Source organism: Bos indicus x Bos taurus, chromosome 1 (assembly GCF_003369695.1).
Source record: "Bos indicus x Bos taurus breed Angus x Brahman F1 hybrid chromosome 1, Bos_hybrid_MaternalHap_v2.0, whole genome shotgun sequence".
Lineage (NCBI taxonomy): Eukaryota > Metazoa > Chordata > Mammalia > Artiodactyla > Bovidae > Bos > Bos indicus x Bos taurus.
Window position 1 is genome coordinate 77,811,062 of NC_040076.1, and position 72,089 is coordinate 77,883,150.

The window sequence follows — 72,089 nt, forward strand, 5'->3', positions numbered from 1 at the left end:
TGCCCTCTGCAGGAATTACTAGGCAATAACTTCCTAAGGAGGTATTCCTCATTTAAATATAACCTCCTGGCAACCAAATATTTATCTAGAAGAAATTGGGAGTGGCCTTGTCCAATCAGGCACCTGGGTTCAGTCCATTTCTCAAAAATAACAGTATTGTGGCATTTGGGGAACGCCTTTTCCCAGAAGTTTGCCAAGAAATAGTTCAGCAAAACCCCACCATCCACCCATCCTTGTCAACACGCCTCCCAGGGCATTATGAGTGAGTGGACAGCACCGCACCCAAGATCAAATCCAGGGCATTCTTGGCATAGGTCCCCAAAGGCAAAGTCAAGAGCATGTGTGACAAAATCCTTGTCTGCTGCCCAGTTCATCATAGTATGCGATGTAACTTGATACTTGCTGAGGATAGTAGGTCCAGAAACCCCAAGCAATTCTGCTTTCAGACTTCATCTCCATTTAAGTAACTCTCAAGTGACTTTGCTCCACTGGAGTCTGAGGCCACTAATCAGTGTTGCCTGCAGAGTATGGTACTCAGATTCTCATTTAAGACTTCTCCTTTCCATACCTAGGCCAAGCATCCAATACCTCTTACCAGGACTGAGTCAAAGATCTGATCATATGTTTTTCAGTATTCCAATCCATCCCACACACCACTAACTGGTCTGGCCATGTACTCACCATTCACTGAGTACACAGTGATGTGCCTGCCACATACTCATGTTCCACAGGCTGTAGAGACACAGATATGCAGAAAACCTCTCCTGCAATGAAAGCTTTTTGACTCCCACTAGCCAATCAAAGGAGAAGGCAATGGCACCCCACTCCAGTACTCTTGCCTAGAAAATCCCACGGACGGAGGAGCCTGGTGGCCTGTAGTCCATGGGGTCGCTAAGAGTCGGACACGACTGAGCGACTTCACTTTCACTTTTCACTTTCATGCACTGGAGAAGGAAATGGCAACCCACTCCAGTGTTATTGCCTGGAGAATCCCAGGGACAGGGGAGCCTGGTGGGCTGCCATCTATGGGGTCACACAGAGTCGGACACAACTGAAGCGACTTAGCAGCAGCAGCAGCAGCCAATCAAAGGGCTTCCCTGGTGGCTCAGAGGGTAAAGCATCTGCCTGCAATGCAGGAGACCCAGGTTAAATCCCTGGGTCGGGAAGATTCCCTGGAGAAGGAAATGGCAACCCACTCCAGTACTCTTGCCTGGAAAATCCATTTCTCCTTTCCCCTTCCTTTCTCCCACCTCTCTCCTTACCCTCCAGCCACCCAAGAGACTGGTCATGGTTTCTGAAACAATGTTTTAGACTTTTGCATCATCATGCCTTTTGATAATACTTTCCCCCCAGTCTTTAAGGCACTGTTCTCTAACCAAATTCATCTGTCTCTTGAGCAAAAATTACCAACCTTAAAGAAAAAAAAGCCTCAGAATTGCTTCAATAATACATTGCTTCTGTCTTTCACTTCGGGTTTATTGTGTCAAGTGTTCTGTGAAAATTAGTTTTCTATATAATTACTCACCCTGTTCCCAGTTAGAGCTCAGGCTATCTGAGGGCAAGACCAATATATAATTCATCTTTCTTACCCTACAGAGACTACTAGGCACTGTCTTTCATTTGTTGAATCATCACATTAAAACAACTACAGTTAAAGCTTGTTTCCTGAATATAGGTCTAGCAATATCCAAATTACCATGAAAGAGGGGGCAGGAAATGCAAGAGAAACACATAAAGTCTGTGTGTGAGTGCTACCTCACTTCAGTCTTATTGGACTTTTTGAGATGCTATGGACTATAGCCTGCCAGGCTCCTCTGTCCATGGGATTTTCCAGACAAGAATACTGGAGTGGGTTGCCATGCTCTCCTCCAGGAATTCTTCCTCCAAAGACCTCCAGGGGATCTCCGCCAAGGATCGAACCCGAGTCTCATATCTCCTGCATTGGCGGGCGGGTTCTTTACCACTAGTGCCATCTGGAAAGCCCACAAAGTCTGTAACTATGTTCAATAGCTGAAATGACTTTTTAATTAAAAAATTGAAGACTATTAATTACTTAATGTTCTTAATGATAATTCAGGTTTTATGTTAAAACTGGTTTCCTCTGCCTGCTGCCCCATTACCAAATGGTATTATGAAAAATGTAATACTAGGTGTTTCAGGTGCCCAGGCATTGCATTTAAGGTCACTTCTCTATGCACACCTGTAGAGTCGTCCCTTCTTACGCATGCCTCCTGCTTGGCTTGAACTGGGGGCAGGTGGCCGGGGTACTGTCTTGTTCCTAGGAGCATTTTAACATGTGCTTTCCCTGCTCCCAGAAATAAACCTGAATCACCTGTTAACAGGGCTTAGGTGGTTTCAAACCAACTCATCAAGTTCGTATTTCCATCAGAAAACAGGTTCCAGGTCTTTGTTAGTTTGCCATGAAGTAACAGGCCCTGAGTAAAGTAAATGATCATCAGTTCTTTCCTGTGAAATTTACAGCATAGACCTGCAGCCCTAACTGCCCCACTCAGTGACTCGGTAGCTTTTCAGGGAGTAGCTGTCTATTGCTGTTGTGCTCAATTGCATGTGATTATTTGTGTCTCCATGGGTTGCAGCCCACCAGGCTCCTCTGTCCATGGAATTTTCCAGACAAGAGTACTGGAGTGAGTTTCCATTTCCTTCTCCAGGATTTCTTCCCAACCCAGGGATTGAACATGCATGTCTTGCATCTCCTGCATTGGCAGGCAGATTCTTTACCACTGCATCACCTGGGAAGCTCCTAGGTCTCTATTAGCATTTTGCTGTACTAAAAAACATGTATGGAGAGTGTATTCTTCCTAATAGAAAAAAAAATTGGAAAGCAAGAGGAAACTAATATGTTTGGAGCATCTATAACAGTCACCAGCTTGGCTCTTCTCAATGTTTTCATTTAATCCTCTATAGGGTGGATATTATTAACTCCAAAATATGAACTACATGTCTGTGTCTAGGGAATTTGGACTAAGAGAAGATCAGTGGGGTAAAAAGAGGAGAAAGAAGAATAATATGTCAGTTGAAGCTAGAAAAATTGTATCAAACACCAACTCTTGCCTATTTTCTCTCTGCAGTTTTCATCTATCCCTAGGGTCTACAAAATAAATGCACAAAATTTCAAGTTCTGCCACCAATGTTAAACTTTCCCAAAACAAAAACTGTCATTGGTCACAATATTCCTTCACTGTCAACAAGTTCTTATTGTTTTCATTTCACAGCAGAAATGATGGAAAAAGTTATAAAATTACTGGCCCACAAGATGGCAGAGACCTTGAAGATCATCTGATTTTACCCATCATGTTACATGGGGGTAAAATAAGGCTCTGAAAGAGAAAACAACTTTCTTTCAAGGACACACAGAACACTGAAGACAAAATAGGGATAAGAATTCAGACTTTCTCATTCCCAGCCCAGTAAAATCTCCATGTTGCATTTCTAAATAGTCACATTCATTTGACAGATTGACAAATGGCAAGTGCCCTTTATTTTCAGAGTGAATGAGCTAAAAAGAGCACTCCCCATTCTCCACCCTACCTCTCCATGCCTATATCCATTCCATCCACCTCTCAATACTCTGCCGCCTCCATTTCTTAACCTAAAACCCTCCTCAAGAACTCACATGAACTTCATAGGCCTCTTAGTTTGGAGTCAAATGCCATAGCATCAAGAGTCACATCTGATCTTATCCCTCAAATCTGTTTCCATCATCACTAATAAATCCTTGTGTTTATATAATACCTTTCCCCAAAAAGCCTCGGGCGATTTATGAACATTATCACATTACACAATAAGTAATTATCCTAAGAGATAAGTGGGCAATTTGATTCATTTTATACACTTGAATCAGAACCATTCCCAGCAGTACCAGAAACAGTCCCACAGTTTAGAGCAAGGGCTTTCAAACTAGTTTTAACTCTGAACCTCTCTAGGGAATGCCTGCCAGTGCAAGTGACAGATACCAGTTGAATTACTCTAACTCTTCCAAATGCCATAAGCTCACCAGCATTTAAATTTGAAAGTCATCTCCACATTGGTGTCCCTTGGGCCCTCTTGTTGACTTGTTAATAGTTCCACAGAGGCACCAGGCTCTCTCTGTCTCTCTCCTTTACGTGAACTATTCTCTCCCTGGGCCACTCTCCGTAACCTCCTTCACCTTGTGCCTTCGGTCCCAGTTTCAGAAGTCCTCCCTCAGAGAAGCCTTCCTTCATCTTTACCCTCCAATTGAGATCTAAATCCTCTAATAAAGGTCCTGATCACCTTCACGTGGAAGGCTGCTTGTTCAACAGCCTCCAGTGTCCACCTCTTGCCCTGCTTGCCCTCAGGTGACAGCCACCACTCGAGTGTGAGCTGGACTTAGTGACTTGCCTCTATTGAATACAACATGGTGAGGAACTGTCCCTTCCAAGATGAGGTTACCTAAACATGGTAGCATCTATCTTGCTCAGTCTCTCATGTTCCTTCTCACTCTTTCCCTTGTCCCCTGTAAGAAAGACCAGCAGCCATGTATGTTGTCAGTAGTCTTAGAGAAAGGCTCACATGGCAGGAACCCATCTCTCTGGCCATCCGCCAGTGAGGACTTGAGCCAGCGGACAACCACTAGAGTGAGCTTGACATGCCATGGCCCCAGTGATCTGAACCACAGGACCCAGCTAAGGCACACCCATACTCCTCAGAAGCAGAGAAATAATAAGTGATTTTTATGTACTGCTACCAAGTTTTGAGGTGAGCTGTTACACAACAGTCTATAATTCACACAACCCATATATCTCTTCTTCAAAGCACTTTCACTCTGGTAATTTTCTGTGTAACAGAATGATGATTTGACTGCCCCCTTGACTGTGAACTCCATGAAGGCAGAAACTCTTTAGCACAAGGGCATCACAGCGCCCAGCCTAGCAACAGGTAATGCCAAGTGCTCAGTAAATGTCAACGGTGCAAACAGTTTGTTCCAACCATCGACTTTTCCCTGCTTGAGTAGCCAAGCAGCCACCCTAGATAATAAACATGAAGAGTGTCTTTCAATTGCAGGCTCACAACCCTCCCCTCTCTCCACCTCCCATACCAAGAACACCCAATTTGTCCATCACATGCCAGAGATTCTACTGCAGCCAAGTCTTCACACCCATGCCCTCCTTTTCATATCCACTGGTCCAGTTCAGGTTATTATAATTTCCCAACTCTACCCTCAGAGAATCTAAACATCTCTCCCTTAGCCAGCCCCCTTTTCCAAGTTTCTGTCTCTTTCAAACCACCTCTTCTGTTGTTGCTCCCTCCTTAACTTCCCAAAGAAAAATGCCCATCATTTTGTCTCTTCTCCTAAAACCTTCATCATCTCAGATCTTAAGATGACTAAAACCTAAACACTTCATATTAAAAATATCAGATAATATCACTAACATGTGGAATCCTTAAAAAAAGTGGGGGGTACAAATGAACTTATTTACAAAACAGAATTAAAATCACAGATGTAGAAAACAAATTTATGATGACTAGGGGTAAGAGGGGGAGAAATAAATTGGGAGATTGGGATTGACATATAATATACATATATATATGTGTGTGTGTGTGTATACATATACATATATATATATATATGTATATATATATACTGTGTGATACTAAATCACTTCAACCATGTCCGACTCTTTGTAACCCTATGGACTATAGCCCACCTGACTTCTCTGTCCATGGAATTCTTCAGGCAAGAATACTGGAGTGGGTTGCCATTTCCCTCTCCAGGGGATCTTCCTGACCTAGGGATTGAATCTTTGTCTTTTTCATCTCCTTGCACTGGCAGGCAGGTTCTTTATCTGGGAAGACCACCATATATGCACTACTATATATAAAATAGATAACTAATAACAACCTGCTGTATAGTAAAGGGGACTCTACTCAATACTCTGTAATAACCTAAAAGGGAAAAGAATTCAAAAAATGAATATATGTGTACGTATAACTATTTCACTTTGCTGTACACATAAAACTAATGCAACATTGTAAATCAACTACACTCCAACAAAAGTTTTTTAAATAAAAATAAACACCTCATATCATCATCCAAAACCATTTGAAAACTTCCACCGTACCTTCTTAACAGCTGGGACCCTGCCCCACAGGAGACCTGGCAAGATCACGCTAGTTGGCATTTGTCTGCTGATGCCTGGACAACTCCTCACTATCTCTCTGCCCAAATTCTGCTCATCCTATAAAGACCTGCTCAGGGTCCACCTTCTCTCTAAGACTTTCCCATATCTCCCAGGAGAAATTCTCTCCCCCTCTCCTGTGCCCACGGCACTATTGGCTTTTCACTGGAGCACTAATCAAAGCCTGGTTAAAACATTAGTGCATGTGTGTGTCTGCGTCCCATGAGACCATAAACATCCTGGGGACAGAATCCAGGTCTTGTCACTTTGTCATCACGCCTGCCACGTGGCCGGAGCTCAGGAAGGACTTGTTGAATTGTTGAATGTAATTGAATTACTACTTGGAAAGAACATACATTTAGGGAGCCACTTTTTATTTTCAAACTGCTACTGGGAGGGCAGATGAGTAAATCAGTGACTTTTTCTTTCCTTTTTTTTAAGCAGAGACCACAAACCACCTTTGAAGCCAAGAAAAAGATGTGATTGGAGGGAAATGAATCGCTATGTTTAATCCTCCACTGAGTTTGGATAAACAACAAAGTGCCAGCTTCCACCAGATCATTTCTTTTTAATTAAAAGTTAACCAGATTCTTTTGGAGCACTCAGTTTTCTGGTCAAGTCAACAAAAAGCTACCACTGCCATCCACTCCCTCCCTTCCCCTGTCCTCCACCCCCACTCCTAGAGTTAGGCAACCCTTGGGGGCAGCAAACACTTCAGCTGTTTGCTCTGCGCTCATAATTAGATTGTCTAGACAGGAGATGTTGCTGGAGCAATAGGAAACTATTTCACAAGGTGTTCTGCAGAACCACACTTATAACAGTGATTAGGATGCACTGACAGACGCGAAGCCAGCAGAATCGGCCTGGGCCACGAGCCGGCTTCCCCCAGAGCAGAGGAGAGGCCTTTTGAAGCCCTTGTCTGAGAAAGAGATGCCAAATTAGGACCCTGGGGGCATGGAGCGGCTCACTGGTCTTTGGATCCAAAGGAGCAAGACTGAGGTGATGGGGTAACGTCTGGAATGCCCTCCTCTCTAGTCCCTTCTCCTGCTATACTAAGTCAACAGTGGGCAGCTCCCAGCCCTTGTTTTCACAGCATCTCTACAGACAGTATGAGGGGTGACCACATCCAGCAATTCCCAGCACAATGCAAATTTTTAGCAGCATGGAGAGATAAATGTGCAATGCCTACTCTTGCAAGGAGGCATTTCTTGGCCTGACCGTCCCCCTCAAGTTTTGTTGGCATGTCAATATGACAGCAATAATATTTTCTAGCAGAAAATCTTTTGGAGACATTTTTCATAGGAGTAATTGATTAGGTAAAATCATTCAGCCCTCTAAGATGAACGACTTTGGGAAAATTGCTTCATCGATAGAATACCACAAAGCACAAGATTTCAAGACCAAAAGGAAAAAAGAGCCAAAAATTTTTCAGAGATTTAGGAACAAATTGAGAGTTTGGGATTAACATATACACACTGTGGTGGTGATTTAGTCACTAAGTCGTGTCCGACTCTTGCGACCCTATGGACTGGGGCCTCACAGGCTCCTCTGTCCATGGGATTCTACAGGCAAGAATCCTGGAATGGGTTGCCATTTCCTCCTCCAGGGGATTTTCCTGACCCAGGGATCAAACTCAGGTCTACTGCATTGCAGGCAGATTCTCTACTGACTGAGCTATGAGGGAAGCCCTCATATACACACTACTATTTGTATATAAAATAGATAAGCAGTAAGGACCTACTATATAGCACAGGTCACTATAGTCAGCATTTTGTAAAAACCTATAAGGGAAAATCATCTGAAAAAGAATATGTGTGTATGTGTGTGTGTGTGTGTGTGTGTGAATATATATATATATATATATATATGAATCACTTTGATATATACCTGAAACTAACACAACATTGAAAATCAGCTACACCTCATTAAAAAAAAAAATCTGAAACATTTGTAAGTGAGGAAACTGAAATTTAGCAAGGGGAGACTTTTTTGATCAAGAAAGTAGATCAGGACCCAGATTCCTGAACCCTAAACCAGTGTCTTTCTCCCAAACTTATTATAGAAGCTCACATCCTTCAAGTGCTTATTACACACCACATATTTTTCTAAACATTTTATATGTATTATCTCATTTAATCCTTAACATAGACTGAGATAGATGCTATTACCCTCACCAGTTTGCAAGTGAAGAAACTGAGGCACAGATTGTAGTGTGACTTGCTCTAGGCCACCCAGAACAGATTTGGCTACTAGGTAGCCTGACTCCAGAACCCGCTCTCTAAGCCCTCAGTTCAGTTCAGTCACTCAGTCGTGTCCGACTCTTTGCAACCCCATGAATTGCAGCACGCCAGGCCTCCCTGTCCATCACCAACTCCCAGAGTTCACTCAAACTCATGTCCATCGAGTCGGTGATGCCATCCAGCCATCTTATCATCTGTCGTCCCCTTCTCCTCCTGTCCCCAATCCCTCCCAGCATCAGAGTCTTTTCCAATGAGTCAACTCTTCGCATGAGGTGGCCAAAGTACTGGAGTTTCAGCTTTAGCATCATTCCTTCCAAAGAACACCCAAGACTGATCTCCTTTAGAATGGACTGGATGGATCTTCTTGCAGTCCAAGGGACTCTAAACCCCAGGCTATCTAAACTCTTAACTCCTCATTACAAACTTCAGATAGGAATAAAGGTCATGACATGGAGGCCATTTATTCACAAAAATTACAGTGCATTTGATAGCCAGTAGGAATTACCTGCATGGCAAAGGATTTGAGATTAGAGGATCTCATGTTTCAGACCTCACCATGGGCTTCCCAGGTGGTGCTAGTGGTACAGAACCTGCCTGCCCATGCAGGAGATGTAAGAGATGTGGGTTCCACCCCTGGGTCAGGAAGATCCCCTCTAGAAGAGCATGGCAACTCACTCCAGTATTCCTTCATGGAGAATCCCATGGACAGAGGATTCTGGAGGGCTACAGTCCATAGGGTCCCATCAAGTTGAACATGACTGAAGCAGCTAAGCACACACACATACACACATCACATACCTACATGTTAACATACAAGTCACTTGACCACTCAGTTTCCTCATCATTATCTCTTGTGGGCATATTTTTTTAAATGGGAGCATTGTTAAGTAAATGTGGATCTTTAGAACTCTTTTAGTAACAATTATTTTAATACTGTACAATTTACAAAACACTTTCACATCCACCATTTAAATCTATAGTGACCTATGAATTAAGACTGACATGGAGTTTTATAATTGACATCTTATAGATCGGAAATTGAGAGCCCAGGAATTAAATTGAGTTGTCTAAATTCAGACAGTAAGAAAATTGGTGCTGTTAAGATTGGTCATGGTTTAACCTTATGGATAATTTCATAGAAATGGAGTCTTCCTCTCCCTCCTCCACTTTTCTAACAGGTTACAGATACAAGGTTATGAAAATTAAATTTTAATTAAAATCTGGGAATGAACCCAATTATGATAGAAATAAGACGTAGTGTTCTCATCTCAGATAAGAGACAATAAGCTCTGCACTAGTACAAGAAGCTATGTACTAGCAACTGGTTAAGGCAGTTACCCTGTAAGATAAGCCAGGCCTTTTGCCATTTCCTGGTTTTCTGTCTGATGAATGCTCTAATCTAAAGAGTATCTTCCTTCATCTCACACATAAATGATCTTTAGCCTCTAGTTGTCTCTTCCCATCGCCCTCTCACTTCACATTAAGCCAAAGGCAAAACAGTGACTAAAACAAAACAACTCTGTTTTGTAAGCACCAGTATGAGGGATATGCTGGCACATGTTCTGCTAAGTTCCAAAAGACCTCTCCGTGGCTTAAGAGAAGAAGCTATATTAACAAGAGACGCTGTCTTCACCCAGAGGAATAGACAAGAGGAAAGGAAAGGAGAGAGGATAAAAAATACAGAGGCAAGATCAAAGGGAGAGAACCAGGGGTGGAAAGAGAAGGCAGGGGATGGAAGGGGAGGGGGGGAATTGGGAGGCGGGGATAGAAAAAAAAAGGGATCAAACATTATGTATTAAAAGAAAGGCACACTGAACAGGAAGTTGGAAGAATTGATTTTGAAACCCAGCTCTAATATTAAATAGCTGCTGGTGCCTGAATCTCTGCTTACTTCTCCTGGTCTCACTTCTCTCATCTCTAAAAGGTATTCAGTTTGTACGATTTATTCTTGGTGTTGAAGGTCAGATGGCACAGGGGAGGTAAGAGCTCTTGGTAAACAAACAATGTCAGTATTACCATCTACATCCTTCTCCAGGGGATCTTCCCAACCCAGGGATCAAATCTGGGTCTCTTGCATTGCAGGCAGATTCTTTACTATCTGAGTCACCAGGGAAGCCCACTAATGTTAAGTCATTTGCATTTTCTTATAACAAAACAATTTGCTCACTCTGTTCAGGCTTTCCTCTGGAACCAGTTTAAGATTATTTAGCAGCTGATTTTCTCTTGCCTCTTCCTCCTTTTCCTGCCAGCTACTGGCTGACCTCTGACTTAAATTAGTGACAATGTCCAGTCAAGAAGGGCCAACTGACTTGGAAATAAAAGTAACAATCAAATTAATCTACTTAGTTCCATTCTAACAAAAACTTGTATCTGGGGAAAAAAATCAGAACTTGTTAACACCTGATATCTCTGAGGCATATTGTATAGTATTTCCAAACCATCTCATCAGAACTCTGCAATAAAGCTATTAATGAAGCAAAGTGACAATATGAATGACTTTTTGATAGATGAGGAAACAAAGTTAACTGTTGTAAAATCAGATCTGAAATCCAGCACTCTACCCCTAGTCCAGAACTCTACCATGGATGTTTGCTAAAAAACCGAGCAGAACTTTAAAAACTACCCCTTCATCACATTGTTTCTACCCCAGGGTCCCAGAGAAAGACCTTTAACTTTTAACAGCATGCCAGCTGCTGGCACAAGCTTTCTTACTCTAACCCCAGAATGAAAATCCGAATAAAAATCCAGAAATTAATTAAGAAGGCTGGAATTACACCAACTTTCTATAGTAATAATTGTATGCCTTATAGGAAATCAAATAAAACATGCCATAAAAAATGAAATTTGTCGAGAAGACTAATGAAAGAAGGGAGGTAAAGGATGAGAAAATGTGAGAAGAGTATGAATATGTAGATTTCTTATGTTTCACAATGAAGATTTAGTATACACTGATGAAGATGGCATACCAAGTAGAAGCATACTTTTTCGTAAACATAATATAACTAATAATGGTAATTTTAAGCAACTTTAAAAATGAATGATAGATATTGAAATCACACAGAGTCTGTTCTTTTGTCACTGTGGAATTATGTTAGAAATCAATATAAAAAGATATCTTAAAATGACCATCAAATTCTTGCACCTGGTCTTATGAACTGGATATGTTTCAGTGTCTCCTAGTTTACAGTCTATGAGAACTTGAATAGAATTTTTATCCTACTGAGGTGTGAAAATTGTATAAATCTTAATTATATTGAATTGGTTCATAGTGTTTTCCAGGTCTACTATATCCTTTGACTTTTCTGTCTATTCATTCTATTAATTTTTGAGAGTTTGATAATGAAACTTCAACTAAAAATCTTAATTTTTCTACTTAAAAAAGTAATTGTAATCTATAGTGGAACTACATGTGCCTTGTTCTGTATTTTCCAGGTCTCTTGTAAATGTGTTAGCATATTTTCATAATTTAAAAAGCATTTGTAAAAAAAAAATGATAGGGATGAGTTTATTATTGAGAAGCAAACAGATAATATTCAAAAAAGATAGAATTAAGAATGCTATGTTAGAGTCAGTAGTAGAAAAAAGTCACTTATAGTCACTAGTAGAAAAAAGCTATAAACTTTCTTGCTTAAAGAAAAATATACTCAATGGAAAGCAAAGGAAATACAGAAAATATGGTAATATATTTAGAAAAATACAATAATACAAAAATCAAGATGGCAGAACTAAGACTGTAATGGTCATATTAATATGTATAAATGGGTTAATCTTACAAATTAAAAGAATAGACCCTCAGGTTGGATAACAAAGTAAAATTCAATTATATGTTGCATACAAGAACACATCAAAAAATTAACCCCAAAAATTTAAAGTAAAAATCAGGCAGAAATATATGAAGAAAATTTAAACAAAATGGTCATAAGCTTTACTACACTCAGCAGACAAGACCAAAAACAAGGAAAACATTAAAAGAAATAAATTTTATAATGAAAAGATTGTAATCTAAAATAAGGATTCAACATCTATAAATGGTCCTACATCAAACAAGACAACACAAACATTCATAATATAAAAACACAAAAAACAAAAAAGAAGAATTGTAATTAAGGAAAATTTAATTCCTCTCAGTCTATGACAGATCAAGTGGCCAAAAAAATTGACTAATAAATAATAGGTAAAGACAGACAAAACACAAATAGTATAATGATAATGGATATATAGGAGCAATTTATCAAATTCTACACAAAAAAAAGCAGAGACTGCACAGTCAAGTATTTATGAAATGTTGATATAAATTAAGTATTGAAATGTAAAAATATTTAGTAAATCCCAAAGAGTAGAAATAATAGAAAAGACATTTTCTAAACAGTGTAATAAAACTGGGAATTTATAGCATAACTCAAGGGAGTAGGCACATGATAGTCAAACTTCTGAAAGTTAAAGATCAAGGAAACATTTGAAAGCATTTAGAGAATATATAGAGCAATAGCAGTTCAAATAATTGTGGACTTCTCTTCAGAAATTATGGAGGCCAGAAAACAGAGGAACATCTTAAGAATGTTGAAAGAAAAAAAATGTCAAGTTGGAATCCTCTAACTAAAAAAATACTCCTTAAGAATAAAGGCTAAACAAAGATTCTCCCCACCCCTCAAAAAATAAGAATTTTTTTTCGTAGTAAATTACATTACAAAGAAATGCTAAAAAGTAATTTTTCCTGTATAAGTAAAATGACATCAAAGAGAAACTGAATCTTCTGGAACAAATAAAGAGCATAAGAACTGAAAACATGCATAAATAGAAAAGATAATTTTGTTTTCTAATTTCTTTGAAATACATATGATTTCTTAAAGCAAAATTTATAGTATTATCCTTTTGGGTTTGAAATTCAATAAAAGTAATATGCATGAGAATTGCAACATAAAAGGCAATGAGGAGGGGATGAAGAAATAAAAAATAGAAGAGGGAGACTGAAAACAAGTTAAAGTAGCCTTAACTTCAATCATATCAAAATTCCATAAAATGTGAAGGGACTAAACACTCCAACTAAAAGGCAGAGACTATCACAACAGTTTAAAAGTATGACCCAATTTTGTGATCTCAAAAAGAAAAGCATTCTAAATATGAAGAGAGAAAGAAAATAAATGAAAAAATATATACTAAGCAAAAGTAAGTATAAAATGATAGTGTCAGTAATAATAAGAGATATAAAGTAGAGTACTAGAGAGAATATTGTCAGAGATAGAAAATAACATTTCATAATTAAAACAGGCTCAATTCATCAAAAAGACATACCAATCATGAATGTGCATTAAGCTAACATGGACTCTTAAAATGCATGAAGCAAAAAAAAAAAAAAAAAATTTAAAGATACAAGAGAAAATCCCACAATAAGAGCAGATTTTTAACACTCTTCTTTCAGTTCAGTTCAGGTGCTCAGTTGTGTCCAACCCAGTGCGACCCTATGGACCATAGCACTCCAGGCCTACCTGTCCATCACTATATCCTGGAGTTTACCCAAACTCATGTTCATTGAGTTGGTGATGCCATCCAACCATCTCATCCTCTGTCATCCCTTCTCCTCCTGTACTCAATCTTTCCCAACATCAGGATCTTCTCAAATGAGTGAACTCTTCACATCAGGTAGCCAAAGAATTGGAGTTTCAGCTTCAACATCAGTCTTTCCAATGAACACTCAGGATTGATCTCCTATAGGATGGACTGGTTGGATCTCCTTGCAGAAGACTCTCAAGAGTCTTCTCCAACACCACAGTTCAAAAGCATCAATTCTTCAGTGCTCAGCTTTCTTTATAGTCCAACTCTCACATCCATACATGACTCCTAGGAAAACCATAGCCTTGACTAGACAGACCTTTGTTGGCAAAATAATGTCTCTGCTTTCGAATATGCTGTCTAGGTGGGTCATAGTTTTTCTTCCAAAGAGTAAGCATCTTTTAATTTCATGGCTGCAGTCACCATCTGCAGTGATTTTGGAGCCCAGAAAAATAAAGTCTGACACTGTTTTCACTGTTTCCCCATCTATTTGCCATGAAATGATGGGGCCAGATGCCATGATCTTCATTTTCTGAATGTTGAGCTTTAAGCCAACTTTTTCACTCTCCTCTTTCATTTTCATCATGAAGCTCTTTAGTCCTTCTTCGCTTTCTGCTATAAGGGTGGTGTCATCTGCATATCTGAGGTTATCGATATTTCTCCCAGCAATCTTGATTCCAGCTTGTGCTTCATCCAGCCCAGCATTTCTCATGATGTACTCTGCATATAAGTTAAATAAGCAGGGTAACAATATACAGCCTTGATGTACTCCTTTCCGTATTTGGAAACAGTCTGTTGTTTTATGTCCAGTTCTAACTATTGCTTCCTGACCTTCATACAGATTTCTCAAGAGGCTGGTCAGGTGGTCTGGTATTCCCATCTCTTGAAGAATTTTCTGTAGTTTATTGTGATCCACATAGTCAAAGGCTTTGGCATAGTCAATGAAGCAGAGATAGAAGTTTTTCTAGAACTCTCTTGCTTTTTCGATGATCCAGCAGATGTTGGCAATTTGATCTCTGGTTCCTCTGCCTTTTCTAAAACCAGCTTGAACATCTGGAAGTTCAGGGTCCACATATTGCTGAAGCCTGGCTTGGAGAATTTTGAGCATTACTTTACTAGCATGTGAGATGAGTGCAATTGTGTGGTAGTTTGAGCATTCTTTGGCATTGCCTTTCTTTGGGACTGGAATGAAAACTGTCCTTTTCCAGTCCTGTGGCCACTGCTGAGTTTTCCAAATTTGCTGGCATATTGAGTGCAGCACTTTCAAAGCATCATCTGTTAGGATTTAAATAGCTCTACTGGAATTCCATCACCTCCACTAGCTTTGTTGGTAGTGATGCTTCCTAAGGTCCACTTGACTTTGCATTCTAGGATGTCTGGCTCTAGGTGAGTGGTCACACCATCATGATTATCTGGGTCATGAATATCTTTTTTGTACAGTTATTCTGTGTATTCTTGCTACCTCTTCTAAATATCTTCTACCTCTGCTAGGTCCATACCATTTCTGTCCTTTATTGAGCCCATCTTTGCATGAAATGTTCCCTTGGTATCTCTAATTTTCTTGAAGATGTCTCTAGTCTTTCCCATTCTACTGTTTTCCTCTATTTCTTTGCATTGATCACTGAGGTAGGCTTTCTTATCTCTCTTTGCTATTGTTTGGAACTCTGCATTCAAATGGGTATATCTTTCCTTTTCTCCTTTTCTTTTCACTTCTCTTCTTTTCACAGCTATTTCTAAGGCCTCCTCAGACAACCATTTTGCTTTTTTGCATTTCTTTTCTATGGGGATGGTCTTGATCCCTGTCTCCTGCACAATGTCATGACCCTCCGTCTATAGTTCATCAGGCACTCTATCTATCAGATCTAGTCTCTTAAATCTATTTCTCACATCCACTGTATAATCATAAGGAATTTGATTTAGGTCATACTTGAATGGTCTAGTCATTTTCCCTACTTTCTTCAATTTAAGTCTGAATTTGGCAATAACACATTACAGTGCATTTAAAAGAATTAAAGTCAAAGACACTATGTTCTCTAAATTAAAATTCAATAATATTAAAATATTAAGAAATCTCAAAATATTTGGAAATTTGTCAATATGACTTCTAAAGTATCTTTGTGTCAAAGGAGAAATCACAAGAAAAATTATAAAATATTTCTAAGTGAATGATAGTATAAGCACAACATAGCCAAATCTGTGAGATGTAGTAAAAGCAGCTATTAGAAGGAAATTTATTAATTTAATTGATGCTTTTGAACTGTGGTGTTGGAGAAGACTCTTGAGAGTCCCTTGGACTTCAAGGAGATCCAATCAGTCTGATTTCTTAAAGGAGATCAGTCCTGGGTGTTCATTGGAAGGACTGATGTTGAGGCTGAAATTCCAATACTCTGGCCACCTGATGCGAAGAGCTGACTCACTTGAAAAGACCCTGATGCCGAGAAAGATTGAGGGCAGGAGGAGAAGGGGACGACAGAGGATGAGATGAGACGGTTGGATGGCATCACCGACTCAATGGACATGGGTTTGGGTAGACTCCGGGAGTTGGTGATGGACAGGGAGGCATGGCATGCTGCGGTTCATGGGGTTGCAAAGAGTCGGACACAACAGAGCAACTAAACTGAACTAAACTGAACTGAAATGCTCACATTATAAAAGAAGAAAAGCCTAAAATAAATGTTTTGGGTTTCAAATTAAAAAGTTAAAAAATAAAGTAAACCAAAAGTAAGAAAAAAGAAAAAAGTAGAGGAAAAAATAAAACAGTAAAAATCAATGAGAAATCAAGCAATCATGATAATTGGCAAAGTGAAAAGCATATTCTTATTAAAAGCAACAAAATCAATAGATTCATTCACAGAAAGAAAACAGAGACTGCAGATCACTGATAACAGGAAAGAAGACACTAAAGGGATAATAATGGAATAGTAACAACTTTTAGCCTTTAAATGAAACACCTTAAACAATAAATTCCTGGAAAAATACAATTTATCAAAATTACCATAGAAGGAAAAAAGGAGTAACTCAGTATTTATAAAACAAAGTAATTTAGTATCTAAAACTGTCCCACAAAGAAATCTCAGGCCAGGAAAACTTCCCTTGTAAATTTCAACAAACATTCAGGGAAGAGATAACACCACTTATATATAAAGTCTTTTAGAAAATAGAAGAGAAGGGAACACTTTCCAGCTTCTTTTATGGGACCAGCATAATCTAAATACTTGGCAAAGACATCTAAAAGAATGAAAATAATAGACTAATATCCTCATGAACATAGACACAAAACTCCTTAATACAATATTAGCAAACTGAATTCAACAACATATAGAAAGGATAGTACACTATAACTAAATGTGTTTATCTTAAGACTGAATAGCTGATTTAATATTTGAAAATCCTACTAACAACAGAATTTTTAAAAATTAAGTAAGCTCATGGAGAAATAAATATGTGTGAATAAACAAATTCTTTAAAAATGAAGATTAATAAGATGGGAATAACTCTAGCAGATATTAAAATGGTAATAAAGTGCTTTAATAATTAAAAAGCATTTTGCCCTCTAATAAAGAAATAAGTGAAATGGATAACTCAGAATAAACACAAATATACATGGTAAAATACAATATTTATTGATAAAGGGGAGAATTGAATAAACGATGTTGAGATATCTAGTCTGCCATCTGGATAAAGAAATAAAGTTGATGGTTTATCTTTTTCCTTACTTAAGATAAATTCCAGATGAAACATAAATTTAAGTATTTTTAAAAATAAAATTCCTTGGTGGTCCAGTAGCTAAGACTCCATGTTCTCAATACAGGGAGCCCAGGTCTGAACCCTGGTCGTGGAAGTAGATCCTATACGCCACAACTAAAGATCTCACACACCACAGTGAAGACCGAAGACCCCACACGCCTCAACTGAAGATCCAGCGCAGTCAAATAAATAAACAAACAAATATTTTCAAAAAATTTATAAAAACAATAGAAGAAAACTTGGAAATATATTTTGTAATTTCAGTGGTGGAGAAAACCTTTCTCAAAAAAGACATAAACTTAGAAACTTGGAAGAATGATACATTTAACAACCTAAAACTCAAATACAGTAAATACAGCATTAGAAAGTTAAAAGAAATATGATAAATGGGAAAAAATATTTGCAATAATATATGGCAGAAATAGGACCAAGTTCCTTCATATATTAAGATCTCTTATAAATCAATTTAAAAAGATCAATGTTTCAATAGAAAAAAAAATGTAGTATGGCCAAAAATAGGCAGTTCACAGAAATATAGATAAAACTATTTTCTAACATAAGAGAAACATCTTCAACTTCCTTCAAATTCTAGTGATGGAAATTAAAAATATTTTTCTTCATCTCACTGGCTAAGAAAGAGTTTCATAAAATACAATCTTGTTGAGGGTACATGAGAAAGGATTCATACTTATGGGAGCATAACCAGCTGTCACCTGTTTAGAAGGCAATTCACCAGCATCTATCATGAAAATTCACAGGACTTTTGTCCTAATATTTCCACTTGTGGAAATTTACATTACAAATATATTTGCATATTTATGCAAATCCTGTTGTTGTTGCTGTCATCAGACTCTTTGAGATCACACAGACTGTAGCCCACCAGGCTCCTTTGTCCATGGGATTTTCCGAGCAAGAATACTGGAGTGGGATGCCATTTTCTTCTTCAGGAGATCTTCCCAACCCAGGGATTGAACCCTAGTTTCCTGCATTGGCAGGCAGGTTCTTTACCACTGAGGCACTAGGGAAGCCCATAGCTTTGCTTGTAGTAGAAAAGATTAAATGCCCATAAATACAGGGCTAGATAAATAGATTGGACCTGAAATTGAATATTTTGTAATATTAAAAAGACTGAAGTTAATCTTTCCATGATTATATAATAATGTCTCCAAAGTATATCTTCGGGTAAAATAGCTTGAAACAAAGTATTTTATGGTATATGTACCCATTGTAAAATAATTTGTGATAAATATTTGCATTGATAAATATTATAAATATACAAAAACATACATATATGCATGAAAGACAATTTTATCCTTGTATATTTATAGACTATTTCTCAAAGGGGAAGAAAAAAACATGAAACTGTTGATTCTCTCCTATGGAGATAATTCTGGAAAACTTAAGGTTTGGGATAGGAAAGAGATGCTGACAGTAACTAATTTTTATGATGTTTAAATATATGTTTACAATATGCATATGATATTGAAAAATCCACCAGTTCAAAAAGTTAGTGAACTGAATCAATTGTTTCTAGCGTCCATGAAAAGAAGAAATAAAAAATAGGACTTTGATATGATATGATTTATGAAAAGAAAACCAATCACTTGATCAATCTATGCTTTTTTTCAGTATTTTAGATTTTTCAGTTCTTACTACATACTAGGCCCAATAACGAGGTACTTAAAGAACAACAATGACAATAATCAAAGATACCTGCCCTCAAAGAGCTTACAGTTCAGAGGAAGATGGCTATCCTCTGGCTAAGACTTAAAATGTCGAAGAAATTCAGTTCCTTCTGAGCCCATCTCAAGAATTTACTCAGCTCAGCAATCCTCTGCCATAAACCTCATCAGATCTCCTGGTAACTGTCAGTATCTCCAAGAGAGCTGGTGTCCCCTCCACTAAATCTCTAAAGAGATTTCTTTCAAGAAGTGCTATTAGCTCTCATGGGTTCTGTCCATTACACTTTAGAGAATAATTTAATTTCCTAGAGGCATTTCACCTTTTCCCACCTTCATTTCTTTGACTTCTCTCTTCCTTCTGCTTGACATATTCTTAAGCTTTTGTTCTTCTGTGACTGACTCCTACCCCAAGTCAAATACCGCAAGTGCTTCTCCAGGAAAGCTTTTCTCATCTCTGTCATATGAACTAGGTTAGTAACATTTCTTCCATGTCCCTGCAGCTCTTTCCACTTTACATTCAACCATTCACTTGTCAGGTACTCATAGTAAAGTACTATGAAAGTTGTGAAATGTTAAAATTGTATCCAGATGTATGAACATCTGACATAGAGTAGGAACTCAGGATTGTTTGATAAATTCAACTACAGCTTCCCTGTTCTCCCCTGGCTTCTCCCAGGTTACAGTACTGAACTGAACTTTGTGATTGTTTTCCCTGCATGCCCCACCCCCACTGCACCACTTTCCCAAGTCTAAAACATCACACTCACTTGTCCAGTGACATCGCAGGGAAGGAAAACTTGCCCAGGCAGATGCGATAGATAGCACTCAGGGGAATCCATTGAAACTGCACACAGCAGAGCATGATGAAGTCATATTTGCAAATTAAGAGAGTCTTGTCTGTGATCAGCAAAATCCTCTCCTTCTCATTGTTCCAGTGGTCTATCCTGTGAAAATCACCACAGAGAAGAAAAGTCAATGGCATAATCTTTCCAAATAAATCATCTTCACTGAAACATCTCTACTAACAGAAAAAATGATGAGGTTTATCACCTTGGAAGAAAGAGGAGTTGAAGAAAGTCATCCTCTGTCTCTCTCATTCTGGCCCCATGACCAAGGAAGGAGGGAGGTAGAGGATCACAGGAAAATGTTTTATGCCCACAGAGCTCAGAGATGATTATCCTTGACAGGTTCCATCAGGGGAATAGCAAGATTGTATCACATTGGCAGTCAACTGATTCATGCTCCTCCACATCTTCCCAGTTCTCTAGAAAACCTTCATGGAGCCCATCTTTCTCAAAGGACACGAAAAATACCTCTTAATTTCAACTCAATCTGAACGACTAAGCATTGGTTTATGCTAATCTTCAAAGGTCAAATTGCTGAATGAAGATAAAATGGAGATTTGAATTTAGGTTCACTGACTCCCACCCAAGCTATTCCATCATACTGAGCTCATTTTATCATTTTCCTGTGGTGGAAATACAGTGAAATGAGTGAAAATGATTCTTACGAGCCAAAGACAAAGCAGACACTAGGTATGTGTTTACTGAGTTGACTTGTTTCAGATTTCAGAGTCTTTCAGGGTATGCAATGAAATATTCTGAGACTTAAGAATCTATTCAACAGAGAGAACAGTAAAGAGTGAAAGCAATGACTTATTTTTAAAAAGTGAGCATGATCTGAAATTCCTCTCACCCATAGCATTTGCTCTCTTTCTGCTACAGCCTTTGTATATAGCACTGCATGACCTGTATTATAACTTTTTCAGTGCATATTTTATCTTCCTAAGAAACTGGAAAGGATGACTGGGCTTCCTTGGTGGCTCAGATGTTAAAGAATCTGCCTGAAATGCAAGAGACCCAGGTTCAATCCCTACGTCGGGAAGGTCCCCTGGAGAATGGAATTCCTACTCACTCCAGTATTTTTGCTTGGAGAGTTCCACAGACAGAGAAGCCTGACAGGCTACAGGTCATGAGGTCACAAAGAGTCAGACACAACTGAGCGACTGACACTTTCATTTTACTTTCAAGAGACTGAAAAGAATGATTTGTGATTGATTCATATATGAATTCCCACTACAAATCATCAATCTAATGTAAAGACTAAGACTTGTCACCCTGTTTCCATCCATTCTCACACAAAACCTCAGAGCTGTTCTTAAAATACAAAAGGAGTGATGTTACTTCCCGTTGACTTTATTAAATGGCACCCTTTCAATTTTAGGTTCAACTCCTATGGTCTGGCGTCTGCCCAGCACCACCTTATAGCAGGCTGAGAAAACTCGATGTCCAAGTCATGTGTTGAATGCCTCCTTCAAAGATTTCTTAAACTCCTGTGTAAACTTGTGTCCCCATTACATTTTTTCAAAGCATTCTGATCCATTTTTGTTTTCAGCCCTTACCATCATTTGTAAGAAGGAATGATATAGAAGAGGTTTAGTAATTGATGCCATGTGAACCTGGACAAGTCAGAACAGACACCGAAGTACAGAGACTAGGGCAATTCCAGTGATTATGGTCTAAGAATCATCCCTATGTATGTATGTGTGTGCACGCACACATACACACACACACTCCATGAGGGCAGAGACTGTACAGGGCTATTTACTCTGTTCCTGTCAAATAGTCTTCAATAAATAAATATCTGTTGTGATAACTGATTGCCAATCATAAGTCTTTTGGAGGCCTTTGGGTTGGCTGAGTCGGGGGTGAAAACATCCAGCTCTACTAATGACAAACCTTGTAAGATTGGACATTGAGCCTGTCTGTAGCTCACATTTCTTGTCTGTGAGATGGAGACAGTACCAGTACTGATCTCATAAGTCTGGGGAGAGGATTCAGGGGCAAACTTTTCAATCAGTGGTTTATAAAGGAGCTGTTGCTATTTTTGGCAGGGAAACGGCAACCCACTGCAGCATTTTTGCCTGGGGAATTTCATGGACAGAGGAGCCTGGCAGGCTACAGTCCACGGGGTCACAAAGAGTCAGACACGCCTGAGCGACTTACACACGTAAGTGACTAGGTGACCTTGAGTAACCCAGTATATGCCCTTCCTCAATATAGTTCAAAGGCAGGCAAGACAAAGTTAGGAGTTAAATCAATGGGGGGAGGAACAGAAGGATACATGAAGAAGAGAAAAGGGGAGGTGAAGGAGGAAGAAATATTGAGAAACAGACATAGAAAGAAAGAACCATGAGGCTGTGGCCTTGTTATATTCTGGCCATTATGCATGTACAAGTGTTAGCTTTGCATCTCCCCACCACCCTTGGAAGAAGGTCACACCTTCTAGCTGAAGTCATTCAGCTAGAATATGGAGGTAGAGTTAGTGATATAGAGTCAAGAGATCTGGTTTAAATCTTGGTCCTATGGCTTCCATCCACTCCAACAATGTTGCAAGACTCTACTTCACCAAGAGAAGAGAGAAGTCTCGATAATCTGTTTAACACTCTGTCTTAGACAGAAAAAGATGAGGATTCTGAAATGTTTTATCAGCTATCTACATAATTTTCTCTAAATAGATTGTATCTACTTAGCAGCAAGTTATAAGCTGTGCCTAATAAACCAAGCTTGTTTTTAGTCTAAAATATCCTCAGATTTTGGTTGAAGGTTTTACTGAAAATGTCAGCACTCCATAATGAGATTTATTTTAAAAGGTAAAGGATGGATTCAGGGGGAAAAAAAAAGAGAGTTCTTTTTAGGAACACAGAGTGCTCTGCTGTGACACAGACTCTGCATAATTTTCATGTTGGGAAAGTCGGAATCCAAGTAAACACACAGGCTTATAAATAGTTTGGGGCCACCATCTCTAGCTTCTGGGTGGTATATTTATTTATTTAGACTTCAATCACACCTTTTCTTCCCAAAGAACTCTTGGAGAAAACACTGAATTTTATATTCCTAGTATTAATGTAATTTAAGTTTGGTGGTAATGTTCAAAACAAATATAGGAGTAAGAATATCAATAATGATTCTGTGCAATTCATGGAGGATCACAAAGCCCTTGAATATCAATGCTTTTGTTTAATCTTCCCAACAATCCTTTGGACTAGATGCTATTAACTTCATTTTAAAGATAAAAAAACTAAGGTCCAGAGATCATTACAATAAATTACTTGCCCAGTGCTTTACACAGAGCAAGCAGTAGTTCAAGGACCTGAAGTAAGTATGGAGACAGCAAATCCAGGCATAGTGTTAGCTTTCTCCCTGGGACCACGAACACTCAAATAAAGGACTTTTCAGCGTGGTGTACAAGTGTGGTAAAAGCCACCTCTGGAAGAAGCTGATGTGATGGTCTATACCCATCCTGGAATCATTATCTCTGTGAAACAGCATCCTTGACCATCCCCTCCAAACCTTGACTTCTTCCAGCGTTCTATATCTTAGGGGGAAATCCTCCTTAAAGACTCCAAGCCTTAGGAGTCTTTTTTTCTCTCATTTCTTCACCTCACATGCTAAGTTCTAAACATTCTACTCCTCAAATACCTCTCAAAACCACTCACTTCTCTCCATCCTGACTTTCAACATTCTGATCCACTCTTCCCACATCTCCTGCCTGGACAACTGCAGTTACCTTCTCAGTGGGCTTGGCTATTAGCCACCTGGACGTGGTTTATCTACATGTTTTAGTTCCTTCCCTGCCTCATCATGATACTGCAATGAGGCAGACCATTTTAAAACAAATTTGGTCTTTACCTCCAAAGACCTAACTCTAACTCTGGCTTCAAATACTTCAATATCTCTCCATGGTTCTTAGGAGAAACGACCAAAAAAAAAAAAAAAAAATCACCTAGTCTGAGGTTCTGCAGTTGGACCTTACCTATTTCTTCAATGTCATTTCAGGCCAAGTCTCTGCATCCCTTTCTCCGGGATCTTTTTCCAGTTTCCAGGACTCGCCATGCCTGGTCCTACTGAAGGGTCTTTGCCTGTGTTATTCCCTCTGCCAGCTATGTTGTTCCTAATCTTCTTTACCTACTGAACTCCTACAGTGCTGAGCTCAATTACTCCTTACTCTGGCAAGCTTTCCCACCTCCATGACCACTTCTCCTGTTTCTAATATGTACTTTCATAAACTTCACATCTCTCCTTCCCAGCACTTATCCCAGATGCAATTTCATAGTTATTTCTGTGATTATCTAATTAATGTCAGTCTCCTCTCCTATACTGTAAATGTCACAGAGTCAGGTCTTATCATTATGTCTCCAAAGTAGTAGGCTTCCCCAAAATAGTTCTGGAATGAATTAGTGAAGAAGTAGCAATTCCTTGAGAGAGCAGCACTGCAACACATACATTACCCTATGGAAAACAGACAACCCCTGGGAATTTGCTGTATGACACAGGGAGCTCAACCGAGTGCCCTGTGACAACCTAGAGGGGTGGGAGGGGGTGGGAGGTGGGACGGAGGTTCAGGAGGGAGCAGACATGTGTATACCTATGTCTTATTGATGTATGGCAGAACACACTATTATAAAGCAATTATTCTCCAATAAAAAATTTAAAAAAATTTGGAAAGATTTAACAGCTCTTGTGTAGTACAACCTATATGCTTTGCTTTATGCTGCTTGAAGAATTTCGTCCTTTGGTTCACACATCAAAATACTCCCCCATAAAATAGCACATTTCCAAAAAATAATAAACCAGTAATATTGGGAAAATGTTCCTACCAAAAGGATGAGGAAGAGCAGGATACAAAGCAGCACCTTCAGTGTACTTCCAATTTTGTAACAATGAAGATAAAAAAATATGTAGATCAAAATGCGAACACTGATCATTTCTGAGTGGTAGGATTTCAAGTGACGTTCATTTCTTCTCATGCTTTCATTGATGATGAAAATCACTCAGTTGTGTCCAGCTCTTTGTGACCCCATGGACTGTAGCCTGCCAGACTCCTTTGTCCATGGAATTCTCCAGGCAGGAATACTGGAGCGGGTTGCCACTCCCTTCTCCAGAGGATCTTCCCGACCCAGGGGTTGAACCTGGGTCCCCTGCATTGCAGGTGGATTTTTTACTGTCTCAGCCACCAGGGAGGCCCCATGCTTTCATTAATCAAAGTTTAATTTTTATGATAAATGCTCTACTCATATGATAAAAGAGATATATGCTTTTAATTTTCACTGAAATACAGTTGATTTACAACATCATGTTAGTTTCAGGTATACAGCAAAGTGATTCAGCCACACACACACACATATTTTTACATTCTCCTCCATCATAAGTTACCACAAGATGTTGAGTGTAGTTCCCTGAGCTACACAGCAGGTCTCTGTTGACTATTCATTTTGTGTATAGTACTATGTGTATTTTAATCCCAAACTCTTAATTTATCCCCTTGCCACTATCCTCTTTCATAACCATAAGTTTGTTTTTTATGTCAGTGACCCTACTTCTGTTTTGTAAGTAAGTTCATTTGTATCACTTTTTTCGATTTCACATACAAGTGATAGCATATGATATTTGTCTTTCTCTGACTTACTTCACTTAGTGACATCGTTAGGTCTTATGACAATTTCTAGGTCCATCCATGTTGCTAGAAATGGCATTATTTCATTTGTGTGTGTGTGTGTGGCTGAGTAATATTAAGACATTTTTTAAAAAATAAGTAAAAATCACCTGTCCTTAAAGTTTTCATATTAAATTCTGTCTGTTTAATGGTGCCTTCCCCTCAGTTCCCTCACCACTAGTAGATTGCATCTCTCTCATGGTGCTAGTGATAAAGAACACACGTTTCAATGCAGGAGACATAAGAAATGAAGGTTCAGTCCCTGGGTTGGGAAGATCCCCTAGAGAAGGAAAAGGCAACCCACACCAGTATTCTTGCCTGGAGAATCCCAAGGACAGAGGATCCTGGCAGGCTACAGTCCATAGGGTCGAAAAGAGTTGAACACATGCTCTTTAAATACACACAAGCATTTAGCAGTGCTTCAGTTGTGGTCTTAGTCACAGCTTTCTATGCTTGTCTTTCTGTTTCCCCCAAACTTGATGGGAGACCCTCTGGTGTAGAGACAGTGACTGAGCCCTGTGTGGGTTCCCTTGCTGTGCCCAGCACAGAGCCAAAGAGAAAGCAAAGTCTTAGCAAACGAGGAGAATGTGGAATAAAAAGCTAGAATCATAAGATCCATCCCCTCAGTGATGAGAGCCTGTCTCTGCTGGCAGTGGACTGGCCACATCCTCCCATCACCGCTGTTCCTCCGCACTGACTGCATTTTCCTTCTGCTGGGGAAGGGGCCCAGACTTCATGGAAACCAAGATCCTAGTTGCTCAGGGAGATTTGCAGTTTCCTGGGACTACAACAGTTTGGCCAGCAGAGGGCAACAGCGAACCAGAAATGACAGGCAGGTCCTATCCAAGCAAGCTTCTAGGACCCCCACCGTGTCACTCAAACCATCCCAGATGCCTTGCCAGTGGCCCCAGCCCTATGCCTAACAATACTCTCAGCAGCTCTTTTAGGGCTGTGAGATCAATTTGTTATTTGGAAAAGAGCTTTCTCCCTAAAATATTTTCTTATATTATTCCCTCAAATACATAGAATATGCACGCACACAGTTATACACACACATACACACATACCCCACTCATTAGAGACATCTTCCCAGATATTGAATAGAGTGATTGTACCTAATTTATAAATCAATCTTCTTTCCTATGTCCTTCCAGCCTCTTAGCATAACCAGCCCTTGAAAGAGGAAGACAGCATCTTGGCTAGTCAGGAATCAGCAACTCAGAAGGAAAACACTAAATCATTCATTCCACACATATTCCCTAGCACCCACTGGGGTTCCAGGCCCTGAAGAGAATCCAATTTGGGTTTGCTATTCAAACACAAACAGATGAAAAATGCATGGCATTGAAGCAAAGCAATTTCCCTCCCCCTGAGTTAAGTGAAGTCTTATAAAACCTTTAGCTAAATAACCCACATGCAATTCTTTCAATCATTTGGTTACTCTCTCCCCAGGCCTCTCCAATTTGTTTAAAATAGGGGACCCTTCAAGTAAACACAGTATTCTAATAAAAACCCGATGTCCACAAACCTTCTCTGTTCCCTTCCCCTGACTTGACTTCCTGTGGTTCATTTTTTTCCCACTATCCCATGCAGCCAGTCATGAACCAGGCCCTGTGCTTAGCTACTTGGAATACTGAGAAACGCATTCAGCTCTTAAATAATACACAGTTCTCCACAATGTTGCAGGGGGAGGAATTGCCTAAGGAAGAGTTCATATGCTGTGAGGAGACTGGACAATGAGAAGTCCACAGACTCAGATGTCTGGATTCTCAGCCCATTGTCCACAGGGATGAGGAGAAGGAACCTCAGGCATCTATTTGATGCCCTTAAAGAAGACTCTCTTATCAACTTTTCATTCCCTGCTGTTTAGTGAAGGTCTCAGTGTTGGAAAACCACAGGTTGCAAGGTACAGATGATTCTCTGAAGGTGCACAAAAAAGGGTCTCAGGAATATTTAGTCATTTCTCCAATATGTCTTTAACATGTATCCACAATTTTTTTTTCCCCCTGAGTAAGAGAAGTCCTACCATGAAATTTCATATTGCTCCAACTAATTGCTTCCCTGCTGGCTCAGTGGTAAAGACTCCGCCTGCCAATGCAGGAGGCTCGGGTTCAATCTCTGGTTCGGGAAGATCTCCTGGAGAAGGAAATGGCAGCCCACTCCAGTTTTCTTGCTTGGAAAATCCATGGACGGAGAAGCCTGGCAGGCTATAGTTCATGGGGTCGCAAAAGAGTCAGACACAACTTAGCAACTAAAGAACAACCACCACCACCAGTTGATTGCAGAAAAAAAAAAAAAAAAACAAACAATGGTCAATGATTTTCCTGGAAAACAAAGTCCTAAAGATGGGATCCATCATGTTTTATGAAACAAAGAGGAAGCCAACATGACCAAGGCATAGGGAACGAGGAGGAGAGTGGAAGGAGATTTAAGCAGAGGCCACATCATATACAGAAATGATCACAATTTCTTTGCAATGTGTGAATACTTCATATTTCACCAGCTTTCTCTGGTAGCTCAGACAGTAAAGAATCTGCCTGCAATATGGGAGACCTGGGTTCTATCTCTGGATCGGGAAGATCCCCTGGAGAAGAAAATGGTAACCCACTCCGGTATTCTTGCCTGGAGAATCCCCATGGACAGCGGAGCCTGGTAGGCTACAGTCCGTGGGGTCACAAAGAGTCGGACACGACTGATTGACTAACTCTTTCACATTTAAGTGGTTATTATCACCACTCTCCAGGTGGAGGAACCAAACCCCAATAAAGTAATGTGCATCTAGTACCAATGACAGAGCCATCTGACCCCCAGCCCAGGCCGTGTACACTTCCTCTAGCAGCTTCTGCCACTTACTTTCCCTATCCCACAGGCAAATGTGCCCTCCCTAGCACAGGACAGTCAGTAAGAGGATATTTTAAAAGCCACACAAAGAGAAGACTCTGGGCACACCCCATCCTTCTCTCTTTCCCACACAAGGACTGAAAAGCTGTTGAACAGCTCTGTCTTCCAGGGCACACCAGGCGCTAACAAGAGGCCCACCCGCTGGGGGGCTTCTCTCCTCCCCTCCTCCCCCGAATTTACTTCAGGGGATTCACTTGATCGGAAGCCAAAGAAGCTGGCAGGAGAACAAGGACTAATTCTGAGGAGGCGGCAGAAAGGGAAGAACAGAGGGACAAGATACAACAGATGCTCACATCTTGCCACCTCCATTGTTTTATTCTTTTAAACGGGAGAGATATTTGCTTACTGTATGTATTATTATAGTTACATCTCCTTGGGTACAGGAGACACAGCCCACATCAGGCAAGTCCAGGAAGAAGAGTGCGTTATAAAAATACTCTGAGGAATCCCACAGAAATTCAAGAACAGGAACCAAAGCACAGTTGGGCTTTAGGAAACCTGGAAAGTCACGAGGAATGAAATTTACTCTCTGGGGAGCTGTCTCATGATGTCTGTGTATCCTTCTCACATCTCATCTGTTTCCGACTGATTGGTGTGCTCCTTCTGCTCACTGTCAATGTTATTTTCCTTTTTAGTTCTACCTTGCCTGTGACCTTTAATTCTATCCTAAGTCCTGACTATACATGAATTTTCAGATTTGCTCTCATAACTACCTGGCTTCTGTAGCCCTAATTCTCCCAGTTCAGACTCTGAAGGTAGGGGGATCTTTAGTCCAGGTTATTCCTTTGGGTCCCACAGCAGCTAGCAAGTTTAGCTTCTATTTCTCCAATCAGCTCTGGCCAGGGGCTGAAGTTATGTAGGAGAAAATAGGAGTTGCCAATGAGAAATATTTTATTCTTCTTTTCTAGAATTGTTTTAACTGTTTAACTAATTCCTTTGTCTTTCCATAAAAACTTTAGAATAGTTTTATTTATATTTACAAAACCCTTGCTAAGATTGAAAGGAATTATGGTGAATGTGTATGTCAAATTTGTGGAGAATTGACATCTTTACTACACTGATCCTTTCAATCTATGGATATGGTATTTAGATCTTTGTTTATCAGCATTTTGCAGCTTTCGGCATGTAAGTCCTGTATATATTTTATTAGATTTACACTTAAATATTTTCCCTTTTTTGAGTCATTATTAATGTTATTGTATTTTTATTTGTTTTTGCCCTAGTACATAGAAATAAAATTGATTTTTAATTTTTATTGAAATGGTTTTTATATGTTGATTGTATATCTTGCAAACTTACTAAACTCATCTATTAGTTCTGGAAAATTTTTGGTAATTCTTTGGAATTTTCTTCATAGATTATTATGCTTACTGCAGTTAGGGCCAGTTTTTATTTCTTCCTGTTGGATCTGTATGCCTTTTATTTCCTGTCTTGCTTTATTATGCTGGCTAGAACTTCCAGAACTATGTTAAATGTTGGTAGTGAGAGTGGACATACCCATTCTGTTTCCAGTCTTAGGGAGGAAACGTTATCTCTTTCCCAAAAGTATGATGTTAATTATAGGTTTTATGCAGACTTTCTTTATCAAATTGAAGATTTCCCTCTGTTTTTTTTGTGTTTTTTTTACTATTTTTCTCATGAATGAATGTGCTGAATTTTGTCAAATGCTTTTTCTGCATCAATTGATCTGATCATATGATTTTTCTTCTTTAGCCTTTTAATATCATGGAGCACACTGATTAATTTTCTAATACTGAACCAGCCTTGCATCCCTGGAATAACCCCACTTGATCATGGTATATATTACATTTTTTATATTGCTGATTTCTGTTTGCTAATGTATTGTTAAGAATTTTTACATCTATATTCATGAGGGGTATTGGTCTGCAGTTTTATTTTTGTACTGTCTTTGTCTGAATTTAGTATCAGGTTAAAACTGGCATCATAGAATGAGCTAGGAAGTGTTCCTTTCTCTTCTATTTTCTGGAAAAGAAAAAAAAGTGAGTCACTCAGTCCTGTCTGACTCTTTGCAACCCCATGGACTATATAGTCCATGGAATTCTCCAGGCCAGAATACTGGAGTGGAAAGCCTTTCCCTTCTCCAGGGGATCTTCCCAATCCAGGGATCAAACCCAGGTCTCCCAAATTGCAGGCAGATTCTTCACCAGCTAAGCCACCAGGGAAGCCCAAGAATACTGGAATGGGTAGCCTATCCCTTATCCAGTGGATCTTCCCAATCCAGGAATTGAACTGGGGTCTCCTGCATTGCAGGGCATTATTTACCAACTGAGCTATGAGGGAAGCCCCTTTACTGGAAAAGATTATGTATTGGTATTCATTCTTCTCTAAACATTTAATACAATTCAGTGAAACCACCTGCGCCCAGATATTTCTTTGGGGGAAGGTTTCAATTACAAATTTAGTTCCCTAATTGTTAAATTATCTATTTCATCTTGGGTGAGTCATGGTGGTTTGTGTGTATTGAAGAAATGGTTCATTTCATCCAACCTGTCAAATTTATATGTGTAGAATTGTTAGCCATAATTCTTTATTATGTCTCTGTTTTTTATCAGGTCTGTAGTGATACACCCTATTTTATTCCAAATATTGGTAATTTGTGTCTCCTTTTCTCCTTTTTTTAAATTTTCTTTGTCATTCTTGCTAGCAGTTTGTGAATTTTATTAAACTTTTCAGAGAATCAGATTTTTGTTGATTGGGTCCTAGTATTGTTAAATTATTCTAAATGTATGCTGAATTTATGCTCATTTTTATATCAGTTATTGAAAGAATGGTCTCAAAGTCTCCCGGATAATCATGGATTTGTCTATTTCTCCTTTCAGTTCTATCAGTTTTATTTCAGATATTTTCCAGCTGTATTATATGGTGCATACACATTTAAGATTGCTCTATCTTCCTGGATGAAAGGATTGACCCTTTCATCATTATACAATTTTTCTCAATTTCCCTGGTAATTTGATTTGCTTGGAGGTCTTCATTTTTATTAATTCAAATAGCACAACATTTCAGAAGCCACAGTAATTTTTAAACTTGGTAATTCTTTCTATTGAACATATAGTGGAAGCAGAAGCTCTTTTCTCTTCGCATTGATTACTCTTCCTAGACCAAACCTACTTTCCCTACATCAGGGAATTTTGGGATAACCCACTCCATGTTCTTGCCTGGAGAATCCCAGGGACGGGGGAGCCTGGTGGGCTGCTGTCTTGGGGTCACACAGAGTCAGACACGACTGAAGTGACTTAGCAGCAGCAGCAGCAGCAGCAAGGACCCCAGAGGGTTGAAACAATTTCCTCTTTGTGAATCAGGCAGCATGTTTATTCATAAAAGACTATAATAGTTATTTGTATAACAGCTGTAAATGGATTGATATGTATGGACTGTAAATGGACTAAATGGATTGATAGCCTCCATATTAAGGTTGAGGTCTTATTTGTTTTCTTTACTAAAACACATATTGGCAGTCCCCTAAATAATCAAGACTAAGTTTAAAAAGAGCCTCTTGATGAGGGTGAAAGTGGACCATGAAAAAGCCAGCTTAAAACTCAACATTCAAAAAACAAAGATCATGGCATCTGGTCCTATCACTTCAGGGCAAATAGATGGGAAAAAAAGTGGGAAAAGAGGCAGATTTTATTTTCTTGAGCTCCAAAATCACTGTGGAGACTGACTGTAGCCACAAAATTAAAAGACATTTGTTCCTTGAAAGAAAAGCTATGACAAACCTAGACAGCATATTAAAAAGCAGCAACATCACTTTGCCAACAAATGCCCGTATAGTCAAAGCTATGGTTTTTTTCTGTAGTTGTATACAGATGTGAGAGTTGGACCATAAAGAAGGCTGAGCACCAAAGAACTGATGCTTTTGAATTCCAGTGGTGAAGACTCATGAGAGTCCCTTGGATAGCAAGATCAAACCAGTCAATCCTAAAGGAAATCAACCCTGAATATTCACTGGAAGGACTGATGCTAAAGCTGAAGCTCCACCTGATGCGAAGAGGTGACTCACTGAAAAAGACCCTGAAGCTGGGAAAGATTGAGGGCAGGAGCAGAAGGGGATGACAGAGGATGAGCTGGTTGGATGGCATAACTGACTAAATGGATATGAATTTGATCAAATTCTTGGAGACAGTGAAGGACAGGGAAGCCTGGTGTGCTGCCGTCCATGGAGTTGCAAAGAGCTGGACTCAACTTAGCGACTGAACAGCAACAACAAGTTTAAAGTTACTGGGCAATTGTTTCCAGAATCTATTGCCTTTCTAATAATGTGAACATCTTATGTGATATCTTTGAATAAGAGAGAAATGCTTATAAGCATTTGGTAAGCATATTCTTAAATATGGTAAGCATATTCTAAAACAATAATGTTAATAATGATGATGCTCTGATGTTATTTCCTTGGTATAAATTCTTCTGTCATGACTTATTTCAAGATAGCAAGGTGAGATCACAAGAGCTGGGATTGGAAGAGCTGCATACAGTTGGCCATCTTGAGTGGGAGGGCTGAGCACACAGCACTGCATCAGGGGATGAAGAGGAGCCAGTGGAAGGCAATGGGAAGTGACAAGGTGTTGGCAAACTGCGAGTATATGCTCTAACTGAACACATTCAAATTTTAAAAAAACTGAGCAGGGTGGTAACGGCTTATGGCTCTCCAATTTGTGACTCCAAAATGAAATACATGATCCAGACTCCTTAGTCTGGCCTTTGAAGTTCTTTTCTTCCTGGTTCCTTTCAAGCCTTCCTAGCTTGTTGTTAGTCCTCTGACTTGTTCACTGTAATCTGGCCACATTGAGCTGCTTATGGTTCCCTGAGCCTGCCTCAGTTATCGCACAGAGTCCCCTCCTTCCTGGGATATTATTTCCCATCCTATCTTTTTGGAAATGTCTCTTCCTTCCTTAATCCTGGTTATACTTCTGACCTATGTCAACAATACAGACACAGTGAGTTCTGCGCTCCCACAAAATTACTTGCCAGATTGTGTATCAGCAAGTATCATACTGTGCTGCGTTTCATTTACACATTCTCCTTCCCCACAAGACTGAGAGTTTCTTGAAGATGGAAATTTTGTCTTACTTATTTTTTTTAATTTTCATCATTTAGGGCAAAGTTTGGCTTATGTAAGGAGCTCAGTAAACACATAAATGTATACATACATGAGTCACTATTAATAATAATAATTATTATTATAAAAGCAAACTCTTGGGTGGAACATGCTGCTGCTGCTGCTGCTGCTAAGTGGCTTCAGTCATGTCCGACTCTGTGAAACCCCAGAGACGGCAGCCCACCAGGCTCCCCCGTCCCTGGGATTCTCCAGGCAAGAACACTGGAGTGGGTTGCCATTTCCTTCTCCAATGCAGGAAAGTGGAACATACTATATGGCAAAAAATTAGTGTAAGCATTGTATATATATTAAATGATTGAATTCTTAAATTAATATCCTTATTTACATACCCACTTTATAAGTGGTAAAATTGAGGCTCAGAGGAAGAAACTTACATACCAAGGTCACATCACTAATAAGTGTTGGAGCTGGACATGTAGCTGCATCAGACTTTATCCCACCTCTTGGCCTTTCTTGACTCCTCCTTAATTCTTTAGCAGTCTTGGAAAAACAAAAACACTTGCAAGTATGTTTGTGACTGCAGTAACTAAATGCCCTCACTGTCCTGTAATTCAGGTTACTCAGGATCATTAGCTATCTGAATGAGGCTGCTGCCATGGAGGAATTTAGAGAGAAAAGCAACATGTTTAATTAGGTGGCTGTTGATAACACTGACCCAGGATAAATGGATTCTGGCGACAGAGGTGCTTTTGTTGCTGCCAGAGTCTTGCCACAGGTCATTACCATCTTGATAGATTTGAGGCCCTTTTCAGCCTGACTGCTTTCACCCAAGGATGGAGGAAGTGTCACTGGGCTTTGAGCTGCTTGGAGGCCCAGGGTAATGGAGGCAGGACTCGATGGATGGACCCCACCGGTGTCAGTGAAGAGTTTCAAGCAGTAGATGTCTCTACCCGAATTAGATGCAAGTCAAGTCCATATTGGATTCTGAGCCCTACCACATGTCAGACATTGTACCAAGTACTGAGAGGTGGGCAGAGATGGGTTTGGACAAAGGTGAGTCAGAATTAGGCCCTGACTTAAGCAGTGCTTTCCTCAAAATGAACTATATTATGTTGTAGAAGGTAAGCACAGAGAAGGAGGAGAAAATTATTCTCACCTGAATCACTGTGGAAAGGTTTTATGGGCATAGTATCCCTGAAGGACAGGAAAGGTCTGAATGAACAGGAGGGAGAGATAGCATACCAGATAAAGTGGATGAGTATAATCATGAGGCCAAGGCATTGTGTCAGTAACTTTAGGGGATCAGCAGGCAGTTCCATTTGACTGATAGAATTTACTAAGGGGCATAATAATAAATAAAGCTGGAAGGGGAAATTCAGTCTATGACATGTCCTAAGTGAGAGAGCAGAGCACACAGCACTATATCAGGGGATGAAGAGGAACTAGTGTAAGGTTCGTAGCCAGTGTAAGATCTTTAAGATGCAACAGAAGGGCACATAAGCAGTGAGAATCCACTGATGTCCTCAGAACATGAGCATGAAAGTGACCTAGACTGATGCTTCCCAGAGGTTAATTACAGGAACCCACTGGGAACCCTGTGAAAATGCAGACTCAGGTTCTGCATGACTGGGGTGGCCCTGCGTGTCAGCACTGCTAACAAACTCCTAAGTACTGCTGCTGCTGTTGGGGTGATTCTAAGACCACACTTTGAGTAGCAAAGTCTAGAAGAGATGGAAGTATGCAAAAATGAGTGGGGTTGGGTAAGAGATACATTTCAGTCTGTTCATTTGCATTTCACATTTATTATTCATGAATGAAATGTTCAGCAATCCCTAGGTTCACAGTTTGTTTGTTTTGTTTTGTTTGGCTTTTATTTTTTAAATTATTAGCAGCAGTGCTGCTCATTACAAAAGTAGTTCAGTGCTCGTAATTAGACTGCGACAAGATGAAGCACCATTAACCTTAGCCCAACAGCAGTAGCCACCATTCCCTACAGGTATCTGACTTTTTAGCTGATTCTGGGGAAAAGACTAAATAAGATCAAATGGACAGCACAAGGCCAGAAAGGTATGGAGAAGAAAAGAGGAAAAGGTCTCGATCCTGACCAGCAAATCTCAGTCCTCCTGCCTGCTAACAACAGACAGTCCACACAGAAACAAGACACAGGCCCAAAGATCATTTAACCAATTTAAACTGTGGTGATGACTGTGTCAGGAGATGAAAAATCACAAAAGGCAGCAAGAGCAGAGCGATGAGAAGACCACCTGGCCGGGAGAGAGGACCTGTGAAGCCAGGTCCTCCTGTGACCCTTAATAAGCAGTTGCCTTTAGATAGGTCATTTAATCTTTGGGTTTCTTCATCCATAAAATGAAGCCAATAGCCCCTCCTTGCTTTCTCCCATGGGTCTGTCTGAGGATCAAATATGAACTCAGGTGTGAAAGCAAACACAGGCACAGCTTTGGAGACCAGTGAACTCAGTGGCACCCTAAACCTAAGAAATGGCTCCTGATCTCCTGGGCCTCAACATTGCTTTGCTCCCAGGACACCTCACTTTTTATATAAACATTCACCATGGTTATTTCTTCTGGGAAATCATTCTAAATTAAGCAAAAATGCCCTGCACACTTCCACTCACCCCACCAAGCCCAGGAAATAGAGTTGAGTTTATCCATTGAGCTACAATCTGATAAGGGGCACACATGGAATCTGAGCACAAAGGCAAAACAAAGAATACTTTTGCAAAAGTCAGAACAGCATGATGCATTGGAGCCCTGTCTCTGCTACTTTAGAGCTCTGCTATTCTTTTAAAAATTTTTTATTAAATACAGTTGATATATAATGCTATGTTAGTTTCAGGTATACAGTAATTCAGTTATGTATACATACACACACACGTGTGTGTGTGTGTGTATGTGTGTGTGTGTTTAATAGCTTATACTGGAAGAGTATAAAATTATATATATATATATATATATTCCATTATAAGTTATTACAAGATATTGCATATAGTCCCTGTGCTATCCAGTAGTCTTCATTGTTTAAATATTTTATATGTATTACTCTTCTGAATATTTTATATGTATTACTCTTTGATTTCTTCATCTGTAAACTGGAGGTGATATTTCTACCTAAGACAAATGCTATGAAGATTAAATTAAATGAAGAGTAATTTTTAATCTATAAGTTATTATATAATATTTAATATTATATAATATGTAATATAATTTATATAATAACTTATAGATTAAATTACAAATATATATAAATAAAATATATAAATTTAAAAATATATAATTTAATACTATTTTTTGTCAAAAACAAATAGAGAATGTCATATATATTTTCATTTGTCTTTCCAACTGTGAAATATTACTCTGGCCTACTGGTAAATATCCCTTACTTGGCACTTCAATTTTAAAAGAATAATATAAACATCCACACTTGTGTAGCCATTCACAGTTTAAAAGTAACTGTCTAATACTTTACAAAAATTACATGATAACTGAGAAAAATATGAGGGAAAACCTAAGAAAAATTCCATTAGAGATCATCAAAATTATATAAATTATAGCAATATAATGGCAAGCACATAGAAAGCACTTATCACAAAGTGCAATTTAAGTGCTCAATAAATGTTATCTATTAATATTATAGCAATCATTGACAAAAATGTGCAGAGAAGAGCTGGAATGATATATACCAAAAATTAACAGTGGCTGTGCTTCTTTCAAGAGCAGAGGATCTCTAATTGATTAAAGACTGTACTAAAACAAATTCACTGACTAAAAAAAAAAATGGAAAGCCCATTCAAGCTCACCCAGCTACACTGATCATAAGCAGCAGAGTCAGGAATCAAGCCCAAGTTTTCTGATTCCAAATTCAGGACTCTTTATGACACTAGGCTGCTTCCTTGCCTTTACTTCATTTTATGTCTGTCTGTCCAACATGGGAGAGCTGGATTTGACTAAAGCCATGGATAAAAACCTACATGGGTTTCAGGAGAGGTAGGCTATGAAACATGCTGAAAGTATTTTCCACGAAGATGAAGAGCAAGAGTTACTTGATCCCAGCCACTAGAGGCAAGTCTTCTCATTCAGGAATAAGAGGAATAAGAACAACAACCCCCACCACCACTTCACACTAATGTGCGTGGAGTGAAGATCCCATCTCTTCCCACCTCCCGAAACACCGCAGTCAAAGACATCTTGAGTACTTTTGACTCAAGAGCCACTTCATTGCCATTGTATCACACTTTTTGAGACTCCATAGAGTGTCAAGTTGTTCTCTTGGGGCTGGCTTAATGGATCATTTCTAAAAGGGTACACACTATTTATTTTGAAAGTCCTTTCCCAGAAGGACCAAGGAAGACAAAGCACAAGGAGGAGATAAAGCTGAGATAAAACATCATCCTGTCTTTATAGCTATAGAGGCTTATAAAGTTCCTGAACCGGCTGAGCTAAAAACTTGAGTCTCACTTGGAGTCTCCTTGCTTCATGCTATGCTAAGTCACTTCAGTTGTGTTCAAGTCTTTGTGACCCTATGCACTGTAGCCCGCCAGGCTCCTCTGTCCGTGGATTCTCCAGGCAAGAATACTAGAGTGGGTTGCCATGCCCTCCTATAGGGTGTCTTCCCCACCCAGGGGTCGAACCTATGTCTCTTATGTCTCCTGCACTGGCAGGTGGGTTCTTGACCACTAGGGCCCCCTGGAAAGCCCTTCTTAGGGTATTCTTAATGGTTTCAGCTAACTGGGATCTCGCTGGAGTTGACTGCATTTCTCATTTTTGTTTTGGTCTCCTTTTGGTCTCTTATCCTCCTTGTATTCTCTACCCAAATGCCTTCAAACTTTTGTTTTTTCAATTCTGCTGAATGATACATTTGTATAAATTTAGAACATCACAAAGAAGCTCACCTGAACTAGTTTGAGTGATATCCCCCAGAAAATGCCTTGACTGGCTTAATGTTATTTCATGCCCTTATTTCATACATAGATAGACCTTCTGCAGCCTTGCAGCCTCTGTCTGGCATTCATTTTTCCTCAGTCACCTGTCCAGACTTCATCCATTCATCAGTGAAAAGATGACTCTTTTGCCGAATTGGATAACAGTTTTTGAATACTGGAAGAATATAACATTTTCTGAGCCTTTTTGTGTTATGACAATATCATAGCCACATATACACTTTTAAACTTAATCTGCATCATTAGCGTATCCTCGACTACTTTCTTAAGTTTAGACAATTAACAAAACAATAAAATCAAACTCTGATCTCTAGAGTTTGCTTACTTCCATGGTATAATTGCTGCCACCAATTCCAAGCTACCAGCATGACATCCCTGAACATGCAGTTGGTGAAAGATGAGCACACTATCATAAATTATTTCCAGCACACAAGTAGAATAGGTAAAAGTAACCCCAGGTTTCCAGGTCCCACCAGTACTAAAGAATCCACCTGCCAATGCAGGAGATGTTAGGGAGGTGGGTTTGATCCCTGGGTTGGGAAGATCCCCTGGAGGAGGGCATGGCAAACCACTTCAGGATTCTTGCCTGGAAAATCCCATGGACAGAGGAGCCTGGTGGGCTACAGTCCATGGGGTCACACAGAGTCAGACTCGACTTAGCAACTAAAACCACCACTACCTGTACTACTTGGACAGCAAGAAGATCAAACAAGTCAATCCTAAAGGAAATCAACCCTGAATATTCATTGGAAGGACTGATGCTGAAGCTGAAGCTCCAATACTTTGGCCACCTGATGGGAAGAACCAACTCATCAGAAAAGACCCTAATGCTAAGACTGAGGGCAGGAGGAGAAGGGGGAGGCAGAGGATGATACAGTTGAATGGCATCACCAACTCAATGGACATGAAATTGAGCAAACTTAGGGATACAGTGAAGGACAGGGAAGCTTGGTGTGCTGCAGTCCATCAGGTCACAGAGAGTTGGATGCGACTTGGCTATTGAACAACAACCTACACTACATTAAAAGGGTTTTTACTATTCATGATTCTGAAGATGGAATACTGATTTGAAAGCAGACATTCTTTAAACCACTGATAAGCAGCCAAGGATTTTTCATCTCCCCAGAAGAAACTGAAAGTTGATGTACACAAAGCCCAGTCATTTTTGTCACATACAAGTAAGTGTTATGCTTGAAAAGAGTCTTGTGTGGTTGGTAAGGTTGGGGAAATTGGTCTATATTATAGCCCCTGAAACTTATAAGAATGGATGGTCTTATTCCATTAGAAAAACAAGTAAAGGGCACAAGAGTAGCCCTGGGCTCTCACCTCTCTGGGCCCGTGTATTTATACATTTGTTTTGTTTAGTCTTGCTGTTGTTATTTTGGAGGTTTGCTTTTAATGTGATTATTTTTGCTGTTTTTTTTTTTTTTTTTGCTGCACTACAAATGAACAGAAGAGTTAAGTGTGATAAGTCATTCAAAACCTGTATGCATGTCTTTCTTTTGACAAACAACCTCCTATCTTCTGCTTGAACAGTCACAGTGTCTGGGACCTCATTCATTTAGTCCAGATGCCTGAACATCTTTACAACTGACACCTCTTTCCATTACAAGTAGGCAGTCTGATCAAGCTATAAGGATTAACAGGCAAAGGAAAGTAACTGGCAATGTCTTACTCTGGTAGAAATGACTGAAATCAGATCTCTTGAAACTTGCTTTTGATGGAGGGTCATGGGAGAAGTAAAAGAATTTTAACAGAGAGGATGACCAAAAAAGAACACAAAATCACTACCATTTAAAAAGGAGAAATGGGTTTCAATGCACACAGGAAGAAAGCCTGACAGCAAATAAGCAAATGTGATGCTTGAAATTCTACATGCATGGGATACACACATTATTGTTGTCCTTAACATAAATGGATACCACAAAATGAAAGCAAAACAGAAAGCCAGTTGCTGGAAAGTGCTTTCCAATTCTTTGAGCTTCCTATTAGGTTTAGAGCTAGGTACAAAACTTGAGTCTTGGGGGTAAAACTGTTCATATTTATCTGAACACTGCTTGGTTCAGCATCCTAGTTGATATTAAAGCAAGCACACAATAATGGAGATAAGCCTCAACACAGATCACACAATCAGATTTATCTTTGGATAGTTGATATCTACTGGCTATTGTAATCACTAAGCAAAAGCATTCAAACAACTAAAAAACAGGTCAAATAAAATCAAACAAAATAGGCACTATTAAAGAAAAGAGAGAAATGAGAAAGTCACTCAGTCGTGTCCATCTCTTTGTGATCCCGTGGACTACAGAGTCCATGGAATTCTCTAGGCCAGAATACTGGAGTGGGTAGCCTTTCCCTTCTCCAGGGGATCTTCCCAACCCAGGGATCGAACCCAGGTCTCCCACATTGCAGGCGGATTCTTTACTAGCTGAGCCACAAGGGAAGCCCATTAAAGAAATAACTGATACTATTATTAATATGTAAGAGTTACAGAAACATCCACCACTGAATTTGAAAGACCACATTTGTGCATCTTTTCTTATAAATGAGATACATTGTAGAAATGAATTAGTTAAGTGTTTACCTCTGATGTGACCTTCAGAATTTAAGTAGACACCTATCCTAATCAAGGCAGGCTTTTCATTTGCACAAGTCATACTCTACCCTGCCAATGAGAGGTGGAGAGTGGAAAATAATGATGATAGAGATGGAGATGGATAGATAAAAATAAAAGTAGAGGCTACAAATAACAACAAAAAATTAACTATTGGCTTACCAATACTACTGTGAACAGAGAAAGGACACTGATATGCATTGAAAAGTCATATGTGCTGGGGACTTTGCTAAGAATTTTACGTTATCTCATTTAGTCATCCTAACACCTCATCAAGTATATATCATTATCTCTAATTTATATATTAAGACACAAATGCTCAGAAATTGTCAGGTTGGTTTTCAAAATTCATTTTAATTCAAATATTGGAACTCTTTTGAAACAATGATATCATGTGGTGGTCAGACAGATGGAAACAAGTTATTTGGTTCTGCATTTCATTGATTAAGGGATTTATTCTGCTTGCCTGGATGCTTAAACATTCCAGAGTTGCCCTCCTAAAACTTAATCAAAGAAGATGTCCCACCCAGAGGTGAAAGACTAAATGATTCTTCACTCAAGGTATAGAAGTTACTGAACTTTTCTGCTGAAACCTCTGGAGATCATATTACCAAGAAACTTACTGAACTCTGAAGTGAAATTCTAACTGCATTCTCCTCTTAATGTTATGGATTCTGTAGAAGAAAAGACATGCCTCTTACCCTTATTATGAGTATATTTTACCTATTATTGTAAAGACCATGACATTCCTCATATTTGCCTGGTGGTTTAAGTAAAGGTCACATAGACACTAGAGTTTTGGGGGAGGACAGAAAGGTAACCATCTCCATGCTGTCTTTTGCAATGAAAACCCCTGTAGCTAAGATTAAAACTTGAGAGTGAATAGAGCAGTCAATAAATTGACAAGGATGTAAGTGTTAGATTTGGTTTTTATCCTAACTCTGAACAGGTGGCCTGTCTTTTTTTTGGCAGTGGTGGGGAAGGGGTTATATTTATTTATTTTTAAATTTTTATTTTATGTTGGTGTACAGCTGATTAACCATGTGATAGTTTCAGGTATACAGCAAAGTGACTCAGGTACACACATACATGTATGTTCTTTTTCAGCTTCTTTTTTTCTCATTTAGGTTATTATAGAGTATTGAGCAGAATTCCCTGTGCTATACAGTAGGTCCTTGTTGGTTATCTATTTTAATATAGGAGTGTGTATATGCCAATCCCAATCTCCCAGTCTATCCCTTTCTACCAGGTGACCTGTCTTTATCCTACATGATTTTTCCTAGTGTTTTGCTCAAAATTCACATTGTATATGTTGACCTCACCCATCCTCTTTCCCAACCCTCCTTTCCACTGTATCCAGAGTGGGATGGTTAGTAGCATGGTATGATTGGTGAGAGAGTGCTTACAAGAGACAGAGACTGGAACCAGAGAGCTCAATTAGGAGGCTAATGCAATGGTCCTTGTGAGAAATGGTCATGCCCTGAGTTAAGGTACTTGCAATGATAGTTGAGAGAGGCAACTATCTTGGAAAACAGTCATAGAAGTCAAACTTGGTCATAACATCAGCCATGGGGCACCACAAGACTTTACTCTGCAACAGGAGAGTAATTGATGATCTCTCTGTAACCAGAAGAAATTCTTCCAGAAATTCTGGCCATCGCCTATTCTATTATGGTATTGTCAAACAAAAGGCTAGATTTCCATTGCCCTTCACTTAGTCATAATTACTCACTCTGTCAAGAGCCAGAAGCCTTGAATTGTCTCTCCAGAAGTCTTGGTAATATGGCCTTTCAAGTCTTCCATGGCAGTCTCAATGACCCCTGGCTGAGTAGGAAGAAGAAAATAACTAGTTTAGAGAAGCCTGAGTCCCCTTCATGCTTATGATTAGTTACTATATCCCAGCACCACCTCCAGAAAGCTGACCAGGAAAGATAGTTCTTGGAGTAGCCTGTTGGTTGTTGGCACTGCCTGCCAGAGAGCTTAGTCTTGAATTCTGGTATTTACTAAGCTGCTCTCCTTGTCCGAGACAAAAGTGATCCAGGTCCTATAAGCCTTTCATAATCTTACTCTCACTTGTTCAAAGAAATTAGGATCGCTGTTTTCAGAGGGCCAGTTTTTCTGACAAACAAATATGTTTATAATGAAATTCAATGCATTTAGCAATATCTCCTTTTTTTTTTTTATCAAACTTTTCTCTCTTCAAACAGTACATGGCAGTAAAACATAAAAGAAAAACCTTCCAATGTTCTGACTGTAATTCTGGTTCTGGGAAATGAACTTTTTTGTCTCCTTATCTCTCTTTCTTCACCATTCTCCAAGCAGGTATTCCTACTATGAGCCTTCCTCTAGTTTAAAAATCGATTGGCGTTCCTTAACAAGAAATTCACTTTCCTAGTGGCTGAGCAGTAAAGAAGCCTCCCTCTAATGCAGAAGACATAGATTCAATCCCTGGGTCCAGAAGATCCCCTGGAGAAGGAAATGGCAGCCGACTCGAGTATTCTTGCCTGGGAAATCCCATGGACAGAGGAGCCTGGTTGGGGAGGTGGGGGGCAGGGGTGGCACTGTAGTCCATGGAATCATAAAGAGCTGGACACAACTTAGTGACTAAAGAAGAAATTCATAGACGCTCAAGCTTAGTGATTCTTAAACTTCAGTGCACATGAGAATCACCTAAAATGTGTTTTTAAAACACATATTTCTGGGCACTGTCCCCAGAGATTCTGATTCAGTAGTTCCAAGTAGGGGCCTGAGAATTTTCATTTCTATCAAGTTCCTGGGTGATGATATTGGTGTGGGACTCTACTGTAAGAACCATTGTTCTCTAGGCAGTCACTCCCAGCCTTTGTTACTCATCAGAATCACCAGGGGAGCTTTGGAAAATTCTAATGCCAAGGCTGAACACAAGGCCAATTATATCAGATACGCAGTGGGTGGGATCCGCATTGCAGTACATCAGGATTTTTAAAAGCATCTTGGGTAACTCCAGTGTATAGAATCACTACAGGTCAGGGCTCATCAATTATAAGCCATTTCATTTTATAGGTGTGGAAACGGGTCTGCATGTGGAAGTAACTTGTCAAGTTCCCTCCGGTAAGAGGTGACTGACAGGAGACAGGAAATCTAGACATTCCACCTCCAGGCAAAGAACACAGTGCTGACCTCATGCCCAACCCTGGAACAAGTATGCTACAAGCTCTCGTATTTTCTCTGTGTAATAGGGATTTATACTAAACACCTAATCTTCCATAAATATTAGCACTCCTAATCCTCCTGGTTTGAGACCTTTCCTAAAAGGAAACAGGGACACTAGCCTGGCCAAGACCCATTCAAATATACTTTTCTCCCAGAGGTGAGTGGGTTGTAGGATTTGGGGTTGCTTGTTTTCTCAGTCATTGATAAAAGGCTTTAAAAAATGTTGACCACAGAATCCATTGGTTAAGAAAAATCTTACATGAGTCCACATGTAAAATATAGGAAAAGAAGTAAAGAATCTGCCTGCAATGTGGGAGACCTGGGTTCAATCCCTGGGTTGGGAAGATCCCCTTAAGAAGGGAAAGGCTACCCATTCCAGTATTCTGGCCTGGAAAATTCCATGGACTGTATAGTCCATGGGGTTGCAAAGAGTCAGACACGACTGAGCGACTTTCACTTTCATACTTTCACTTTTCCCCCTCCCTTCCAATTCATTCCACACAGCCCAAGTCATCCTGGAATTTGCAGGACAACTACTTAGAGTTGGGTGTCCTGGGTTGATATTCCAGATCTGTCATGAACAAATTCTTTGACCTCTAGACAATGATTTACTGTCCTTGGCCTCCATTTCTTTATCTATAAGACAAATGAGTAGACTGGACCAAAGCTTTCCAAGCCAAGCTGATGATCAAAATCTCCTGGAAATCTTTAAGAAAATATAATCACAGCCTTTACACCTAGAGATTCTGATTTCTCAATTTTAACAAGTTTCCTGTTGAATTGGACAGTCAGCCAGTAGACTGAATGATTTCTGACTCTTTTGTCATCCTCTGCTGCTGGTTGAAGGGCTGTCAGAAAGCTAATACAGCACACCAGGCCTGCTGAACCTGGTGTGTCATGAAATCAGTAAGTTCTGGGACATTCATTAAATATGCTTTGTGCTCACGTTGACACAAGAGGTTGTATCAGCATCACTGATCCAGTCCCAGGTGGCTCAGATGGTAAAGAATATGCCTGCAATGAGGGAGACCTGGGTTCAATCCCTGGGTTGGGAAGACCCCCTGGAGGAGGGTATGGCAACCCACTCCAGTCTTCTTGCCTGGAGAATCCCCATGGACAGAGGAGCCTGGCAGGCTACAGTCTATGGGGTTGCAAAGAATTGGACATGATAGAGTGACTAAGCACAGCACAGCTGGTAGGACTGGTCTATGTTTCATGGAAATTTCCTGGGATTCTGTGACAATTCTCTCATCGCCCATCCTCAGCTCTCCATGATGCACCCTGACTCTACCAGGCTCGATGGTCAAAGTTCTCTGCAAATGATATTTCTTTGATGATTCATCATGGCTATTTTTCCTGTCTCTCTTCCTGTATCCATGTAATTTCTTCTTCAAGCTAATATAACTTGGTAGTGAAACTAGTACTTCTCAGAAGAAAAAAAATTAGAAATAGAATTGAAAAATAATGAAATAATAGTGAAATAAGCATTTTGTTTAATGCTTTTATACCAGGCACTTTGCCAAAAATATGTAAAGACAAATAAAAGAATGTATAAATTTTCAAAACTTTCCTCGTCTTTTCTATGAAAGGCAATCAGCAAAATCCATCAAAATGATCTATCCTTTGATCCACACATTCCATTTCTATGAAGTTATACTACTGACCCTCTTGCATATGTACAAAATGACATATGCAAAGTTTCCTCTGCAGCCTGGTTTGTGGATAGCAAAAACTTGGAAACCATGCAAAAGTCTAGGAATAGGAGACTCGTTAGGTATATCATGGGATACATACATGCAATGAAATACGATAAATATGTAAAAAATGAAGAAACATACTATGAAGCAAGGGTAAATATGTCATCATTTGTGTAAAAAGGGAGGAATGGATAAGAATAAGTATTTTTGTTTGTACACACCTAAAGTCACTCTAGAAAGATACACAGAAAAGGTTAACAGGCGTCCCCTACAGTGAAGGAACGTGATGGTGGACACAGTGTATAGAGGTGTTGTTTTACTACTCATCCCTGTGTGGATGCTCAACTCTTTTCTACCCTATGGACTGTAGTCCACCAGGCTCCTCTGTCCATGAGATTTCCCAGGCAAGGATACTGGAGTGGGATGCCATTTCCTACTCCAGGGGTCTTCCCAACCCAGGGATCAAATCCACATCCTCCTGTACTGAGCCTCCTGCATTTTGGGTGGATTCTTTATTGCTGAGCCACCAGGGAAGCCCATTGTTTTACTATACACCTTTTCAAAAGTTAAAGGTTAAAAGTAAAGTGGATTCTTTAGAGAACAGTTTGGAAATCTCTGAAATCCTGTCTGGGTACTCATTGCCTTAGTTCTCACCTTCAGTAGAAACATCGATCACGCCTTTATGGAACAGTTATGCATCGTGTCCTGATAAAGTATTTTACTCTTCTCCATTTGTTACTCATGGTTACTATGATACATTAACTTCAGCCATTTAGTGTCAAAAATACAATAAAGTGTGTGAACCTTTTGACTTGTGTCCAGGCCAAGGTTTTTTTTTTTAAATCTCAGCCTTTCTGGTTGCTATGAGACCCTCGCCAAGTCACCTTGTCATTCCACAAATCAGTCTACATGCATTTGTTAGATAGATGAGATACCATTAACTGTAGCAGCTGTTTGGAAATGCCCAACACATTGATAACATTGAATAATAAAAGACTCTATTATCATTCTTCTTGTTAATACTAAATAGAAGGGAAACCTTTATACCAGGATCAGGGGATCAGATGATTATTGCAGTGGAACAATTAGCTCTGAGACTCCTTGCAGCCTGAGACTCAAAGGAAAGAATATTGGAATGATATGTACTCATCATCCGATCAAATAAAGCTTAGCAAGAGAGTACACATACATTTCTAATTATAAATTTTAAGAAAAAAATCATTAGGGGGATCTTTATTTTTAAGTCACTACATGACATAATGAACAATAGCTTCTCTGATGTCCAGCCCTAAATAGTTTCAGTCAAAACAAATGTGCTGAGGAAAGTTCAAGGACATAAGTATTTGTTGTTGAACTTATTTTATATTGGAGTAGAGCTGATTAACAATGCTGCAAAAGTTTTAGGTACACAGCAGAGTGACTCAGCCATGCATATACAGACATATGTATTTGTCTCCTTGCATTTCCTTGAGCTAGACTAGCCTGGGAGTCAATTGTCACACAAACAATATTCATGTCTGCTATTAATATTTTCCCTTGTAATGGACACTTTAGCCAGACAGTGAGAAGAAAGGACAGAGTAGAAAAGAGTGCTCCTAGGGACTTAAGACACAGTCAGCTCTCTCTTGAGGGTGTCATCGTCCTCAGAAAGGGTTTGCTTTGTGATACATTCATAAGGTAAGAAACTAGTTCTGAATTGGACCTGATTTGTAAAGCCCAGGCAAATTTGTCTCTCTCTGAAAATGAAAGAAATGCTTCTTATCTCGTAATTGTTAAGGATCTATGCTCAGATAGAAACATCAACTTTTATTACCATCTTCAAAGCATTTCAGTATAAGGAGGGGAATCCAGAAACCTTCTGCCCAGTGAGATATATAATTTCTAAGCCAGAGGGAAGCTCACACAGACAATAACAATACAACTAATATATTTAGTTGTTCCCAGTATAAGAGCAAGACACAGGGAAGCCTATGGTAAGAGAAGAGGGAAAAGGAGAGAGTATGAAAGCCAAATTAGTGTCATGAAGGCAATGACATCTTGCCACACAATGGGAAGTCCCGAACCTGCTTATTAAAGTCTCGTTCCTCACAATAGAACACAGGCTATAAAAAGGCCACGGGGAACCATTAATTAAATATTAAAAGATCAAATAGTTTTAGTCCCATTAGTTTGTATGTAATTTACATTCTCAAGTATAAATTTAGAGATAATTCCCCATCTCTAATCGCTTTCAACTTTCTGATAAGGTATCTGCAAATATAGAGTCCTACAGGGAGTTTAAATATATCTTTCCCCATGCAGATCAAGTATTGTTCCTTTCATAAGAAGTTGCTTTTGAATATCACTCTCTACAACTAAAGTGATTATCATAATATACCTCAAGTTATTAGCCTTGAGGGGTACTTTTGTGGAGAGAAGGCAGTAGGCCATTTTTAGACATGTCTAAGCAATAATAGCAAATGAACAAAAATAGGAGGAAAAGGTTATCCAAGCAGACTGATAGCAACTGGTTCAGACCCTCATTATGTGACTGCTCATTCACTGTCCAAGGTCAGAGACAGTGGAGAGGTGGCACAAAGTGCCAGGAATCCTGGGTTCCAGGCCTGCCATGGCCCCTAAGCTGCCAGAGAAGAGACGTCACATCAGTTCTGTGTGTCCTAGGGGTAGGATTAGATATTCTCTGAGGCCCTTCCTGGCTCGAAGCAAGAATGTCGCTAAGCCACATCAGAAGGGCAAAGTTGCAGTAAATAAACACTTGTCTGGAAGACTAAGGAAAGAACGCAACAACTCAGAGTGACCCATAAAATAACATAAGAGGTTCAAGGGACCAGATTAACTTGTTTTATGACCAGATATTGAGAGATGTGATCTAATACACAATGTTATGATGCTAAAGATGCCTCTTGTTTGCTTTAAATTATCTTATATTTCCATATCCAACTTGAAACTCATATAATTGATCCTCCTCTTATTAGAGCACTAGGTGTCCACACCTGGCAGCTAAGAAATTGAGTCCATCTGCTTCAGTGAGCCAAGGAATAACTTTCCCTTCCAAGTTAAAAGATATGAACAAAAAGCAGCCTAAATATACAGCAAAACTTAAATAAATTGTATTACGTTTCCATGATACTTCTCTGGTGGCTCAAATGGTAAAGGATTTGCCTGCAACTCAGGCTATCTGGGTTCAATCCCTGGGTTGGGAAGATCTCCTCAAGAAGGGAATGACTACCCATGCCAGTATTCTTGCCTAGAGAATCCCCAGGACAAAGGAGCCTGGTAGGCTACACTCCATGGGGCTGCAAAGAGTCAGACATAACTGAGCACCTGAGCACACACAACAGATGTAACCCTATGTTTTGCACAATAAAATGTACATGTAAGAAAAAAGTAAGAAAGGATATTCATCAAAATGTATAAAAGCATATTTATATATTTTCTTTAACTTTGAGCTGTGGAATTATAAACCACCTCCAGTGAAATTACTTTAAAACCTAAAATGCAAGGCCAAAAAATTTGTCTACTCAGTCTTACTGCTCTTCTGCATTTGCCACATAGCCTTAAAACTCTTACACTGTAATAAATTGATTTCTTTTAAAATCACTGCTTGGGATCAAGAACTATGAATGGGAATTGGGAAACATCAACTCTAAACCCAGCTTTGGTTCTTATTAGCTTCTTGGGCAAGTCAGCGTGCACTAAGTGTTAGGACTTCCGGTGAGCCTCTGCCCCTCTCTGGGTCTTAGTTGCCACTAAAAATGAGAGCGTTGACTAGCAACTTGGTGTTCAAAGTGTGATCTGTGGACAGAAAGCATGAGTATTTCCATAGAGTGCATATAAATGCAGAATCTAAGGCCTCATCCCAGACCTACTGAATCAGACCAATATTCTAACAAGCTTTCCAGGTAATCTGTTTGCATGATAAAGCTGAGAAGCACCACACCAGATCATCACTGGACTAGAGCTCTTTTCAGCTCCAAGAAGTGATACCTTGTGATGTGATTAATGTTTCATAGGTCTGAGTCATTCATAGTCCTGGTCTGATTTAATTATCCCTCGAGAAAATGAGTTAGCTTCCTTCATTTAAACCTCTCTGCTGCTCCAGACCCTATAGGTCTACATTTATACCTTACTTTAGAGGTCATGGTGAGGTCATGGGCATCTTAATGCCATGTCTTATTACCACTTACAGAAATGTGAATGCCAAATTAACCAAAAAAAAAAAAAAGAGGAAGAAAGTATTTAGAATAGCAAGAGATGCTGTTTATGAAATGTTAATAGGTGTGTCTTACACTGTATTAAGAACCCTTTAAAAAGTAGCTTATTTAAACTCTCAGATAAAACTGACATTTTATCCATACTTTGAAGAGAAGAAATTTATACATACATACACACCACACACACATATCTCCTTCCATTTCCTCATCTACCACCACATCAACAGATCTGTGATTTACAAGGTAGTAAAACCATATCATTCCTTTATTTATTCAAGCTAATATTTATCATTGTTTCAGTAGAACCAACAATCTCATTTTCATTATCCTAGAATGCATTAAAGCACATTCATTATACTCGTGTGCTAAAAAAAAGAAAAAAAAGAAACCAAGAAGAAAAAAAAGTAATAAAACCTCTTCATATTTTGTCTCTTAGTCTGAAGGAAAGTGAATGCTGACTGCCTTGGGAATGTAGCCCTCACACTCACCTCCTAAAGAGTCCTTGTGTCTACTTCAGACTCACTGACAAAATTAGAAGAAGGTTTTCCTTCCCAGGCTCTTGAGAACTTAAAGTTGATTTCTATACACCTGGTGGAAAAGATGTTCTTCACATGAATCAGAGTCAGTAATAGAAAACCTTTACTAAAACATCCTAAGTTCAATTGTACTTTATGGTAGAAAGACCACCGGACTTAGAAGATACAGAGCCTAGCTACAGGTCTTACACTAATATCATACGACTTAGTCACTTAACTCCTCTGAAGCTTCTGTGCATTACTCCTAAAACAAGACTGATAAGCCTTTCTCTGCCTACCTCACAGTGCTGCTCCAGGGGACTGTCTCTTATAAGCTACACAGAGCCACACAAATAAAAGCATCATGTAAACAAATAAATAAAAGCTCTGTTGTAACTTTACAAGAATTTACAGAATCCTTGTAAACCACAGATCTGTGTCAGTTTAGCTGAGCTGCAACTACACTTTCTAGAATTCCCTTTCTTGTCTGCTTCCAACTTAGTGTTGGCCACAACAGACATTTGTGTCAGACTTCAAAGGTAGAAGTGAAACATTAGTCGTGTTCTTGCTGAAGATCAGGGCAGGCCAATCAGACCCCGTTGTTCAGATCTGCTGATCTCTTGTTTGTTTGATGGCATGAAAGGGAGTGGGGGAAGCCCCTGGACCTATAGCTTCTTTTGTTACAGTCAGACTTCCTCCCTCAGATCCTCCTTCCCTGAACTGAGTAAGTGTGCAGCTCACTCGGTGGAGAATACTGGCTTTTCCTGAAAATGACACACATCTTCAAATCCAAACTTGGTGGGAGAGCAGCACAGGTTCCATTTTTCTGTGGTGAGTGCTGCCGGATCAAAAGGAGTTCTAATTCGTCCATGTAGGTTCCCCTGTTCCCTAGTTCTACTGCACAACGGCCAGTTGGTTGATGTATAACACCTCCAGACCCATCAACAGATGCAAAGACAACAGCTTTGCATAGATTTCTCAGGCAGCTCTCTTAACTATACCAGCTTCCAATGATACATTTATTATTCCATATCATTCATCACTGTTCCTCTCTCATCTAACCCTGATAGATACATCATCACTATCAAAAAAAATGGACATTCTAAGGGATGCTTTGATTTTTATCCCAGATATATCTTACAACTAAACTTTGCATATTCAAAAAAGTTACCATGCTTTGGAAAACAAGCCATTTGCTTTACATATACAAAAACACACAAACACACACATAATAAGGAACATGCCAGCAATTTGCATATATGAGTCACTGGATATAGCTAAGACTCACTGAATATAGGTAATGTGGATATATGTTTTCAAACACACACACACATATACACACACACTGAGTCTCTTTAGTTACAACTTTATCTTAACCAAAGATTAACTTTAAAAGCTAGAACATCCAAGTTCATTAATTAAAACATTATAAATAGCCTCAAACTCTTAGCCACCACTTATTTAGGAGGTTGAGTTGAAAAAAAAAATGTCAGTAAAGAGATGCTCCAGGTACATGTGAAAATTCAGGTGGTCTCTGCTGCCACAGTGTACAATCCGCAGTTTAGCCTCTAATTGTTTATAGCCTATGAGCTCACTGCTAGTGTGTTGACAAGAAAGTTAAAGGATTGGTAAAAGGAATGATGCTAAAGCTGAAACTCCAGTACTTTGGCCACCTCATGCGAAGAGTTGACTCATTGGAAAAGACTCTGATGCTGGGAGGGATTGGGGGCAGGAGGAGAAGGGGACGACAGAGGATGAGATGGCTAGATGGCATCACTGATATGATGGACGTGAGTCTGAGTGAACTCCGGGAGTTGGTGAGGGACAGGGAGGCCTGGCGTGCTGCGATTCATGGGGTCACAAAGAGTCAGACACAACTGAGTGACTGATCTGATCTGATCTGAAAGCAGATCTATAAACAGGAAGGAGAATTCAAGACAGAGGAAGGTACTAGAAACCAAGGATGTTTCTACTTGATCCAAACGTGAGAAGTCGGAAATATTTTTAACATTTGGATATATAAACACCACCCTCATTATGCACCCATCTATTTACTCCCCAGCTTTGATGCACAGGGAAGAAGCTGAGTTCCAGACTGCAACTCTATATTTGGAATGAAGTGCCTGCCCTACACTCGACTACCAGCATGCCCTGTATACCCTTGAGGTTCAGGTATTCTCAGCAATGCTTTCTATTCCATCACTCATGTCTTTTCCTAACATAGAGCAAATAACTCCCTCTGGGCTCCCAGCTTTATATTCTTCTAGCAAGTCTGGTTTTCTCTTCATGGAGCATTAACTTATTGAGGTCAGGTTTAGCAGGAATACAAAACTGAGGAGCCAAAGACCCATGGAAACTGGAGGACCTGCTTCTCTGATGGTCAAAATAGACCCATAACTTCTCTGAAATTCAGATCCTTCACCTGACATTAAGATAAGGATGACTTCTTCACAGTTATTGTAGTTATTACATGAGATAACAAATGTGAAAACTGTTGATAAAATGTGGTATATGGAAGAATATTAAGATGTTAAAGAGAAGTCTTATGCAGTATTTAAGAACACTAATGCTTTTATGATTTTACCCGAGTAACGAAGTACTTCCGTGAAAGATAAGGCTTGTGATAGGGATTCGGGTAGAGAGCTGATTCAACCACACTTGGCAGCCTTGAAATCTGCTTTGGCACTGGGACCTCTGTTTCTGGCTCCCTCTCCTCCATGGACAGCTGATCCGTCTCAGAAGGTTGGTCATCTTCCTCTCGCTTCAGAGACACAGGCTGGAATCCCTCAGAGCTCCCAATTCTTGACATTTCTTTAGCCTAAAACAAAGAAACAAAATTCTCAGGGGAAAAAAAAAATATCACCTGTGTCTTAACTATGGAAAAAAGCCCATGATGAACAACCAAAGCTCCCGAAACTGACAAACCCACCTTACGTTAACTGAACAGATGCACTGACGGATGGAGTTCAGTAACACAGACAATATGATCATCAGGGGACATTTACCAGGGGACAGCAGCAGAGACTCTCTGGACAGAAAAAAAAGAGGCTACAAGTAGTTCCATTTTCCCCATCTTTAATTCCATGAAACAGGAAGGTAAACAAGGAAAGAACAATATGAAATTATTATCACTTGAAAATTTCTCTTCAAGTTTTTGTAGTGTTTTTTCTTGAAAGTCTACTGGCCTGTGAGCTTATTTAGGAGTTAAAAGCAATGATAATGCACTTTTTAATGTACTTCTTACTAATAGGGCACAGAAGCACTTAGAACTGAGTGCTTTCTTGAAACTGAAAATTGCAATTCTAAAAATGTATCCTCAAGAACATATTGTACAACACAGGGAATATGACCAATATTTTATAATAGCTATAAATGAAATATAATCTTTAAAAATTGTGAATCACTACATCGTACACCTGCTATATATAACATTGTACATCAACTATACTCCAAAAAGAAAATTTTTAAGTAAAAAAATAAATTAAAAAATAAAAATGTATCCTAAAGAAATAATTTAGACAAATGCCAAAAGATGTAAATATAGAAGGCCATGCATTACAACATTGTGTCTAATAGCAAAAAAAATAAATAAATAACTTCATGTCTAACAGCACGACATTGTATGTAATAGCAATATTAGACACTCACACAACATTGTGATTAATACTAAAAATATATATAGTGAAACTAAGTATCCATCAGCAGATAATTGACTAAGACAAGAGTCATAGTGCACAAATACAATTTGGTCATCAGAAATGTGAGAATATATTGCTACAGAATGATGTCCAAAATGTAATGCTAATGGAAAAATAAGTCATAAAATATTATGAAAATGTTATTCAAATTTGTTACAATAATTCAGAAAGAAGAAGGAAGGGAGGGTGGGAGGGAATGAGGGAGGCAGGAAGGAAGGGAAGAAGACATAATACCTGAACTTGCATGCGTATATACATGTATGGTAGGACAGAGGTTAGAAACAAAATCTGAAAAGAAGTAAAATAAAATATTAACAATGATCATCTCTGAAAATCTAGTGGTTACCAATGGGGAGAGGGAAAGGAGAGAGGACCTGATAGGGGTAAGGAATTAGGAGGTATCAACTATATGTGTGGGCTTCTCTGGTAGTTCAGTTGGTAAAGAATCTACCTGCAATGCAGGAGACACCAGTTCAATACCTGATGTGAGAAGATCTGCTGGAGAAGGGAGAGGCTACCACACTTCAGTATTCTTGGGCTTCCCTTGTGGCTCAGCTGGTAAAGAATCCACCTGCAGTGCAGGAGACCTGGGTTCAATCCCTGAGTTGGGAAGATCTCCTGGAGAAGGGAAAGGCTGCCCAATCTAGTATTCTGGCCTGGAGAATTCCATGGACTGTATAGTCCAAGGGGTCGCAAAGAATTGGACAACACTGAGCGACTTTCACTTTCAACTACTATGTGTAAAATATAGAAGCTATGAGGACATATTGTACAGCACAGGAAATATAGCTGGTATTTTATAACTATAACTGGGGTAACCTTTAAAAATTGTGAATCACTACGTTGTACACCTGAAATGTATATAGTATTGTATATCAAGTAGACCTCAATTTTAAAAAGGCAATGATTGTCTCAGGATGATACAGTTACAGGTGATTTTTATTTTCTGTTTTCATAAGGTTCTGGATGCTTACAATGACTTCCTCTGACTTAAATAGAAACACAGTAGATTCACTAATATTTTGTAAATTAAAAGAAGTATCACAAAGCAAAACAAAATAGAAGCTACACGCTAGCCTAGCAAAAGGTGTCCTCAACCAAGTGGCCCTTCGCAAGCTGCGGCCACACGGTTACAGCTGCTGTGCACACACGCCCAATGCTACGACGTAGGAAGTTCTCCTGCCCAGTGTCACCATGGGACTGGGAATGCCACCTTAGTCGTAGGGCTCCTTCCCACAAACTCCATTTCCTTCCTCTTTGTGAAGCAACAGAAAGTGAGAAGTGGTGCCTACCCACAGCAAATTTACATGATTGAAACTGGGAATAATTAGAGTAGTCAAGGGTGGTAAAACAGTACTAGCATATAGTTTATTGCCTAACCCTGGATACTTCTGAGCATGAAGAAAGTGCTATTAACACTTATGCTAGGATGATAGGCATAAACCAGCATTGTCTCAGGCAAATGTGGACATACACAGTCACCCTGAGGGGCTTGAGTGGAGGGAACACGTGGCTGGTCAGAGACTCACAAGCAAAAAGCCCTCTGCTGATCACATTACAGGTTATTTCCTCTGATTCTCCCAGCAGCCCTAGAATGATGGATTTGTTTCCATCTCTCTGAGGATCCCAGAGTTGGTGGGATGCCACCCCCCCAACCCCCGCCCTGTCCACAGCACAGATGGTACTAGAGGTAAAGAACCTGCCTGCCTATGCAGGAGACACAAGAGACAAGGATTTGATCCCTGGGTCGGGAAGATCCCCTGGAGAAGGAAATGGCAACTCACTCCAGTATTCTTGCCTGGAGAATCCCATGGACAGAGAAGCCTGGCGGTCCATAGAAGCCATAGGGTTGCAGAGAGTCAGACATGACAGAAGCGCCTTAGAAGCACACACGCATGCACACATGCATCCCAGGGCACACTTGGAGAGGAGAGAAAGCACCTGGACTCCCACTCAGGACTCCCAACCACACTCGAGGTCGACAAGCCTGCCATGATGCACGCTGTCTTACAGCAGGAAGGGCTTCACTGAGTTTTCAGATAAGTTTTTCAAGTTATTGGCCTGTGAGAAATACAAGGGCATGCATGGAGAAGCAGGAGAATTTTAGTGGGGGTGTGTGTGTGCGCATGAGAGAGAGAGCACACAGAGGCATGCAGCCTCCCTGTTAGTTGCATGCTCTATTTTTGCAGGTCTGCCACCTCTTACAGAGGCTTTTGGAAGGAACTGTGTTTCTAGAGTTCCCTGTAACCTGTGAAGGAAGATTTGTGCCTTTGGGAAAGGAAAGCCTGCTTCTGTATTTGCTGCACTGTGTGAACTGGAGCCTAACAACAGACATCTGTGAAAAGCTCCAGTGCCTGGAAAACAGAGGGAGGATTTAATTAGCACCACTTCCTCTCCCTCAGGCTGTCTTCTCTGGAAACACTTGGGGATGAGAAGTTGAAGCACTTAGAGACTGAGCTTTTGAGATCCAGGAAAGAAGGAAACTCTCCTCCACTCCAGTTAAATTCTGACAGCCGTGAATAGTGGAGAAACAGCACAGAGACTCAGTCCAGAAGGATTCCAGCTCTGTTTCTGGGGACATCTTCACAAGGACAATGAACTTACCTCCCTTTAACACCTTCCAGGATATAAGAGAAGTGCCACGCATTGAAGCAGCCCCCTCCATGCCACCTGCCCAGACACTGTTTATTTCCAATTCAATAAAACATTCCATCCTATCTCTGCTTAACCATACTATATACATTGAAATACTAAAAGCTTTGTGTCTGGATAAATTAGTCTGCCTCACAGCAGACCCATCCAGAGCCATTTAGAGTTGAATATGATCATTGTTCCCTAAGATTGCCTAGTAAATTGATCTTAGCTTGTGGTACCCAAGAGTCAAGGCAGAATAATTTCTAAGGGAAGCAAAGGGTCAAGGTTTAGAAAATAATTTCATCCATATTTTTTGACCTGATTTTCTCATTTTAGGGAATTCATATCGAAGGAGGAAACAGACAGAACAGGCTCCATTCTGAAAGCAGGACTCCACCTTGGGCCACCTGTGGACTTTGAGCTATATGCCCAGTACCTATGGAAACGACATACCAATGGAAAACCAGACTCCCCGCCTCCTTGGAAGAGCCCCAAGGCTCGTACCTAGACTCTCCTTCACCTAAACAAATACCCTAATTATCTGTGTAACCAAATAGAATCATAAATTCTATTATGCTTATTGGGGTATGACCACAGGCCTATTGATAAATGTCGGCTGTTAACTACCTAAGCTTAAGGAATATGAATCACGGATTAACGTTGATTGTATCTTTCTTTTCCTTTGTTCAGACTAGTTTCAGAGAATTTGGGGAGGTGGGTTTGAGCACGTACACTTAGAGTATAAAAGTTTTTCACAAAAACTGGTCGGGGTCCTAGGCTATGAGAAGACTCTGCCTTGGGCCCGCCGGTATAATAAACTGCACTCCACTATCTGCATTGTCCTTCTGAGTGAGTTTGTTTCCTGGAACTCATGGCTACAATATAATGAGGCATCATCGACTCAATGGACATGGGTTTGGGTGGACTCCGGGAGTTGGTGATAGACAGGGAGGCCTGGCGTGCTGCGGTTCATGGGGTCACAAAGAGTCAGACACGACTGAGCGACTGAACTGAACTGAACTGAACCCTAAAAAAAAAAGAAAGAAAGAAGTAAATAAAGCCCTATAATACTAATTGCATGTTCTAGGCAGTAATGGAAAATTGGAAACCCACTAAACACCCAATGGTCAAGGAATTTCCTAGCTACCTAAATGACACTGAGCAGACCCTTAAAATAACAGCCCTTAAAATTGTACAAGCACTACAGCAGGGCGGAGTAAAGGATGTATCTTCTTGGGGCAAGAAAAGCAAAGAGATTTTCTGTGGTAATGATTGAATTATTTTTATGTTGGTAAAGACTAGAGGGAAAATATTTCTATTTATCGAGGTAGAGGGATCATAAGTGAATTTTTGCTTAAAAAAAAGTTAAATCATGTTAGCACTCCTTTTGTAATAAAATATATGAATAAATCTGTTGGTTCACAAAGTCAGGAGCTTCCGGGGTGAAATCTGAAACTGGCTCCTGTACAGAAAGGGCAAGAAGAGACCAAAGAAAGAAGCAGACCACTCCAAATTGATCGGTGGCAGAATTCATAAGCAAGAGAACTTACCAACAAGTCCTGTCTTGGGTGGCCACAAGGTGAGTGAATCTCCACACCCACCTGCCAGAAACTTAAAAGCTTATAGAGAGGCCTTAACTGGTCCAGCCACATCTTCAGTCCAGATGGACTCAACACCACATTGCTCTCTCAAGGCTACCTCTGGACAAGGGCTCCCACTTTGGGGATGGTGGGTGAAAGGTACATGGTACATTGCAAAGATATGGTGGGGGGTCCGTTGCTCAGTTCACTTACTGGTCAACTAGTCACCATGCCCTCTGGAGGACTTCCTCCAGCAATGCCAAATAAATACATAAAAGAAGTGCCACCCTCCCTTTGGTCAGACAACAAGAATTTTATATTATTTCTCAGCTGCCAGAAATTTCAGAGCTAAATTTAATATCATATTGCAGTAAATAACTTATTTCTGGATCCTGGTCTATGTATGCCTGCCTCCTTTAGTACCTGCTATCGTATCTGAGACTTTTTCTAAGAATATTTCAGAAGCATATACAGCATAAGTGATAGCTAGAGAATTGTTGCCTAGTCCAGTTCCTTCATTTTGCAAGGTTTGGAACACTGATGTAAAAGACTTGCCCAGGGTCATACAGCTAAACAGATTCAAAACATGAAATCAGACTCCAGGACTCTAATTCATTGCTACCCATTGTAACATTTAAAAGAGAAGCAGTTATCATACTTACAAACTGATAAACTGAAATGCTTTTGCCAACTGTCTACAGCCAGTCAGGCTTGTTTTGCTCTGGGATGGGAAAAACAACTCCCACAAATTAGGCTTCTCCCAGCTTTTCCCCATCAGCAGCCCACAACTAGCCCTGCAGGTGAAGCTTCCTCCTTTGCCTGGCATCAGACTAACCTATCCATAGGCATAGGGGCACTGTGCCTGGGTCCACAAAACTTGTAGGGGCTCAGGAAATGTTTTAGTGTATTTTAAAATCATAAGCAGAGACATCACTTTGCCGACAGAGGTATGTATGGTCAAACTTAACATTTTTCCAATAAGTGAGTGAGTGAGTGAGTGATGTCACTCAGTCGTGTCTGACTCTTTGTGACCCCATGGACTGTAGCCTACCAGGCTCCTCCGTCCAGGGGATTTTCCAGGCAAGAGTACATTTTTCCAATAGTCATTTACATTTGTGAACGTTGGACCATAAAGAAGGCTGAGAGCTGAAGAATTAATGCTTTCGAACTGTGGTGTTGAGGAAGACTCTAAAGAGTCCCTTGGACAGCAAGGAGATCAAACCAGTCAATCCTAAAGGAAATCAACCCTGAATATTCATTGGAAAAACTGATGCTAAAGCTGAAGTACCCCAATACTTTGGCCACCTGATGTGAAGAGCCAACTCATTGGAAGAGACCCTGATGCTGGGAAAGATTGGGGGCAGGAGGAGAAGGGGACAACAGAGGAAGAGATGGTTGCATGGCATCACCAACTCAATGGACATGAGTTTGAGCAAACTCCGGGAGATGGTGAAGGACAGGGAAGCCTGGCGTACTGCAGTCCACTGGGTCACAAAAAGTCAGACATGACTGAGCAACTGAACAACAACAAAAATCAGAAGAGAAAAATTAAATTTCATGGTCAAAAAACTGTTTTCATTTTTTCTCGTATCAGAGGAAAAAGTGAAATTTGTAGGCCACCCCAAATCTATTGCATTTTGCCTAAAAAACAAACTAGATTATCTAAGTCATAAGATGCTGAACTATGTACAGTTATAGAAACATGTTTTAATAGTGATATTATTATGGTAGAGACATTCAAGAAGGCAAAAGTTTTAGGCTCACGGAAGTCATAATGTGGACCTGACTTGACTCTATATCCTACTACTCAGATTTTCTGCTTAATAGTTCATTCTGGGGCTCCATACTGGACTGTCGAAGCTAGAAACATCCCCACATTCTAGCACTTTCCAATTTCCTTATGAAACTGTGGGTAATCAGTGGCAAATCCATTTGCCCTGGCTCCACTAATCAAGGTTGTTTAAGATTTGCATGGCCTCTGAACAGCATGTAGCCTATGTAAAAAGTGGTTTGCTGAGATGTTTTCCAGGAACTTAGAGTCAGTTTTGTCCAGTTCAAGTTGAACTGGATGGGACCGGCTAGGACCACTGACCCTCCAACTGAGCATGTGCAAGTGTCCATCCACTTGGGGGCCCTTTGATGCCAGATGGCCAAGACTCCACCCTCAGATTTGGGCTAAGTGCCTCCACTGTGAGCATGCAGAGGCCTGTAGTCTGGTTGTGTGTGTGTCTGTGTGATCAGTCACTCAGCTGTGTCTGACTCTCTGCAACCCCATGGACTGTAGCCCGCCAGGCTCCTCTGTCCATGGGATTCTCCAGCCCAGAACATTGGAATGGATGGCCATTCCCTTCTCCAGGGGATCTTCCCAGCTGAGGGATTGAGCCTGAGCCTGCCGTACTTTCTGCGTTGCAGGCAGATTCTTTACCCTGAGCCAGTAGCCCAGCTGCATGTGCACAGAATGCCAATTGCTGCACCTTTTCCAGTCAACTTTCCCCACACTCCTCATACTCCCCACATCTCCAACTGCCCCACTTCTTTATTCTTCATCACATAAATACTCAGAGTCCCTGACTTGGGGAGGCAGAACTGAGTCTGGCTTGGCTGCCTTGTGAATAAACCCTCTCTTTGCTGCAAACCTCAGAGCATCAGCATTTTTACTTGCTTCGTGTCATACAAAATGAACCTGGCTCTGTAATACTTATTCTAGAAGATTCTGTTCCACTATCCACTGAAATATTTCTGTCCTATAGACAAACTGTGCAATCTTAAAGTAATTATTTTTGCTTTCTTAAAATCAAAGGGAGATCCAGAATTAATCACCCTCTAATAAATATATGTTTTGCAGAGAAGTAGATGAATAACCATCCTAAGAACTTATGATCAGCTTGAAAGGAGTCACTGCTTACACTGAGTGGCCACAAAGCCAGCCAGGGGTGAAGAAAGGGGGAGTGTCGGGATTTTTTCCCCTCTCACAAGAGTTTAATAAAGAACAGTTTGTACATAACAAAAAGCATCATTTTTTTTAAATTTTATTTATTTATTTGACTGCTCTGGGTCTTTGCTGCCATACTCAGGCTTTCTCTGTTTGCTCTGCATGGGGGTTACTCTCTAGTTGCAGGGTGTGGGTGTCTTATTGCTGTGGTTTCTCTTGTTGCAAAGCCTGGGGTCTAGGGCATACGGGCTCAACAGTTGTGGCTCATGGGCTTAGTTGCCCCATGGCATATGGAATCTTCCCGGACAAGGGATCAAACCCATGTCCCCTGCATTGGCAGGCAGATTCTTAACCACTGGTGCCTGGGAAGTCCAAAAAGCATCATATTTCATATTTCTGATCAAGACAGCAGGACTGACATTATATAGATACTGGTAAAACTCAGGAGTGTTTCATGGTGAACCACTTCCTAAGGTCATGTACCCTCCATTTCCTCAGCATGACTTTTGCTCTTTGTCCATCTAGTTTTCAGAATGTCTTCCTGGCTTCCTGCTCTCTCTGCCACTCTCAAGAACCTGTACAACCAGCCTCTCCCTTGCTTCCTTTACTGTCTCCTAAGATCTCTAGTAACTGTCCATGGGATTTTTTTTTTTTTAATTTACTTTTTAATCTTATGCATCCCTAAAGCAATACAATTGTATTGTGATTTCCACAAAGTTTTTGAAATATTAATAGCTACTTGAGTGTTCCCAAGACCATCTCTCTGGACCCTTGGAAAGATAGATCGCCTTGTTAGAGAGCACCAATCTATTCTAACCTCCACATTTTGTAAATAAGGAAACTGAGGCCCCAATGGATTTTGTGTCTCCTGAACCCTCAGTTTAGTTAATTTTTTGAAAATTAAAGACAATAAAGAATGAAGTTATGGCCACAACAAGATTAAAAATATAGTATCTCGAGGAGTACTTGTGAACTAACCAGGAGCTTAGAAAAGTCTATGGTTTGTTAATAAGAGCTGCTTCCCACATGCACGTGAGGTGGTGCTAGGCTGGGGAGGAAGTCCACACTTGAGTTCCTGTGGCTTGGGTTGCATTCAAAGATATCAACTGTGTTTTACTGATGGTGACATTTCTATCCACAAGAAGGGGTTAACATTCTCGAGGCACAGCCCCAAAATAAAAATCTGCTTTTAATTCTGACATTTCGTAAAGGTAATTTATGTGAATTTATGTGTGCAGCCTTTCCTGAGTCTCTGTGAACAGCCAAGGGATGTGCAGTGGATACACTGCAACCTCAAAACTCTCCAACAAACCCTCTCCTGTGCCAGTTGAGATAAGAAAACTGTCAGAGTTCTTCACAATTTCACAGTTTGTACATTAGTGATAACATGCCAGTGGGGCTGCTCTGTGTCCTGGGGGAAAGTGGACTTGATGGAGGGTCTCTTGCCTCCCAGCTCCTCCTCTGCCAGGCAGGGCTCTCTGGTCTGTTACCGGAGCTTTCACTCAGTGGAGTGCGAAGGGGAGAATACAGGACCAGGATAAAGAAACATGGGTCCCCTCTCCCTCACTGGTTAGTGATAGTGAAAGTCACTCAGTTGCATCCGACTCTTCGCAAGCCCATGGACTACACAGTCCATGGAATTCTCCAGCCAGAATACTGTAGTGGGTAGCCTATCCCTTCTCCAGGGGATCTTCCCAACCCAGAGATCGAATCCAGGTCTCCGGCATTGCAGGTGGATTCTTTACCAGCTGAGCCACAAGGCCCTGGGCAATTTCTTCCCCTTCTCTGCGTGGCAATTTCTTCATCTACAAAATGGGGAGCCAGACTTTATGGTTGGCAAATGTGTACTCTTGAAAATGACTAACCGATTTCAATCAAAACAAATTTCATTTATCTGTTTCTGGACTTCTTCTGAAGCTTTCATTTCAGGGGAAAATATATTGAAGTCTGAAAGTTGTTGAACTAAATTATTCCTTCCAGTGCATTCACTCTACAAGATTTAATTTTTCTCCAGTGCCCAGAAGATTCCAGATCTAAGCCTACAAATGTTCCATATGGTTTCCCCTCCCCCCTCTTTAGCTGAGCACGTAAGTTCCCTGTGATTCAACTGTGAGTTCAAAGAAGGAGGATTGGGAAGGCAGTCATGAATTTGGGCACCCATTGTGGAGAATCTGGGGTGTTTGGCCTCTGACTTCCTCTAATGCAAGCGGGTATGCACAGTGACAGGAGATACTAGTGATACCCACAGTGGAACATTGGACACTCAACCTGTGCCAGGGCCAGAGATAGCCTCAAAACTTATTCTTGCATTTTAGAAGGAACAAATTTTAGAGGTTTTCAGAGCTTCTCACCCAAAATATTAATTTTTAAAGATATTTCCTCGAAAATAATATATGGAAAAATTGATTAGGATAAGGATACTGATTAGAGAACTTGGAAACATTAGATTCCTTGAAATTAACTTTGCTCACTTCCATCAACACTCCACCATTCACGCAGTCCAGGTTACAATGATGCTGGCATTCTTAACTTCTGCAGTGTTTGTCATGCTGCTCTGTAATCACCGTTTACTCTCCTGTCTTCACTCCTGGGCTTGAACAAGTCCGGAGCAGAGACTGTGCTACCCTCCTCTTTGGAGACAGCACTTGGCATGGGATGAACGAGGTCTCAGATGGAGGAATGGATGCCCTGCTTGTTTCTCTATCAGGTCTGAGATCTGAGGGCAAGTCTTATGTCTGATCCATTGTTATTGGTACATTGCCTCATACATCATCCATGAAAGTGAAAGTGAAGTCACTCAGTCATGTCCGACTCTTTGTGACCCCATGTACTGTAGGCCACCACGCTCTTCCATCCATGGGATTCTCCAGGCAAAAACACTGGAGTGGGTTGCCTTTTCCTTCTCCAGGGGATCTTCCAGACCCAGGGATTGAACCCAGGTCTTCTGCATTGCAGCCAGACGCTTTACCATCTGAGCCACCAGGGAAGCCTCGTCATCCATGAGTGCTCAGTAAATGCTTATGGACTGAGTAATGAAGTTCTTTGTGAGGCCTGAATGGAAACGGCTCTGTACACATCCACTTACAATCAGACACACATCGAAATACATTCCACAGCTCAGAACCTAGTGGAGGTGATGGAAAGAGAAGTGGAAAACTGCAGACATGATAGAGCCAGAATAGGAGAATGTGTGCAAACACAATGGAAACAGAAAATGGAAGTAACAGGGGTGAACGGAGAAAGAGGCTGGAGAGGGTGGAAAGTTAGAGCTATGGAGAAAGGTGCCTCCGGGCTATCTGCATCTTAGAAGGTGGGTGAGGACATTCCTGGCAAAGGTACAAAGGTATGGGATGTGAAAAGGAGGATGTGTTTGAAGGACAGAGGGTTATATGGTGTGTGAAACTCAGATGTCAACTGCCTGCCTCCAGCCCTTACCCTGGAAGAGCTGGCTGAAGTGAAGTGAAGTCGCTCAGTTGTATCCGACTCTTTGCAACCCCATGGACTGTAGCCTACCAGGCTCCTCCCTCCATGGGATTCTTCAGGCAAGAGTACTGGAGTGGGTTGCCATTTCCTTCTCCAGGGGATCTTCCCAACCCAGGGATCGAACCCGGGTCTCTCGCATTCCAGGCAGATGCTTTAACCTCTGAGCCACCAGGGAAGAGCTGGCTAACACTTGGTTAAAACGACGGGGCTCTCTGACAGTATGGAAGTCTGAAATCCTCCTCACATATCCTCTGTATCCCCTTCTCTCTGCCATCACGTCTCTATCCATGCTAGAATAGGTCCCCCACAGTCACCCCAGATTCAGTCTGGGCTCAATATTGTAAGATTCCACTGGCCTCAAGAACTTCACGAGATTAACAACTTCCTTAAGATTTAGAGCCACTGTGTATAGTCCAACTTTGTCCATTCATCTGTTTCTTCTCTCTTATCGGGATAACAATTTTTGCTTTGTGTGTGTGTTTATATTTGAAATATTTGTGTATTTTGTTACCATATAATCCTGCAATCCCACTTCTTGGCCTATATCCTGAGAAAACTCTAATTCAAAAAAAACGCATGCACCCCAATGTTCATTACAGCACTTTTCACAAGAGCCAAGCCATGGAAGAAGCCTAAATGTCCGCTGACAGATGAAAGGATAAAGAAGATGCAATACACATATACACAGTGGGATATTGCGTGCTGCGTGCTTAATCTCTCAGTCTTGTCTGACTCTTTGTGACCCCATGGACTGTTGCCTGCCAGGCTCCTCCAGGGAATAATATTAGAGTGGGTTGCCATGCCCTCCCCCAGGGGATCTTCCTAACCTAAGGATCGAATCCAGGGCTCCTGCATTGCAGGCAGATTCTTTACCATCTGAGCCACCAGGGACTGGATCAGTGACGTTGATACAACCTCACATGTGACATAGGTAACCAATAAGGACATACTATATAGCACAGGGAACTATACTCAATATTTTTTAATAACCTATAAGAGAAAAGAATCTGAAAAAAATATATATATATACATATATATAAATATATATATGTATATATACACACACATACACGTATGTATAACTGAACCATTGTGCTGTACACCTGGAGCTACAATTGTAGCACCAAAAATACTTCAGTTTAAAAACAGAATATGAAAATGTAAAACTTTCAATAAATGTATCATTATCATAAGCAAAAAAAAATAAAAATAAAAACATGAATGCCTACAATTATGTCATTTATAAATATGCATTTTTCATTGAAACATACTTATCTATTTTATTCACATACCGAGGTCTCTCAGGTTTTCTCCTTCAACATCCCCAAATAAATGGAATTCCCCCACCAAGATGAATTCTGGAGGTAGCTATTACTATAAACCTGTACAAGGATTTGTGATTCCAGGAACACCTGACTGGATTTATATGTCTGAAAAAGTAGAAGAAAGCCAAGCAATAAGCCAGCATCAAGGACAGTGGCTTATCTCAGGTAGAAGCAGAAGTGTCTGATTTGCCTTCGGCATGACCGTGAGGAGCCTGGGGCACAGAGGGGACAGAAAAGTGGTGGCCTTGTCCTCCTGAGGAGGAGAATGGGTGCATGAATGCTAGGCCACTTCAGTTGTGTCCAACTCCTGGGACTCCATGGACTGTAGCCTGCCAGACTCTTCTGTCCATGGATTCTCCAGGCAAGAAAACAGAGTGGGTTGCCATGCCTTCTCTTCCAGGGGATCCTCCCAAACCAGGGACTGAACCCAGGTCTCATGTCTCCAGTATTGGCAGGCAGGTTCTTTACCACTAGCGCCACCTGGGAAGCTGAGGAGGAGAATAATAAAGTCTAAATCACCAGCCTCCCCACTCCCTCAAAAGAAAGAAAAAAGAAGCGCTTCAGGAATTAACCAGGTTAAAAATGTACTTTGGGGGTCCTAAAGCACTCAAATAGTTTTTTTTTTTTTTTTTTTTTCTCTGTACAAGTGAAAAAGAAAGGACCAAGTGAGAAGAATCAACCAAGGCCGAATCATTCAGCCTGCAGCAGCTCTACTTTTTTTCTCTCCAAAGTAATAAGATCCCAGATTTTGAATCTGCTGATTGAGAATGCTTAGAATTCTGGTGACAATGCTTAGAAATTAGAGCTAGCCTCTTTCTCAGTTACTGGGACATCTCAGGGGAGTGTGTGGGTTATGTCTACCAAGGATTACTACCTATCCAGCACTAATCCTGGTCCAGGGAGGGCCACTAGCCTGCATTCCTCAACCAGGTATTCCTGGATGGAGCTCTGTTTAAGGAAGTCACCCCAAAGCCTGGGTTTCCTGCTAAGCCAACTGTGACTGCTGCTCACGAACAGATTTCATGAAATTCAAGTAGAGACATTTAACTAAGTGCTGACAACAGTCTCCCCCAGCCTCCCTACTACCCAGCCTTTGTTATTTTAACAGCATTTTTATTATAAACATTTCTATTGAAGTAGGACATGCACTCAAAAACTCATAAGTGTGCAGGTCAATGAAGTATCTCCAAAATAAACACACCCATAGAACCATCACATAGGTCAAGAAATACCATATTACCGGCACCCTGGTGGGTGGTGGAATCTGAGATCACTGCCAGACAGTTTAAATATCATCTAACTCAACACCCTCATTCTACAAATAAGGAAACAGATGCTCCCATGGGAGTAGGTAAGTGATTCCTCTACATGTTTGTAGGAGTTCAGATTATGAGGGTCTTGCCTACCATGCTCAGAAGTCAGATTTTATTTAGAGGGCAATGGGGTAAGTGGCCAGTGACATGATCCGATTTGTATTTTAGGAAGATGAGTCTTCCCTTTGTGAGCTGCATACACTTGAGAGAGCAATACTGAAGAGAAATCAGTTAGTGGACCTTTATTATGATCCCCAAGAGATGAATTAAGGCTGTGGCAAGGAATAGAACAAAGTAGAAAATTCAGTACCTACTAGGGAATTAAAAACTGTAGGACTAGGTGCCTGATTGGTCAGTATCAAGCAACAAGAGGTAATCAGGCAGCTCTCTGACCTGGGAAAATGTAGAGCTGTGATTTCCTTCACTGAGGTTGGAATAAAAAGGAGAATCATATTTACCATAGAGGTAAAAAGATAATAAGTTAATCTTCAGAGAAGAAGAATTAGAAGTACCTGATGGCTAACAAAGAGGACAGATTAGTAGACAGTTGTGTAGATAGACCTGGGACTTGGAAGAGAGATATGACTAGGCATAGATACGGGAGTCATAGATTTACAATGTATGATTAAACAATGAAAGCAAAAGGAGATTGCTTATTGAGAGCATCCAGAGTGATTTCTGGCAAACATCACCATGTTAATCAATATAACAGAACTTATCATACCTTAGAACAGTACCTGTTAACTTGCCTTAACTTTCAGTTTCCTCACTAGCATGAAAAATCCCTGATGATAACGACAGGGTGTTTTGGGTTTTTTTTTTCCCTCCACTACAGTTACCGTAGCACTGAGTAGAGCACATGGAAAGCATTGATTATGTACCAACTGAACAAATGGATCCATAATAAATATCCATACTCTATGGAGTATGCATGGCAGAAAATGGAAAGGAGATTCATCCTAGAGAGTCTCTCCTCAGATGTGACGGCACCAGACCTAACAAGGGATGATTTGAAACCCTTTCTTCTAAATCAAGCTCCAAACTCACCAGTTCCTTAAAGCAACTTAGAAATGCAATTTGTCCTATGCTGTCCAGGCACCACGATCTTTTTTTTATCAACCAGTTCTTTAATCATTGCTTGTAACTGGTCTCCATGAGCAGATCGTGAGCTCCATGAGTGAAGGAAATACGCCCATCTCTGTCCCCTTGGATGCCCACAGAACACTGGACCTGTGTTTGGTACAGTGATCTCAGGCACAGAGGGTGTCACAGAAGATGTTGGCACCATGAGAAACACAGAACACGGAGAAACTCACTTCACCTGAAAATACCCCATGGGTAAGTGACAAATATGAAACCTTCTCCTAAGAGCTGGATGGAGGGAATAGAGGAGAGCCTATTTGAAAACCAAAGGGCAACATTCTTCCAGGAGCAGACATTTGAAAGGGGTAGAAAAAGATCAGAAAGGAGAGCCTCTAGTGTCACAAAAACAAGACTGCTACCTTCTCATCTTGTGGGTCACCATGACTGAAGAACAATTTGCATTTTCAAAATGAAGTATACATTGAGTTCCTAAAACATTGAATGTTAAACAAGACACCTCATTAAACAATAGTAAGGGATGTAAGAAAGTGTTAGAGAAAAACTCTAAGGCGACTTTGACCTGTTTTCAGTCCTCCTAGGTGAGAGTGTAAACACCTGAAATTCAGTCTGTTCTACAAGGTGCAAAAAGATCTACATAGGTCCAGAGAGTTCCACCAGGGAGAGAGAAAAGATAAGAAAACTAGAACAAAGGAGTAGCTCTCAAGAAAATAATGAGGGCCAGGGAACAAGTACGGAGCAATGAAAGCAGTTCTGTCTCAAGAGTGACTTTCAGATTCACTATAAATGATTTAAGTGGACAGCTCAGAATCTAAGAATAAAAACTGTTCATTCTTTAGCATTATAGTATATATAGTGTGTATATATATACACATATATACTCTCTATACTCTCTATGGGCTTTCCCAATGGTTCAGCAGTAAAGAATCCATCTGCAATGCAGGAGACACAGGTTCAGTCCCTGGGTTGGGAAGATCCCCTGGAGAAGGAAACCCCCTGGAGCAACCCACTCAAGTATTCTTACCTGAGAAATCCCATGGACAGAGGAGCCTGGCAGGTTACAGTCCATGGGGTCATGACTAAGCACACATGCATACTCTCTATATACGCACTGTATACACAATACATATATACTCACTATAGCATATTGTATATATAGGTTTTATTCTATTCTATTTTATTCTATTATCTTGCTGAAGGTAATTAGATACTAGATGCAGATGAAGAACAGTAACATCCATCAAAAAAAGCCCTTTTCTTTTTTCTGTATTTCAGCAAGAAAAAAAAAGCAAAAAATATGTGCCTAAAAAAATAGAATTATATTCACATATAAGTGCATTATATTAGAAAGTGAGGATAAATGTATATTTATGTGTGACCTGCTACTATTACTATTAAAGCAATAAGCCAAAATAAGTAGTAAATGCACTGAGAACATGAAAATGCTACCTTGATAATCAGATTTCCTTGGTCCTGTGAATGTGTATCTCCAGGCTGGCTTACTGGTTAGAGATAATGTTTGGTTTTGACCAGCCTTTCTGTAAATGCATGGCTTTACTCAGAGTGATCAAGAGAGGAATAGAGTATGGACCAGGGAAACCACGATTAAGTGTGGTCAGTAACGTCATCTTCATATACAAGTGTACACATATGTAGTAATACTTTATTACAACCTCTTTATCTGTGAAAATGTGCACGAGGAGACCTGTCCGACTTACTATCTGAGATTTTTTTGTAAAGATCAAATTTTTTAAAAAGTTGTGAAAGTGTTTTGTAAATGATGGAGTGTCTTGATCTTCAATCTTCTGAAGAGCTATTAGTATATTAGCATAGAAAGAGGAGGCAAGAAAATAATACTTAAGCAGTGTGGTTGGCAGTCTCTGAAAGATGCCAAAGGGAAAGTAACATTGTCCAAAGGTTTTAGGGAAGGTTAAGTCTGTATTGACAAAGTTGAAACCATTGGCAAGATGTGGGGTGATGGTGAGGAGAGGCCATGTATTTAGATGAGGGATGTTCCAAGCTATCCCAAAAGGCCATGTTCCCACTCAACCCTGGGGGCCAGATGGAAACCAAAGCCCACAGGGCCAGAATTTGATGTTATCCAAGTTACTTGTACACATACTTCCTTATGTCAGTTCCTGCTCTAGAGTATTCCTTCAGACTGTAAAAGCGGTGAAAAAACATCTGTGGCTAATATATGTCCTATTTGTAATGGAGAAATTCAACTCAATGGATAAATTTGACCACTTCTTTGAACTTCTTTGTTGAGATTAAGTGTCGCCAAAATAGATTAGTTCAGAGTATTACTATTAGGCAGTATCTCTGCATCTAAGAACTTCAGCCATGACACTGCATGGTATTTAAAGAGATCACTGAAAAGTTTGACACATCACCAAAATATATTCCCTGTTATCTGTGAGGGAGGTTCCGTTTTTCTTTCTTTATGAGCTGGGACCAATCTATAATATGCAATACGTTCTGAGTTTATGTTATTCATTACTTCTTCTCTTGCATCTCACCGAAAATATTAACAGGTAATGCCAGATTCCAAACACCATTAATGTCTGACTGTAAAACTCAGTGATTCTCCTACCAATGCCCAGCCAGTGGATAAACTTGCTAGAAAATACTATAGAGAGGGCTTTCCTGTTGAGAGTGACTGAGAGTAGAATCTCAAATCTAGGAGTGGCCTTATGTAGCGCAACATCACATCCAAGAAGCTTCTCTAAGCTGGTTGCTTTGATTCTCGAATAATGTTACTTATCTATAGACTTAGGTCTCATGACCAAGGAAGTGGAATTAGTCAGTACATCATTAGAAACTGCACTGGTATACTTTAACATATGAAATAAAGAGATCATTTAAAATAAGTGATATAGCTAGCTATCTTTTTAACTCATCATCTTCCTGTAGAGACTCTAAGTACATTCTTTATGCTAATGCCCTTTTTAAAATAGTGAAACTATTTTATTTATAATTTA

The 72,089-nt window shown here is 40.1% G+C and overlaps 1 protein-coding gene across 1 annotated transcript; it reads right to left on the reverse strand.

Annotated features, from left to right (window-relative positions):
• Positions 1-20,140: 20,140 nt before the first annotated feature.
• TPRG1 (tumor protein p63 regulated 1) lies at positions 20,141-53,851 on the reverse strand. The gene is made up of 3 exons (XM_027552198.1): positions 53,627-53,851; positions 43,157-43,248; positions 20,141-20,321 (listed from the first exon to the last, which is right to left on the reverse strand). The coding sequence occupies exons 1-3, from the start codon at positions 53,849-53,851 to the stop codon at positions 20,141-20,143; spliced, it is 498 nt and encodes a 165-aa protein (XP_027407999.1).
• Positions 53,852-72,089: the final 18,238 nt, after the last annotated feature.

What these genes read in the sequence shown, in the direction of transcription:
- TPRG1 (XM_027552198.1), bottom strand. Translation starts at nt 53,851, where the DNA reads ATGTCAAGAATTGGGAGCTCTGAGGGATTCCAGCCTGTGTCTCTGAAG. An exon ending in GGAAGTACTTCGTTACTCGG is followed by an intron (nt 43,249 to 53,626) that starts GTAAAATCATAA and finishes CTTCCTACTCAG; the next exon opens with CCAGGGGTCATTGAGACTGC. An exon ending in GGCTTCTGGCTCTTGACAGA is followed by an intron (nt 20,322 to 43,156) that starts GTGAGTAATTAT and finishes TGATTTTCACAG; the next exon opens with GATAGACCACTGGAACAATG.